The sequence below is a fragment of the Bubalus bubalis genome, chromosome 4, assembly GCF_019923935.1.
Source record: "Bubalus bubalis isolate 160015118507 breed Murrah chromosome 4, NDDB_SH_1, whole genome shotgun sequence".
Taxonomy (NCBI): Eukaryota; Metazoa; Chordata; class Mammalia; order Artiodactyla; family Bovidae; genus Bubalus; species Bubalus bubalis.
The window spans coordinates 164,897,558-164,969,646 of NC_059160.1; the positions used below are offsets into that span (position 1 = coordinate 164,897,558).

General features: G+C 44.1%; 2 protein-coding genes across 3 annotated transcripts in view; one reads left to right on the forward strand and one right to left on the reverse strand.

The window, feature by feature from the left end:
- AGT (angiotensinogen) overlaps window positions 1-1,779 on the forward strand; it is an 11,153-nt gene extending 9,374 nt beyond the window's left edge. The window contains exons 4-5 of the mRNA XM_006065037.4: window positions 443-587; window positions 1,325-1,779. Of these exons, the coding sequence (XP_006065099.1) occupies window positions 443-587; window positions 1,325-1,513 (334 nt within the window). The 3' untranslated portion in view covers window positions 1,514-1,779. The remainder of the gene's footprint in view (window positions 1-442; window positions 588-1,324) is intronic.
- A 3,652-nt stretch (window positions 1,780-5,431) lies between these two features.
- COG2 (component of oligomeric golgi complex 2) lies at window positions 5,432-47,952 on the reverse strand. 2 transcript variants are annotated; one of them, XM_006065039.4, is made up of 18 exons: window positions 47,746-47,952; window positions 38,150-38,311; window positions 36,976-37,041; window positions 32,970-33,050; window positions 31,060-31,163; window positions 29,442-29,550; window positions 28,228-28,407; window positions 26,442-26,566; window positions 23,477-23,603; window positions 19,477-19,616; window positions 15,224-15,285; window positions 13,865-14,016; window positions 12,123-12,320; window positions 11,256-11,328; window positions 10,854-10,993; window positions 9,223-9,362; window positions 7,848-8,031; window positions 5,432-6,089 (listed from the first exon to the last, which is right to left on the reverse strand). In XM_006065039.4, exons 1-18 carry the CDS (start codon window positions 47,815-47,817, stop codon window positions 5,988-5,990), a joined length of 2,217 nt encoding a protein of 738 aa, XP_006065101.2. In that variant the 5' UTR covers window positions 47,818-47,952; the 3' UTR covers window positions 5,432-5,987. The 2 variants fall into 2 exon arrangements, with proteins under 2 accessions (XP_006065101.2, XP_006065100.2); XM_006065038.4 differs by having other exon boundaries at window positions 10,854-10,996.
- Window positions 47,953-72,089: the final 24,137 nt, after the last annotated feature.

Here is a 72,089-nt window from a genome sequence, read left to right on the forward strand (position 1 = left end):
GCCTGACCTAAGTGACACGGCCAGAGGCTGACCTTGTGCCTGCCCCGCCCCTTTCCCTCCCACGGGGAGCTCGCCACTGCACTGGAAGGTAATGAGACAGGACGTTATTTTAGAGGGCAGCATTTGAGGATTACCCACTGAGTGTGCTTTCAATGTAGCCAACCGAAAAAAGGAACAGGAGATAGAACTCACAACTATTCACATCAATCCCTCAGAGAGCCCCACTGTTGAATTTTGTACCTCCCTTTCATAGTATTTCAAAGAAAATGAAAGCTCGTTAGTGTATTTATTGCTGAAAGTTTTCCCAAGACACCCTAGCTGAGTGAGCACGGCAACAGTTCCTTGTTCAGGAGCACATGCTTCCCGGGTCTTCTGTGAGCCCAGCGTGCCCCAGGGCCTCACACTGTGAGACACCCTTGGTAACCATGTGTCGTCTCCCCAGGGCCATCCACCTGACCATGCCCCAGCTGACACTGAAAGCGTCCTATGACCTGCAGGACCTGCTTGCCCAGGCCAAGCTGCCTACCCTGCTGGGCACTGAGGCAAACCTGGGCAAAATCAGCGATGCCAACCTTAGAGTTGGAAAGGTACTGGGCGGGTGGCATCCATGCCTGCCGTGGGCTCTGTGTGCTCGTGGAGTGGGAGGCACGGGTGAGAGGGACACAGAGGAGGTGTCACTGAAGGGGTGGGCTGGGGGGTTGGGTAGAGGCAGTTAGGATGGACAGGTGTGAGCGCGTGGCCAGGAGGCTGTTGGCCCAGGGTGGGGGAGAAGTGACCAGCGCTCTCTGGGTCTTCCCAGGGACAGCTGGTGAGCAGCAAAACCCTCCCCTGCATGTGTTTGCGGCTCTGCATAGCCAGGCCTCGCCTTGGGTCCTCTCCAGATCCTACAGCAGGGTCAGGACTAGGGCCTGGAGAGCAGAGCCTTTAGGCTGGCCGCTGGCCCTGGCACTCAGCTCCTGGCTTCAGGGAAGCACACAGCAGTGGACGGACTGTCCCAGGAGCACAGGGGTGATGCAACCCCACAGCTGAGAAATGCCTTAATGCTGGGAGGGTGGGAAGTGGGGCTGGCTCACAGTCCTGGCCCCGGAGCCCTCTGTGCTCTTAGCAGAGGGGAAGCAAGCCCTGGCGGGCCAGGCGCCAGGGGCCAAAGACTCTGCCTGCCCGGGACAGCAGGGGAAAGTGGAGATGGGTGGGTTTTAGGGACACTTCAGAGAGGAGCCGTTGCATCCTGTGAGTTGGGTCAAGTGAGGGTGGGCAGGCTGGAGAATGGTCCCCCCTGGGGCCCAGGCCTTCAGGAATGACGCCTAGGCTCACTGCTTTGCAGGTGCTGAACAGCGTTCTTTTTGAACTAAAAGCAGATGGAGAGCAGGCCCCAGAGTCCGTCCCACAGCCGGCCGGGCCGGAGGCCTTGGAGGTGACCTTGAACAGCCCGTTCCTGTTGGCTGTCCTGGAGAGAAGCTCAGGCGCCCTGCACTTCCTGGGCCGCGTGTCCCGCCCGCTGAGTGCTGAGTGAGGCCGCCACCCGCGTGTCGCGCCCCCGCTCGCTTCCACGGGTCCACCAGGAGCTGAGAGCAGCCGCTCCTCAGGAAACGGGCGTTGTGTACTGTGAGCAGCCTTTGGGTGGTGGTGCTGGATGCAGGGCCATGAGCCCCTGTTTTGCACGGGCCACTGCTTCTGATAAGAGTTTGAACACATCAGCCTGACTGTGAAACCAAAAATGGTTTCTTTTCACTGAGAACAAAATTGGGCATTAAAATTAAAACACCCCTTTCTCATTGCCCCAGGTTTACCTTTGGCTTATTGACGGTGCCGATGCCCTGCAAGTGGTCCCCCAATGCCTTCCTTTCTCTGGGTTTCTCTCTTCTCCCTTCCCCTGATACTTGCGGTTTCTGAAAAACACATTATGAAAAAAACACACGAGTCTGAATGTATGTTAATCCGTAACCCCTGGCTGATTATCCCTGTGCTACTAATGAATGTCTTGCAACAATAAACAACAAGAAACTTCCTTCACTTGGCGGCAGCAGCAGCACGTGGGAGGTGCAGCCGCTGCGCCAGCACAGGGCCTCTAGGACCTGCAGCCCTGCGTGCACGGGCTTTCAGGGAAGGCGCAGGCGGTCCTCAGCCTTGTCTGCAGGAATTCTGGGCAGTGCTGACCAGCTGCACAGACCCCGCTGGGCAAAACTGGGCAGGGGACAGCTGTCACTCGTCTCCTGGACCCCCCCATGGAGTGCTGTTCACACTGTGCCTGGAATCAGAAGGTGGAGAGAGAAATCGTCACCCATGAACACGGGCACATGTCCCCCTCAGTGGGGGCCCCACCTTCTAAATCCTGGGGAGGAGGTGGGCCCCTGCTGTCTTGCCCTGACTGTGAAATGCGCAGAAGGCGCCTTCTCTCCCTCCCCTCCGTGAATGCTCAGGGGCTAAGCGGGCCTGCAGTGCAGCGGCTACCGCAGGGCCCAAGGCGCAGGGCGGGGCGCAGGGCCGCTGGGAGGCGGGAGGGCTGGGAACGGGTGCGGTCGGCTTGTAGGAGCTGCTTAGTCTGGGCCATTGCAGCTATTCCAAGGGTTTGGCTCATCCAGAGGGAGCTGTGAGGAGGGAAGCAGGGTCTGCAGCTGGACCAAGGCCAGCACAGGCCAGCATCTCAGGCTCTCTCCCTACACACCCAAGGGCCCCTTCTGCAGCTGAAAACCCTCTGCCTAGTTCCGACGTCAGGGGTGATGGCTGTCCTTCCCAGCCATCACCTGGGAAGCCTTTGAGGTGGGCCTCAGAGGCTTCTAGTCTGCTGCACCGGGCACGCGGGGCAGCATGGGATTGCTTAGGAGCAGGGATTCCAGAGACAGCGGCTGGCAGGAGTCCAGCTCCAACTTACTAACCCAGATCCAGTTATTTAGCCTCTCTGGGCCTCCCCATCCTTATTTGTAAAATGGGCAACGCTTGGGTGAATCAATGAATAATAACCACCAGTACATCATTGGACCTTAGTCCATGCAGAGTTCATGACCTCCACCCTGTCTACAAGTCCTGTTCCACAGAGCCACAGCAGGGATTGGGGTGCCTACCTGTGGGCAACTGTGGCGAGCTGAATCATGGCACGCAGACAGCCAGGCCCACAGCCCTAGCATCCATGAACGTGATCTTAGATGGCAAGGGCGGCTTTGCAGCTGTGATTCAAGGTCCTGAGATGAGCTCCCCTGGGCTCTGGCGCGGCCTTAGTGCAGCCACAGCCACATTGTTAAGAGGGAGGAACAAAGAGACTGGAAGAGGAGAAAGCAGTGACTCGGGGCCTCAGCGCAGGTTGTGAGCACAGCCCCAAGCCGCTTGGAAGGCAAGGACAGGACCCTCCCGTAGAGGCTCGTGGGAGCACTGCCCTGGGAGCCTGTGAGAGAGGCAGGCCCTCAGGCCCCACCCAGACCTCCTGAGTCAGGATGTGTATCTTCACAGGAGGCCCAGGGATCACACTAGAGTTTAGGGAGCATTGCTTTAAGTGATGCTCAAAAGCTCCCCTCCAAACACAGGCTTCTAGAAGGGAATGTGGCCGCAGCCAGTCAGGACTCACCTCTTGGATTTAGGATCTCAAGGGGACACATGTTCAAACCAGAAACATAACCTTTGCAGTGTCTTCTGTAATTTCTAAGACAACTTCAAACATAAAATGGTTATTTTCAAAATATGTGATTACTGGATTCAGAGCTGCTTGCCAAAAAATATCCTCCCAGGAAATGCCTTTCTTCCTTTGACATATATTTGTGAGGGGCCCACTGAAAGTCCAGCTTTGTGTTGGGTGAGGGGACCCAGCCAGACAAGAGTTATCCTGAGTCGTAACTGTGGTTCTGAAGTTGTCTGCATAGACCTGGGACAGCACTACCGCGGCAGCGGGAGGAAGAGGAATGTTGGCGTTTTTGACTTTATATCAGAAAGCAACTGGAAGTAGACTAATGGACTCGCTGTCCTTGTTGTGAAGCTCTTTTATTCTGACAAAACGAAAGTTGGTCAGGACACTCAATAGCAGCATGTTCTAGATCACTGAACACAAAAATATTAATTGTAGAGATTTCTCTTCAATATTTCTGCAGCAAATCCTATGTCTTCCTGGGCTTGCACAGTGCTTATCCAGTAGATAAGGTCATCATCCAGCAGCCACAGTTACCTTCAATCTGATATTCCTGGTGGGCACGAGCCCTGGCCGAGGACAGCCAGGGGCAGTCATCTCAAGGCCCCATGAAGAACGGCTTCAGATCCCAAATCTCTTCCTTACTTCACTGCTTAATTTCTGCTCCCTCTTCTGCAGACTGGGAAGAGCAGCGCTGGTGGCGAGGGCCTGACTGCTGTCCGCGCATTCAGGAACAGTCAAGAGGCCAAGTGGCCGCAGACAGTGCTGGAGCCTACCTCCGCCAAGGCCGGATGGCACGGCTGCCGGGGCAGGCTGTGCTGGTACAGAGAGCTTGGCGTGGCCTCAGGGAACACGTGTGACTCGAAGATGTGGCGATGCAGGGCAGGGTGTGCACGCACCCTATTACGCTGTTACAGGCTCACCTTGGAGCACGAGGCTGCGGGCAACGCAGGCCTTTCCCTTAGCTTCTTCAGATCCTAGGTCTGTGTGCCAGGCACGCCAGCGCTGAACATGGAGTCCCAGGGCGACCAGTGTCCCACTCAGTCTGCAGGTGCCAGCTCAGCAGCTCTCTTCCCTGTCCTGCCCCTGCTGCCCATGTGCCCAGCACCACACAAGGAAGCACAGCCCAGCCTGGCGAGCTGGCTCCTCGGAAGAGGGCTCACGCCCTTGGGGTGGATCCCTCCTGCCGTCTCAGTGTTGCTCCTCTCACCAGCTTCCTAAAACTAAGACACACATCTGTCCAAGGGCAGGGCCCTCCCTGCTAAGATGAGAGTACCTGTTCTCCAACAGATAGCAGAGATGCCAGAGCACGCCCCACTGGAGGCTGGCAGCCTGGACGGGGCTCGTGCCCCGCCTGCAGTGCTCACTGCTCTCTGGGGCCCCGCTCCTCTCCCTCCCACTTCTCCAGTTCCATCTCACCACTCCTGCCAGCTCCCAGGCCTGCTCGCTTCCTTCCCTGTCACTGATTCTTTCTCTCCCCTACAGTTAACCCAGAGGAAGAGGTGCACCTGCTCTCATGTCAGTGTCGGGCTGAAGGGCAGAGCCAAAGCCACGCACAAGCGCTCTGCACTCCTGTGTGAATATGGGAGGAACAAAGCAACCACATGCTTCCAGTGCCACCTCCCAACACTCCCCCTTCTCCCACACGCAGTCAGTAGGGGTCCTGCTGACTTCAGTGGGAAGGTATGTTTGGTCACCCTCCCATAGCCCAGATCTGCCACATATCTGAAGGGCACTCCATGATGGATAGGACCCTGCAGGTGCAAAGGAGAGGGGACGTGGCATCTGACTGTGCTGAATTCACAAATAAGAGGTGCATATGTTCTGGCAGACTCTTTTATTTAGGAAACGGATCCCCCTGCTGCTTCTTACTGTTGACAGAGGTCTGGGCGATGAGCCCTGCTCTGAACACCCAGTGGGAGGACGGAGAGCCGCCCGTACAGCCTCTAGAGAGGCAGCGAGTCATCACAGAGAAGGGCGTTGGTACCGTGTAGGCACCCTTCTGCAGCCAGCCACTGCTAACTGCCGGACCAGAAGATGACTTTTTATTCACACATACACATATTTACTTCAATCATATTTTAGAAATCATCTCTTCCACGCTAAGATTTACAATAAAAATAAAATAATTTGCTCTGTAAACTATAGTAGAAAGTTTCAAACATCTTAAAATTATCTTCCATACAACGGAAAAAGAGTTTTGTATTCTTTTTGGGTGAAAGAAGACCCAAAGACGCTGAGGGAAGCTGCCCTGGCACACTTTTGGGGACGAGTGGACGTGCGTCCTTGTTGCAGCCTGAGAGAGAACAGAGCCGCTTTCTTCCCTGGAGGCGTGAGGTCCAACTTTCTATTCCCCTGGGTTCTTCCAAGATGCTTAAGGCTGCTCCGCCGTTGCCTGGTCCTTGGCGGCAGCAACGAGCTCTGCAAGAGCTGGAAAGCTTCTTATGTCTTTTGTTTGCAGGCCCATCTTTTCTATCTGTAAAGGCCACAGAAATGAATCAAGTTAGCTAAATGTGGAAGAGACCCTTACAAAGCAGAAAACAAGATATCCACCCTCACCTTACCCTCCACTAAACCAGAAAAAGGCAGCTTCCTGAAGACTGGTACAATAATTTTTTACTTTCAAATAAATGATGTTAAAAAGTGTACTTATTATAACATTTATTTCTGGAGGTCATTCTAAGAAGTCAGTGTCAATTTATCTCCATTCACTAAATCATACTCTCACCAGGATAAGACCCTCTCTTATAGGCTGAAAGAGAAAATTCACACTAAGAAAAGGAACTTTTTAAGTGCAGAATTCTCAAAAAAACGACTCGCCTGAGGTCTTAATCTGGCATATCATTAACAACTTTTTCTTAGAAACAACTCTGGCACAGCAGCCATATGGTGGCAGAGACGCAGCACAGCGTCCTCACCCTTTATTCACCACCGCCAAGCACACGCGCACGCGTGCGCAGCAGAGTCTGGAGAACGCAGGCCGACTGTGCAGCCCCTGCGGGCATGCTGCGGCTCGCCTGGGGGCTGGGACGGACCCACCTCCCTGCTCTTTTGCTTACTTGCTCTTCATCTCTTTATGGCCAACTTTTTTGCCCATAAAAAGACTTTAAATCTCTTGTGAAACAGAGTACGTAAACAGAAGAAGGTAATAGACTTTCTGCCAAGATGTCCCTGTAAATTCACCTGAAAACGGAAAAATCTGGATTTTCAGTGATGACACTGAGCCGTAAGAAAGAGCGACTAGAAAAGCAAGCATCTTTGATGGGAATGTTATGGTATCACTTTTTCTCTAGCAAAAAGCTCTTCTTGGTGGCCCAGTGGTTAAGAATCTGCCTGCCAATGCAAGCGACATGGGTTCAATCTCTGATCCAGGACGATTCCACACGCCTCAGAGCAACTACGCCCACAGCACAACTCCTGAAGCACCACGGGCTTCAGAGCCTGTGCTGGGCGACAAGAGCAGCCGCTGTCTGCGGAGCGTGCACTACGACCAAGAGGAGCTCCGCTGCCACAGCGAGGGAAAGCCCACGAGCAGCCACGGAGACCCAGTGCGCCAAAAATAAATAAATAGGAATTTTTAAAAAGGTCTTTCTTGAGCATTTATTGCTACAGAAAACCTAAGCACTTGAGAAAGCCAGTTTCTGAACCTTCAGGAGTTTGACACTAGTAAGGATGGAAGGCCCGCGCAGGACCCACGCTTGCCCGTAGGTGACGGTGCCTGCGCGGGTGCCGCCCCTCACTGTGTGACACCAGACTTTGTGCTTTACAGAAACCTAAAAACCGCAGGCAGGGAGGCAAAGAAACTGTGCTGAGATGATTTCTCAAGCACCACACAGAGAAATCAATGGCCTAATGCTTCTCTAGTTATTCTAAAGCCAAACTAACAGATATCTCAAAGGATCCTCAGCCAGCCAGCACCAATGCCGTATCAAGCACGGTTTAGGCACTGGACCAAAAGGACACCATCTCTGCCTATGGGCTCATGTCCCAGCAGCTTTGGGAACATTAAATGCCAGCAAGCCAACAGAATGTCAATTCAATGGACCTCAAAAAGTCTGCTTTTTCCTTCTCATATTCGCTGGGTGCACATCCTTTTCCTTCAAGTGTCTGGGGCCCTGGTCCTCTTTTCTAGCACCGGGAATGAACTTTTGGTGCCTCCCAGTCATCACCGGGTGCCTGCTGGGCCCTTGGAATGCAGTCAGGGCCCTTGGAAGGGCAGCGGCGCTCGGGTCACCTGCTCTCCTAAATACGCAACGTCCAAGGCCAACTGCAGTCGGATCTTGTCATCATCACTCATGCCACTGCCACTGAGCCCAGCCGGGCTGGCGGGAGTGGTTTTCCTGGCTTGTTTGAGCCTCTTCAGGCTCTCCTCCATCTTCCGCACAGAGTTCAGGACGTCCGATACAGTCTCATAGTACCTTGAACGTAAGACACAGCGGTCAAAGAGACGTAGTACCAAACACACCCACGAGCTTTGTGGACCAAAAAAGGGATTTTTGTAGTTAAAAATTCAATTCCAATAAAAGATCAGCCATGGTAAATACTGTTTAAGACTGAAAGAAAAACAGGGTCTCAACTCTCTAGTATTGTATTCCCTCAGAATTTAAGAACTATGTGTATGAATTTTGTCTAAAATGTCCGTCCTGAGCACTAAGAGAAATCACAGGCCAAAGTCTTTCCTATATCAAGGCTGAACAGCAGCTCATTTCCCAAATGTAATTAGCAAATTCATTTACAATCAGTTCTAGGAACAGCTCATCATTTTTAAAGAGTAACAGTATTTCAAAAATTTTAAATAAAACTAATTGCCTTCAAAATGATTTCCAAATTATAAATGAACTATATTTAAAAATTTTATTTACAAGCTGGTTACCTGGCATTTAGAATACATTGGCCAACAGAAACTGCATTATAACTCGTTGCTGCGTTCTAAATTAACTCACAAATGCTGCTTAATTCATAAGCAGTAGAAACAAAATATTATTGCAAAATTAATAATTAAAATTCAACAACAAAATCAAATAATATATTTTGATGTAACTCAATGCTGGATTCGGGGAAAATAGTTGGTTGAATTAGAACTGAAGAGACATTCAACCAGACATTCAACCAGACTGAAGACCTCCTCTAGTCTCATTAGCTTGAGGATTTGACAGCAATCCTGTAAGAGTTATTATAACACTCCACAATGAACATGTTTGCTTCCTTGATTACCCTGGTCTCCCCAGTGCAAGTCTGCTGACTATCAACATGACTGGAGCCATTATGGAAGAAGGAAACAGGACCTGAAAGGAGAAGTGTGCCTAGACCTGCAGAACATCCCTACATGGAGTGACATTAAGGACATCAAAGGCAGCGCGCTCAGGGGCCTGTGGAATATGCCTGGGTCCCTAGAGGTGTGTGAGCTGTGGGAGGCGGGGCTGGCGTGGCTGCAGGCCAGGCAGAGCCTTGGCTGGGGTGGAGTGAGCACAGATGGGAAGAGACTGCGTGCCCACATCCAGCCTTGTCCAGTGATGAGGCCACAGACAACAACTTGTGATGGCCCCAGTGATCTCTGACTTAGGAGTTTTCTAAGAAGGTCCAGAAGAGTCTACTTGTAAGTTACTTACTTATGCGTGCTCTCAGAGAGGGTGGCTTCTAACCATTGCTGAATCGTGGCTTGCTTGAGCTTGTCCTTGTGCCTGCTCTGAAGCTGGTACAATGGCTTCAGAGCGCTGTCCACGTAAGAGGAGGCTGTCACGGGCACCTCCTGGGTAATGGTGGTAGAGGTTAAAGATGAACAGAAAAAGAGAAAGTAAGTTACTCAAACCTCATGTTCAAAAGGACATTACTAAGGTACCAGTTTTGAGACACATACAAGTGTTGTCTACAGAAAGACCCTGGAGACCAAGAGGGAGCCACAGAGGACGATGCCCGGAGCTGACTGGATTCAGGTTCCCTAACCTTGTGTTCACACAAATCACCTGGCCACTTTGTTAATTCTAGGTCTGATTTTGTGTGTGCGTACTGGGCAGGAGGTGAGTGGGGCCAAGTTTTGAGACCGTGCATTTATAACAAGCTCCGACCGGTGACCATTTGCTGCTGCTTAACAGACCTCTTTTTAAGAAGTGAGGATCTAGTTTTCTTAATTTTGGTCTCTTCATGTGTAGATCAGGACACTGGCACTCACTTCATGAGACGAAAGGCAGTGTAAAGTGTTTAGTACAGTGTCTGACCCACAAGGCAAGCCCTTGGTAAATATAACACCACCCTGCTGATGACAAAGGGAAAGCTGGTAGACTCCTAAAGGAAAAGTAATGAATTTGGCAAACTAAAATAGGTCTGTCTCTTCCACTTCAGACCAGAACGTCAGGAGATTAGATGCTCTTGCTGACGTTCCCAGAGGTGGACGTTCTGCTGTATGTCCTAGATTTTAAAAGGAAAAGGAGAATAGCCACAGAGATGAGCTCATCTCGTCTCAGGATGCAGCCCAGCTGCTCCCTGCATTCAGAGCAGGGGCTGGATGGGAGAAGTAGCAGCAACAGCAGACCAGGCCCCGCACTGGGTGTGCGTATGGAAACTCCAGGATATTCCAAAACAGCACAATGCTGTGGGACATTTTCACAGCTCCTGGGAATAATTTTAGTTGTAAATTAAAATCCAACTTTTACAACCAGGAGAAAAGAAAATTAGAAGGAAAATAAGAACTAGCAAGAATGGAATGAATATAAACACTTGAAAATGAGAGTTCAAGAGAAAAACTAAAACACTGCTAAAAACAAATTCCCCAATTCCTATTCTATAAAGTGAAGACAAAGGAGAATTTGACTTTGAATACCAGTATAAGCTCAATTTTTCATTTTATAAATAACTTTAATATCTCTTAATGTAACTTTTTTATACCATATCCAGTAAAAGACTGAAGCAGGTCTTTCCAATGGCAATATAAAAGAAATAAGGTAAATTCAGATCTTCTCAAATATAGAATATGAAGACCAAAAGAAGGGCAGGACTTAAAATGTTTTATTAAAATGCTTTCTTTGAAAATACTATTTTCCCTCAAGGCCCAAAGTCCACACTGCCTAAGTCCAGCTACCTAAATTATGTCTGTGCCCAGTCCCTGGCCATCTTCTCACAATTGAATGAGATGGAGTCTCCCCTGGAGAACCTATTTCCGTTCTCACTTAACCATTTCTTCCCTCTCTGGCCTTCCTGATACGTATTTCCCCACCTCAAAATTCTTGTCAATGAGTGCACTGACCTTATTGGTTCTTCGGTACAGCCTGGGAACCTCCAGGGCACTTTTCAGGTGACTAAAGCAAGACTCACTTAAGTCCTGGGTGATTTTCTCACTCAAGGCGGGTACACAGGCAGACAAAGACAGCTGGGAGTCCTCCAGGGCTGCTGCGGAGATGGAAAGATGTGTTTTATCACTCTATTCAGGCCCAGGCCTAAAGAGAGTATACAATAAACCAAATCAAATCAAATTATTAGAATTAAAATATTTCATTCAGAGAAGTTAAAAATCACAGAACAGAATACAGAAACAACCAAGGATTTACAACTAGAGAAAACTGTTAATTAAATATATCCTAGTCTCCAAAATTCTATTTTAAGTTATTTCTTATTCAAAGATTTGCTTAATCTAAAGACTCATTTTTACCTGAGATGGAGGAAAAATTCTTAAAGCCCATCACTTCAAGTTTTGGCTTGATTGTTTCTAAGAGTTCTGGAAGCTGAAATAAATACGCACTTTATATATTCAGTTACTTTTTATTAGTCAAAGGAGGAGGCAATTCTATATGCACCTACAGCTCCAGAATGTTATTAATTAATGATAAAACTAAACTCAGAACTTTCAATAACTTTCATTGGAAGAAAACAAAATTCTTAATTAATGCTTTCACTAGAAAATAATTCAATGACAAGGAAAATCATATTTTCATGGTTATTAATGCTATTCTGTAGCTTCCCTCAATACCAAAAAAACCTTATGATAAAGACCATGTTTTTGCTTAACACATACAGTATATGTCCAAGCGCCACAAAACACTTAAACCTGAAAAAAGCAGAAATAAGTATCACAGCACTTAAACACATTCTGTTCTTAAACAAAGTTCTGTTAACGGTAAAAGCAAGAACATGAAACCTATGTGGAGGAAATAGGAAGACGTTTTAATCGTTCAGCACTTTTAAAGTATAAGTACTGGGTAAGTAAACTAGAAATAATTAGAATCCAACCCATTAAAGACCATGGCTCCACAGAGTAAGCTGAGCTAATGAGGGCCTGTCTTGCTCCTGGCCTGTGGTGTCACTGCTCAGGGGAAGCCAGGGCTCCAGGCAGGCACGCTGCAGACAGGCTGCTACCCAAGGAGGAGAGCATGCCAGTCACGGGGTGGAGGCAACACCGGAAGGGAAGTAAATGGATGCTTTCTCTCAGAGGCCCTGGGCCCACAAGTCTAAACCCCATGAGGCCAGACAGTGAGAACACTGAACCCAACACTTGGAATCCTCTGCAACACAGGCTCACCTGCTCCTGAAGCCTGTGCAGGTCTGTGACCACATGGACAAGCTGAGTGCTGGAAATGGAGGTGATGGGCTTTGTTTCAGAAGGGCCACTTGCTTGGTCGTCACAATTTCCTTGGGTGATAGAAAGATCTTTGCTGCCAGTTACCAAAGGCTTTTTAACATCCTTAGCACTTTCATTAGAGATGGGCCTGAGTAAAAGCTGAAAAAGGATTTCAGTGATAAAATGTTTCCACCTGCAAGATACATGAGCATGTAACTCAACACAAAAGTGTTAAGTGAAAGTTAACTCCTGAAAGGACATCACATCCTGTCTCTCCAGGCAGGTGTGAAAAACAGGAACAGGACACACTTTGGCCCCATGTGCATCTCCCTCCTTGACTTAAGTGACAGTCAGAAATAGAGCAAGAGGTCCCGAAACTAAAGGGAAATTAAGATCTGGAACCTCGAAGGTTTTAAAAAGTAAACAATTTACTGTATTTACTTGATAAATTATCATCATAAGGGTAAAAAATAAAAGTCTCAACCTCAATTATGCTTCAAATAATACAAATGGCATAATGTTCTCTGCATAATGGATTGCTACAAGGGGAAAAACCTAAGAGAAGAGCACTTGCATCGAGAAAAGAATGGAATATTCTAGGTGTAAGAATAATCACTGGCTGGCATCTTGCTGGGGGTGATGAAGAAAGCCCACGCCTCACAGAATCATATCAAGTCCACGGTGTCCCAGGAACTGCACAATCTCCGTGAACAGCTGCACAGGGCAGGGGCTCTACTGAGACTCCTCTGAGTAGAGGGAGGCAAAGGAGGAAGAGGAGAGGAACGTGGATGCAGCACCATTATCTGCTGGGCACCTTCGTTATCAGTTTGCTGGGCAAGAAATCTCTTTACTCCTCACAACAAGCACATGTAGAAGCTGTTTTCCTATTTTACAGACGAAGAATCTGAGATTCAGCCAATTTCCCTAAGACCATGAAATTTAAAGAGCAGCAGGGCCAAGGTCTGAGTTTGACTTGAAGCCTGTGCTTTTTCCATGAAACACTCTCCTCCAGTTGACAGAGTGCTTTCGTGTCCGTGGGTGATGGCTTCTCCATGTCATCTTTCCTAAACTTCTGCTCATGCTCTCTTATACTCATCACCTTGCACTGGCCGGGGTGTGTGTCTGTCCCTGAGCTGTCTGTGCAGGCATCCCTGAGACCTGGAACGGACCAGGTGGGGCCGGGTGCTCAGCACTGGACCACAGGAATGTTCCTGTGGCTTTATGCACAAAAACTAATCAATCATCATAGGCATGTGAATACCTAATACATCCAAGCTGAAAAGGGTTTCTGAAACGAAGGGAAGGTTAATCAGTTTTACAACCTTCTAATCTCAGCCATTTGGTGTTTTTAAATTTCCAAATATTAAGGAAAAAAATGCATATTTTTATCATCTTCATTAAAACGATCATCTGTTTTATGGTGCCTCTGTATTGGAGGCACCATACAAAGATTCTGTTTTCCTCAAGGAAAATAAGGTCAATGTGGTGCTTTTCAAAAAGACGAAGCAATGACTAGGTGACGACTGATGCCCCTAAAGGTCACATAAACAAGAGTGAAAAGGATGGAAACTTGGGAATTTGGACTATAGCCCTTGCATCAACCTCTCATGACCACATGGGCTTTAAAAATCTTGGCACGTTTCCTTAACCTATCTTTAATTCATTTCAGTCTTGGTTAGGGATGAGCGCCAGCCAGCCCTCACCTCCTTGACAAATACGGAGTACCGCGCCAGAATCTGCAGCGCCAGTCTCCAAAGACGGTGCGCCAGCGGCGGCAGGAACATCTTGTCAGACCAGCACCTCTGAAGGCTGCTCCACGTCCTATGAGAAGCCAAAAGGCGATACGGGCTCCCAGCTAGAGGTAAAAACGCACAGTTAGGGAGTCGCAGCAGACGGGCTAACAGCTAAAATCTTCAGCGGACAAGCCAAGAGTGAAGCCAATGACCTCCTGAAGAATCCCATGAGGTCAGCAAAGATTTGGGGAGGTGGCATGCACAGCCAAGATGCCACAACGTGGACATGTTACTACATCTCTCCTATAACGCTGTTTTCTAATTTTACATGACTCCTCCCAGGTATTTGATACATATTAAACATATATAACAATCAGAAATAATCAGTTAACAGGTACTTTATAATAAATCAGCAAATGCGAATTGGAGTGGCAGTCACTTGCAAGGGTTTAATCTTTGGTTTTAGACGTGTCCTGTCTTCTCTTCCACTCTTGAATATGCTATTTACATATAGGAAGTCAATTACACATGGCTACTTTTGCAAAGACAGCTGAAAATAAACTTTTGAGGCTAAAAGAGCTCAGTTTAGATGGAACTTGGCTGCACAAAAGGGAGCACAGTGGAGTGGAGCTTTGTGGCTACAGGAACAGCCACCCAGGTGAGCAGTCAGCAGGGGCGCCTAAAGCATGACTGGATGCAAACGTGTCTGGAACGTGTAGGCTGAGCCCAGTCCCTGCCCGCTGTCCCAAGACTGGCCCAAGGGTACTGGAGGCCTGAGGCAGCAGTCCGGGCTGAGTCATCCTCTGGAGGGAAGGTCATTCTGATCCTTTACCTTAGCTTGAGAGGGAAGTGGAGGATGGCCACATGGCTACAAAAAAGGCTGTCACTTAAGCACAGCAGGGGTTATATCCCCTTGACACATTATATTCAGAAATGAAAATATGGTCTCCTTCCCATGTTCTTAAAGCATCCTTTACATCGTCTCTGTACAGCCGGAAGCTCTATAAACCTTTTTTTAAAAAAGAAGTTAAACAATATCTTCAGGGTCTATGGTAAATAATCTGCATGCAATGCAGGAGACCTGAGTTTGATCCCTGGGTCAGGAATGGCTGCCCACTCCAGTAATCTTGCTTGGAGAATTTCATGGACAGAAGAGCCCGGTAGGCTACAATCCATGGGGTTGCAAAGAGTTGGAAACGACTGAGCAAGTAACACTACTGGAAGATAGCAGAAGTTCAAAGTGCTCCCAGGGCGCTCAGGCCACCAAGAAGACTTGGTGAATGGAATCAATCCACTTAATGATAGCCTTTGTCACTGTGAGGATGTTACCTGGTGCATCTTCCAGGACATCTGTAAGTGCTGCTTCTAAGGATCCCGCTATTTCTCTAAATCTGAGAGAAAAACAAGAGTGTAAACTGCTGTTTTCTCTGCTTCAGGTCCCTCTCCCCCAACCTCCCCCGCCCCAGGCAATAGGACCCTTCTCCTGCTTGCTCACAGGGCCAGTGCCTCAGAGATGCCCCAGCAGCCCTGGTGCCTGGCCTCCACAGACTTTTTTTCTTACTGAGCAGGAAATAAACTTTTCTGAATTACTTGACCAGGAAGCCATTTCTGGCAAGTTCCACCACCTATAATCAGGTAATCACTTCCGGGCCATAAGACTGGATTTTCCAGTCCTCTTACCTCCACACTATCAAAGAAAGTAAATGTCCCTCAAACTAAGAAATGGAGAAGCTATATTCTGTATCTTTGTTTGCAGCTTGAGACATATCACTGAAAGTAGGCAGTTAAACTAGAACAAGTCTCTGCCTGGCGCTCATCAAATGTCTGCTGCCTGCACACCCACCCTGAGGCTCAGGATCTGCTTTCTCGATGGGTTTTCTGTTTTCTCTGCTGGCTATTTGCCATTGCATACCATCTTCTCACAGACTTCTGTTTTAACATCTGATGTGGACACATTTTTATGACTGAAATGGAACTGTGTGTGTATTTATTTCCTTAATTAGCTGCCTATGTAGCATCCTCCTTCCCACCTGTATAACCCTTCCATGTTCATACTTTCTCTACCATGTATTCTTCTGTCACCCCCTAGTTCCCTTGCTACCAATAAATTCTGAACATACTTAACATCAATTTACCTAATCGATAATTTTGGTTTTTTTGATAGTACTTATATGCTTTTTAAAAGCAGTTCAGAGACTGATCTTCAGGAAACTGGAGAGTAGACGGAGCAGCACTTCATACAAAGAGCAGCAGCCCTGCCCTCAAAGGCACGAGCGGCTGAGAGCAGAGGGCTCTGGGCCACCCTGACCGCTGGAGCTGGCTGTTCCCCACATGGAGGGAAGAACTCAGCAACTGCCCCGTGAAGCCTGTGAAAGGCGAGTTTCTCCAAGCAGCAGACAGAGGCACAGAGGGAACAAGTGACAGAAGAGAAGTGGAGGAAGAGAAGAGAGCATTGGAGAACCGCAAAGGAGCGGTGCTCCTGAGCACAGTGAGGGGGAGAGGGCAGGGGCTGCTCTGCAGTGGAGAGAGCAGGCCAGCTCCTGCATTAGCCTCAGACCCCTCATCCCACCTTTTGCCCAAATCATTTAATACATAAAACACAGGAAGTAGGCTTCAACGCGGAAAAGGCCTGACACTAACGCAGCATTGTTCAGAACGCGGAAAGCCAGAGGCAACCTTCACAGCCCCAAGGAAGGGAGGTTTCTGTAACATGCGGCACACTTCCTACTGAATGCAGCGTGAAGAGAGGTCAGCTTGAAGCTCTGTGGCCATCAGAGGAACAGGTATAATTCAGTGTAAGTAAAGACACAGGATACAACTATTTGTATGCTACAACAATCTGAAAATCACACAAACGAGAAAGTGCAAGAAACAAATGCAGCAGACCCCTAACATTAATGCCTTTTGCACAGATGTGCAGGTTACGTGTGACCAGGTGCCCCCTCGCCCTGCCCTCCAGGAGCCCAGCACCAGCCCCTCAAGTAGCTTTGCTGGCCAGTAACTTCCAGGACTGAAATGTTAGGTTGTACTTCTTCTTAGAAAATAAACAAAGTGAGATGTTACTTTGGTGAAATTTGAAAAGTCATGCTGTTTTCACATGTACATGGGATGCCATCCTACTCTTGATAGAGGATTTGTAAGAAAGGCAACCCCAAGTACAAACACTCCTAAACTCTTGCACTGGGGCATGGGCATGATCTGGAGACACACACCCGCTTCCCCACGCACGGCTCTACTTGCGCATGGCCTCAACCTGAGGAGGGTGGAGGCGAAGGAAGGCACATTAGTGCCACACAGACTCCACGCTGTGAAGGAGCTACACTCTGTGAAGCATGTGCTGAACAGAACAGACAGAGAGCACACGTGACCGTCCTGGGAGCATGGAATATTCTAGCAAGAGTTCAGTCAAAAAAGACCTAACACTGCCTGTAGCATTTAAGGGGCTAACACCCAGCTTCCAGGCAGCCACTGACTTGCTACCATTTGAGACTGTTGGGGGCCCATGTGCATTTAATCTCTTTCTATGAAAACTAATTCCTAACCCTACTTTCCAAAACTCCTGTAAGAACAAATGAAGTGCTGGCACAACAGGGCACCAGAGACAGAAGGGGTGCCCGTGTGCTCCCAGAACCGTGGTGGCGGGGGGCGTGCCTTCTTTCCTGAAGATGATGGGGATGTAGGCCGAGGGTCAGACCCGGGGCTGTCTGATTGCTACTGAGAGTGCAGTATTAGTACTGATCCTCCTTCCTAGGAATTTGTTGAAACATCACCACCCTACTGGCGTTTAGGCTTACTTTAAATGACCCTGAAGTGAATCAAACAGCAATACAGCTTTGACACTAGCCATGTCTGCAGAACATTCTGTTATCTCAGAGAATAAATAACCCAACCACTGACAAAAATCAACAGAATGGTGTTCTATAAAGTATTACTTGAATTTCTTTTTAAGTGGAAGAGCAAATGCACTGAAAACAGGTTCCACACTTCATAACTCAAACGTAACTGTTTTAATTTCATAAATTTTAAATAAAACTATTTACAAAGAAAAGTTAAGCAATTCCTTTTCATGCTTATGGCGAAACTCTGGTGAAGATTAAAAATGTCTTTCACGGGACTGGCTGAGTTTCAGCATAGTTTAAGACTCAATTACCAGCTTTGAGAGAACCTATGATGAGAGGAGAATGAGCTGAGGCCAGGCTGTGCCACCCTGCAGGGCCCACGACTCCAGAAGGCAGAATGACGTGACAGGGCAAGATCACCAAGTGTTGGGGGTATGGGGCCCGGGGAAATGACTAGATAAGCGGCGTTTGGAGGCAGTAAACAGGAGTATGGGCTGTGATGGTTATTAGATATCTAAAGCAATCTAACCCAAAACGTAGACTACAGGAGACACAGAAAGTTTAAATATTATTTCTCTATTGCACTCTTACACTATAAAATGATGCTTCACCATTCTAAATGTTTCTCACAAACCAAAAGGGCTTTTTGCCCTGGCTACATCTTGATCAGCACATAACGATTACTCCCATGAGTATCTCAGACAGACAAATCCTTCATTTCTTACCTACATGATAATATAACCTTGAAAGATTAAGTACAAAGCTCAGTGTTGTATGTAAAAAAGCACCATACTAACAGTCTGACAGCTTTGATTTCATCATCAAAAGATGATTATATAGATCCTCAATCACGGCAAGTAATTACAAGTCAAGGTATTTAATGTATTTCCCTCTCTGTAATTATTCCTCAGAACTCCAGGGAAGGACTGCGTCATAATTAATGAAAGCAACCAGCAATTTAAACAAAAAGCTTCTAAGTCTTTAAAAACCACTCTAACTAAAATGCTCTACTTAACACCATTCTATGGAGGAACTTACTGTGATCTTATTCAAGAGAATCTGCAAAAACGGCTATTATCATCATCTATTTTTCTAGGGGAACATACATTGTTAAGAATTTATCCTAAATTGTCCCAAATTGTCTACAGGACCACTTACTGACACTGGTGAGATCATATGCTGTCTTGAAGGCAAGTGTCACCATTTTCCAGAATACTCACCAAGATTATAAAGGAAGCCAAAATAATAACTACAATTCTTATAAATTGATGGATGGAATCAGCTACAAAGAATATTTCAAGAAAGAATACTTTTCCTCATTCCCTCTGAGGATAAAAATGCTACAGATGAGCAAAACTACAGATGAAGGATAGGTCTGCTATTTGAAGCAAGTGATGAACGAGGAAAATGGAGAGGAAGAGCTGCTAGGTGACCAGCTCTCTCTGTCTCTTCGTGGCGAATGGAGACATAGTACCTGGGAATGGAGCTGGGCCTGGTCTCGCTCCCTTGGAGTCTAGCGTTCTCAGCTTGCTAATGACAGAAGAGTAAAGTTTAATCCTTTTGTCATAAAAGCCAGAACTTGGACAATCATGATACTTCCTGTGCATTTCTGCTCTTAAGTTCTTTCCCAAGGAATAATATGATGATCTCCAGGAAGGGGCTGTGAGATGGAGTTCAGTCCATCTGAACTGGTGTTCACATTCTATTTCAGAAGGGTGGAGGAGATGGGAATAAATTACTGACCTTATTTGAAAATAAACAGGCAAGTTCCACTTATTATTGAAGCTGTGATAGGCAGGATGTGCTCTTAATCTTTTTACACTGGCCTGTGATCCACATTGCCGTTCAAATGTTCTTACAAAATCCATACTTATGGTATATTTCTAAAATAAGAACAAACAGGTGGAATTTTCATTTTAAGTAAACTAACCAGAATCGGGATCATATACTGAAAAATGGAAATCAAGATACAGATCAACACACAGAATCATAGGTTTAAGATCTCATTAGCACCTTGCAGGATCTTCCTTTGAAGATCCCCACACTGAGTAATGCCCAAAGTGGTTCTATGACTTGTTCAAGGTCTTAGGTGGCAAGCCCATCAAGACACCCAGGTATTCTAAGTCCAGTGGTCTTCAAGTGACAGCTCTCACTCATCTTCTAGGGCATCCCTAACTGTCCACTGGAACCACAAGAGATCACAGATTAAGCGGTATAATTTTCACTGCCTTTCAAGAAGTAGAACATTTTAAAAAAGGAAAGAAAGTGGGGGGAAAAAAGGAAAGAAATTACTCAAACTATGTGAGTAATTACATCATTTTTATAGATGGGACAGCATGAAGACTGACAAGGGGAATCCAGCAACACCACTAAGAGCAGCAGGTAACACTTAACATATATCATCTGGACATAGTGCTTACAATTGTATTATTTAATTTAACCTAGAAAACCACATGACTAGGTTAACTGCTTTTATTATCATCTCCCATAGAGATGACACTTCCTCTTCTGCTCAGGCTCAGAGAGAATTTACTCAGAAACAAAGCAAGGAAATAGAGGAACCAGAAGCCCAGACAGTCAGCAGTGCAAAACTGCAGCTGCACATCCTTTGGCAAGGGCTCTAAATCCCCAGGCTCTAGGGAGAGCACTGCAGGATTTCCCATGTACTTCTCGCTTAAGAGAAGCTCTATTCTGGGTCACCAAACCAATCACCTAAATATGATGTCTGTGATTGCATGGAAACTGTAGTACAGTAAACGCTACTATTGGAGAAGGCAATGGCACCCCACTCCAGTACTCTTGCCTGGAAAATCCCATGGATGGAGGGCCTGGTAGGCTGTGGTCCATGGGGTCGCTAAGAGTCGGACACGACTGAACGACTTCACTTTTCACTTTCACTTAAACACTACTATAGTGTTAAATTCCTTTCAGCTGGTTTGGAGCTGCTGCTGCTGCTGCTAAGTCACTTCAGTCGTGTCCGACTCTGTGCGACCCCACTGGCGGCAGCCCACCAGGCTCCCCCTTCCCTGGGATTCTCCAGGCAAGAACACTGGAGTGGGTTGCCATTTCCTTCCCCAGTGCATGAAAGTGAAAAGTGAAAGTGAAGTCGCTCAGTCGTGTCGGACTCTTAGCTACACTTACTGAATTCCGTAAGTGTGGTCTAGATGTGAGGAGCTGAGACAAAGAGAAGTATTACTCATCCCTTTTGGGATAAAACTACACCTCTGCATATAATGGACGTTAAAGGAATGCAAAAATACTTCTCTCTTCTCAAAAGCATGTCCCATTAACACTGAAAACCGAAAGCATTTCTTGCAAGAAATGTAACCACGAACATTAAGTATTGGTTTAGAATTCTAAAGTCAACATTTCATCAGAAAGCTTCATTTCTGAGCTGAAAAATCTCGAGCCTAACATGATCAATATGATTCTCTAAAGAGGGATGTAAAGGGTCTAAATTGCTAATGCTTAAGACCATTACTTCATTCTGCTTATGGTATCTATTTTTAAAAGCCCTACTTTATTTATTTATAAAGGTCTATTTTACAAAGTCACAAAACTCAGTGTCACACAACTTGTTGAAAATCATATTACTTAATTATATGGTTCAACACATTGTAAAAAGGGCCAAGAGAACAGATAAGTGGTATTTCTGGGATAATAAAGTTCCAAATTCGGTTTCTTACCTGTTGTGAAGTTATTAGGCCCAGGCTCACCACACCCAACTTCTGCCTCTCTACACTTTAAAAATTAGTAAGCAAAGCGATCAAGCACAATTAGAAAAAGAGGCAAATAGAGCTTCTAGAAATGAAAATAATGATAAATTTGAAACAGGTGAAAAGGAATTTAGACACAAATGAAGAAGGGATTCTTAAACTAGAAGAAAAGTCCCAAGAAATTACCCAGAATGTAGCACAAAGAGATGAAAAATAAAAAAGGAAATTCAGGAAACAAGAAAGATAAACTGAGGATAATTAATCAAGAGTTCTAAAAGCAAATGATAAAGGAATGAGACAGAAGCACAATTGAGTTAATGAATAAAAATGATATAGAAACGATTTAAAAAACCACCAATCCTCAGATTCAGAAAACCCAACAAATCTTAAAGTCAGCAAATAAAAAGAAGTCCACACTAGATATATCGTAATGAAACAGCACACCAGTCACTGGGGAAATTTTAAAAGGAGCCAGGGGAAAAGCCATCGTAACTCCCAAGAAACAACAGCAACTTCTACTCTCAAGTGACAAAGTTCAAAGTGCAGAGAATTCCACTTCCAGCAAAACTACCTTTCAAACATAAAAGGTATAAAGTTATTTCCAAACAAATATTAACTGAGGGTTTATCATAAAAAAGTGAAATTTATTATCAACAGAAATTCGTAACAGATGAATTTCAGGAGGAAGGAAAATGATCCAAGAGAAAAGGTGTAACATCCAAGAAGGAACAATAAGCAAAGGAAATGATAAACATGTGGAATAATTTTGAGAGGAGGATGATGGCCATGTTAAAGCAATAAAATAATGCCCAACTGGGGGGCATAAAAATATCAAAACAGAAATAAGACCCTGATATGTACTATGGAATAGCATGGTTGGCATCTAAGATCCTGTACTGTTTGGGAGGCTGAAGAACACCAGTAACTTTAAATTCTGTTAAGTAACCACTAAGGTTACTTAATACACAAATAAATAGAGGGCAGAACTTCCAAATTAGTAGAGGGGTAAAAGAGAATAAATGAGAAAAACAAATTCCCCAAAGTGCAAAATACAAAGAAGGTGGAAAAGAAAAAAAAAAAAAAGAAGAAAGGAAAAGAAGGAAGAAAAATGGGACAAATAGGAAGAAATAAAAAACCCGCAAATATATCAATCACTATGATCATTGTAAATTTAATAAATTACCTAATTATAAGACAAAGATTGTCATATTGAATAAAAAAATAAAAAAACAAAAATCAAAATCCAGAGCAGGAAGAGGAGAGGCACCAAGAGGCTGAGCAACAGGGCACTGAGCAGGAGAGCACGACAGACTCAGGCCACTTGGCCTAGAGTCTTCATTCTTCTCTAGGACACTGCGTAACATCTTTAAAAGCAGAAAGTTAACATATGGGTTTACTTTTGATCTATCAACCATGAAGTCTTTTAAATAAAAAACATGATTATTTTTTTAAAAAGAAATATGAAGGCCTCCTAATCTTTCAGATTACATAGGACATTTTTATACTACATTAATAATTATAATATTAATTATATAAATCTCTTTACAGTTGTTTTCTATGAAAATCAAGTTTGTAGAATTCTGCTGTATCACTTTGAAGGAAAACAAAAAGTAGTAATTGGATATAATATATACTGACCCTAATATATACTACAATCCAATTACTACTTCTTGTTTTCCTTCAAAGTGATATAGCAGAGTTCTACAAACTTGATTTTTCATCGAAAACAACCGTAGAGATTTGTTTTTAATGGTCCTTAAGATCTTTTTTAAAATTTAGATAAAAAACATCCATATCTAGTCATAATTGCTTCTCGACTGAATTCTACCTTACATTCTTAAAAATATTCTTAGTCCCCCAAATATCAGAGACTATGACTTGAATAAAACAATGTATGTATTTTTAAGGTAAGTGCTGGCTCCGCAACTCAGATTGTGATTTTCAATAAACCACAGAACCAAGACTGTGCGGAAAAGACATGATTATCTTAACACCGTCAAGAGTCCAGACAGCAGAGGGGAAGGTACCTGGTGAAATGCATCAGGATCCCCAGGATTAAACAGCGACGGTAATTTTTCTTCTAATCCTCGTACTATTTCTGGCCAGACAGAATTCACCAAAAAATCATAGCCGGGAACAGTATTGCCCTTTTCACTGTAAGATAAGAGAAAAATTTCAGTCAAATACAGCAGAAACATCTACTTACAAAAAGCAAAATTCCATTGTGGTGTTTTATTAAAATAAAAGTTCCTCAGCCTAAAATTTACTTCAACCTTTTAAAAACAACTATATTTGTCAATTATTTTGTTTTTAGGCCCAAACTTCTCACTCCTGATCTCATTCTCACCTAGAACCTGACACATCCCCTGTGTCCTGACTCCTACAATTATCTCAGAGCAGACAGCTGGGGTCAAGGATAAAGGAAAAGTGTGCGGACTTGCCCTGGCGCAGTCTTCTCCCCTAAAATGGGCTGCCATGTTTATACACTACCCTGAAAAAGCAGCAATCTAATACCACAAGAAAAGCAATCTCTGCATTCAACCTGAACACCACTCAACGCTGAGACGCTGTAAATCACACTGCCTTATCAGTCACTAACAGCTTTGTGACTCAGCTATCTCTGATTATCTTCAGGTCTAATGTTGTATGACTATGTCATATAAAATCTGGATTACAAATCTCAATACAAAAACACTGATAACATTCATGGTTTTCATATGCACATGTTTTATTTTGCATTGTCAGCAAAAAGGCCAAATTCTGAGTTTCTAATTCACACACTTAGGTGAGAGAGAACACTGAGATAAAATCATGCTCTCAGGAGCCACAGCACCTGAGTTCAAATCTCGGGTCATTTAACTTCTCTGTGTTTTGGTTTCCTCATCTTTAAAATCATAGGGCCATTATATGGAGTAAGATTTGTGAAGCATTTAGGGTGGTGTACGGTTTGTAAAGCATTTAGCACTGACTAGCATATGGTAGTTAGCAGTGTTATGCTAACTTATGCTATGTTAGCAGTGTTAAATGCACAGCACATAAATAAAAGGTGGGCTCCGTAGGCTTCTCTGAACTTAAAGATCTGTGAGTACCTTTAGGCAGCATCATCTTACTGACCTACCCACTCTGCTCATTGCTAACATGCTCTATATTAAGGTGATTTTCTTTACATTCAATGAGGGAAAGGAGACGCCTATGTCCCACATAGCCAATTCTACGTATCATATCATATACTTTTAATCACAATAAGAACTAGCTCTAATAAGGCATAGGAAGAGAGAACAAAATTGAAGATTTTATAATACAAATGCACTAATATGAGCAACAATGAATCACAAGATCACCTCATTTCCAAACTAAATATACAATTAAAGCCTCAAAAAGAAAATTTAAATATGCAAGATCAACAATTAGAAAAGCTAATTTACGTTCTCTGGAAAATAACTCCTGAACATCACTGGTGTTGCCGGGTATACGGAGCACCCAAAGGCAGATGCTGAGCAAGGGAGGGTCCAGGGCAACAAGACGATGGGACGTGAAGCAAAGGCAGATGACCTACCAAGGTACAGTCTAGATACTCAAATTTCTGAGCTTTCTACATGAGTTCTGCCACACTGAAAACTGTGGAAAAGAACAAACATGTGAGGCATGAAACTTGACATTTCAGGACCAAGACTAGGCTTGTCAAATCTAATGATAGGTTGTTTCGTTACTGTGGCCTCTTTAATTTCACATGATGACTTCTATTAAATTCTTACCCCAAATCCAACTAAATCTTCATGATTATTAAAAAGTGGCAAAACAAACCTTCATCTGAAATCATCTAGTGGAAACAGAGAGGGTACTTCACAGTCAATCAGCACATTTATTCCCCAGGTTTCTCCTTTCAAAGAAAAAAATCTTAAGACTAAAAATAACTTTTACTCCATGAAGGGACTTTATTTGCCTTTCTAATGCTTCAAACTGACTGAGTGTTTCATTTCACAAACATTGGATAGTTGCTGTCTGTTAAGACACTGTGCCAAGGGTGAGGAGTATGGGTTGTGCAGGATGGGAGCAAGCTGTTAAGATGGAAATTAGTCCTCAACAGAAGTGAAAGCAGCATGCAATCACCTGCAGAGAGCAGGATTAAAGCTAGACTTCAGGATGCAAGGTGGTCTCTTGAAGGAAGTGGCATCTGAGTTGGGGCTTCACACAGAATGACAAATCAACAAAAAGAAAGGGAAAGGCAGAGGACTCTGAGGAAAAACACAGGCCTGCCAAATGTGTGCTGGGGACCAGCGGAGCAAGGGAAGCCCACCGAGTGCCGCACACAAGGGCCACTGAGGCCAGAGTGCGAAGGGCCTCGTATGCCGCATCAAGAAGCCTGAACTTTCCCCGATAAGCAACAAGAAGTCACTAAGACTTAGGAAGAAGGCAGTGCCTAAAGATCAGAATTGTGGGTAAATGTGACAGCTGAAGGGCAGAGGGAAAGGCTGAGAAGGGAGAGGGTGGAGGTAGGGAGAGGAGGTGGGCAGATCTGTTATTCTGGATAAAACTATGACAAAAGCCCAGATCAGGCCAGTGGTGATGGTGAAAGGCAGTCAGGTGTTTATGAAACAAAGCTAAAAGTATGGAAACCAGGCAAGAGGAGGGAACACTGAAGATGCCTTTAACCACAATTAATATAAAACTTGTTGAATTAAACTGAATTGATATTTATAAACAGATTACAACATTAGAATAATGTAAGGAAACCAACTTTTATTTCACATGTAATTAGGAAAAAGTATAGAAAAGGGGAAAGTATGGGTTGTGAATTGAGAACGATGTTCCATTCACCTCCGCCCTACTCATTACAGTTTCCTTCTAAGACGATGACCTTCTGGGGCGATGACCCACACCCACCTCACAGTGCCATGCTAACAATTCACCAGGGGAGTGCATAGGACCCCGACCCAAACGAGGCAGCAGCAATCAGCAGGCGCAAGTTCTAAGTATAGCTGCTTAAACTACCTTGAGATGGCTCCTCCTGTGACCTCTCGAAGAAGGCGGCAGTGATGGGGAACGAACTCCAAGAGTTTATCATACATGAGCTGGAGATCACTCAGATGACTATCAACAATCTGCTCTAGGATCACCTATTAAATGAACAGCATTTTTTAAAAAGCATCTAAAAGAGAGGTATGAATTACACATTACAGGAAAAATAGAGAAAACCTCAAAAGTATGCTTCCTCATGCCCCCTCCTCCCCAGCTAACATGTTTTCTAACATTAACAGCTATACTCAGAACTCGTTTCAGGATTTGGAAGCACAGCTCTGACCCAGGGGAGACACAGGCTGGGTGAGAGACTGGCCTGAAGCTAGAAAGCCAAGCACATTTGCCTCCTCCCCTCCAGAGACTGAAAACAAAATAAAATGACAATTTCCCATGACAACAGCCCCTCCCTGTACTGACCTCGGCCTTTTCTTCTACCATAATTTAGATCAGGGGAAGGTGTGAGACAGAGAAAGATGGAAATATATATTTTACTTTATTATTTTATCTTTTGTGTTAAGGTTGAGAGTCAAGAGGTTAATGACAAGATAAGCATACGAATTAAAAAAAAATTAAAATGTGGCCTTGGTTTATTTAATATGCCACTGAAACATCAAATGTTTCTCTAATTTAGCACATTAGGTTCAGTTCAATGAAAAACAAAGGCATAAGTTATTAACGATTTTCACTTACTGATAAAGAAATAATGTAGGTAATTTGTCTTGTTCATTCTTATCAAGTTAGATATGAAATATAACAGGATAGGAAGAGAGGAAACTGACAGATCATTTTTTTTAGTAACTCTAACAAAAGCTGAAAGGACTACTGAAGTTAATCCTTACATTTCATTTTTATCAATGAGATTCAACTTCCCCCCATTTATAAATGGGAGACTTTCATCCCAAAGTCAAGGTGAACGGGGCTGTGGACTTACTGGACAGAAAGAGCATCCACGCTGACAGCGGACTGAGGAAAGTCTGCCAACACCGAGGATGCGCTTGTGACTTTTATCGTTTGAACCAGATGAAGCTGCCGTTTTTGTGCGTCAGAAAATGTTGAGTATTGGCAACTTCATATGGTACAGTCTATATTCTGGCTGCTCAAAGGCAGAATATGCTTACTTTCCAAACTTTAACTGTATCCTTGTAGATGAAGGACACTGGATAGTCAAGTTCTGGACTTAGGGTATTATGCTCCTAATTTGCCTATGAAAGTCCTGCATCAGTGACTATTTCCTCCCTCCCACCTTCCTGGCTAAAAGACTCCTCAGTATTCAAGACTTAGACCACATCTCTGTGAAGACAACCTTCAGCACAGACTTTCCATGGTCAGGGTTTCAGCAGGCTCCCTTACCAGGAACACTGCGGTTTTGGTATCTGCTTACTTGTTCCATTTTACCCACTAGACCAGTAGTTAAAAATTCATTTTAAGAATTTAGTGGCAAATAATTTACATACCATAAAACTGACCTAAAAATGTTTTGATACATTCCTTCTCCCTAGGCAAGACCCTCCTCCCACTAAATTAACATGATCCCTGGGCTATAGCATCACTAAAAAACACTTGAGAAGGTGCCTGACTCCTGCATGCTGGTTGTAACCACCAGGGACCAACCTTTTCTTACAACTGATGGTACTACAGTAACTGAGAATTTTACAGAAAGGCCTCTAAACTACCCCTTACACCCAGTAAACCATCCAAGACAGAGCAGATGCTCTATGAACATCTGCTGGATGAAGGCCTTAGTCATCCGTTCACAAACCTCATCTACGTATGGTTTCACGAGGACTTGACCAACTAACGCCTCTGCATCCCGTGTCTTGTCAATTGTGGCGTAAGTCCGTAAGCAGTGCCGAATAATATCGACACTGGAAGTCTGAAGACCTTCTAATAGGAGGCCTTCCAGTGACTGCTGTAACATGGCTGTAATACCAGCTATACGCTGCAAGAAAGACAGGTTAAAAAGCTCCAGTTGTGATAATTTCTAAAGATCCAAACACACACATAACACATTTCTTATTCCAACAGAAGATATGTAAAATTAAATATTAACATTTTCTGGAGAGTAACAATGAATCTCTCCTCCTCCTCACATCTCTTTGTAAGTTAATCTTTGCCGTATCAAAGGAGGATCTAGATATCACTTCAGAATGAGGTTCTTTTAAGCTACAGAGTGAATCTGACAAACATCATGATTCTAAAGTCCAGTCAAGAGTTTTGGATAAATTAATTCTGACTAAATCATATAGTGTGTCAAGTTACATGACATTTACAATTAATTTTACCCTTATAATTCAGAGAATATGCCTGTGTCTTTACACAAAATCTATAATGTGCGACACTTAGGAGGCAGGAGCCTAAAAAACAAAAACTGAAAGAGAAAATTCAAAGCTAGTTTCAAAATCCTGCAGATCAACGACTGTCAGAACAACACAGGCACAGCCTGGCGGTCCTGCAGGCGCTTCTAGGCCACCACGACCACGACGAAGCGACTGCTGCCCCAGTACAGCCAGTTACGGGGCTTCTGCGATTCTCAGCAGATATAAAGGCGATGTTTATACTGTACTATGTACAGGATACTGAGTTTGCCAAAGCATTATGTGTAAAAAAAGACAAGATATAGACCTTAATTACTCTAATTAAAAAATGCTTTACTGCTAAAAAATGTAATCATCATGTGAACCTTCACTAAGCTATAATCATTTTGCTGGTGGAGGTTTGAAATACTGTGAAAACTACCAGAATGAGATACAGAGATCACAGCACTTGAAGTGAGCAAGTGCTGTTAAACGGGTACTAGCATGGTGATAGCAGAGCTGCAATAAACCTTCAATTTTCTTAAAAAAAGAAGTGCAACATCCGTGAAACACCATAAATCTAAGGGCAATAAAACAAGGTCTGCCTGTACTAGGTAAACTCAAAATTATTTAGCAAATTCCTAAATACTAAAGCGTGAAAATCTAAAACAACACTTACTGGTCTTATTTTGTCCAAAAGAGGCAAGCCTTTGCTTTGAACAGCATGAAACTGTAACTGATTAAATTCTGTGGCAATTCTCTCCAAAATTTGTCCAGTCAAAAGCGGGCTAGTGGAGACAATTAAAAAGAGTTAATTCCTGAAGGTTTTTAATTTCCAAGAATACATCACACGATCAGCAATCCTGATGCTTTCACTGTGCTTTGCCATAGCCCCCTGTTATAAGGTAGAAGCTGTAGCCTCCTTTGTGCCACGAGCTTCTACAGCATGCTCTAGGACAGCGGGAAACTATGATAGTTAAGCACAAGCCCTGACCCTGCCAGGCCGGCCACAGGGCCCAGCCGAGAAGCAAGAGCGGCCAGGCCAGTGTGGGTGTTTGCATCTCCTCCCCAGGCTCTCCCGCTCAGGGCCTTCTTCACTGTGAACTTCCCTTCCCTCTATAGCTCTACCCTGTTATTTACATTACACTGCCCTGGTTGTCTCTCCTCTACAACTCAAAGTTGCTGATCTGAATTTTTAAAAAGTCCTCGAAGGTGATTCTGAGCAAGAAACAGCATATTATCTATTACATTAAACATGGAATATCACAAAGGAACAGTATTACAGAAAAAGTCATTGTGATGCATTTCTATCAAAGGAAGAGTAGGAATGGACAAAACTGGAAAGAAAACAGGAAGGCAGGTACGGTAGATGTCGAGTGAGGATAAGTTGGCAGGAGCTGCCAAGGCAGCTGAGGGCAAGAGACTTGGAACAGTTGGAGACAAACAGCTCCCCTGGATGGGTCAGAAGGGATGACCCATCAAATGGGGTCACAAACAGTCGAACATGACTGACCAACTGAACTGAACTGAGGGCCTACTACATGCCAGGTGTGGGCTGACGGCATCTCAGTGTTGACAACCCTGCCAGAGGAGTGCCCATTAGCCTTCCACTGTCAATGACCCCAGGAGTGAAGTTCCATGGCTCAGGCTGCCCCGTGGAATATACAGCACAAATCTGTCCACGGCACCACGGTGCTTCCCATGGTGGTGGTATGAGCTACTTATTTTCTGAGTCACTCACCTACCTGGCTGATTTAAAATTCAGACTAGAAAGATAAGACAGTTGCAGTATGTAACAAAGAAAATGGTCATCCTTTTCTAATTTCACAAGCTTTTTTCTTCTTGTTGACAAATGTTAACTAAACGTGCCTATCCTGTTTCTTAATGATGTAATGCTAGGGTAAGATACTTAAGTGGCAATACTCTGGGCATTACTCTGGTCTAAATGACTTTAGGAAAGAGGAAAGCTATTTCATATCTTGAAGATCAACAAAATTTTGCCAGTGCTTCTATACAGCAATTCCAAACATAAAATTCTTGCAATAAAAGCACACTCCTCTGATTCCCTGTGAAGTGATGTATTGGAACTGTGGCCCATAACCATAAAGGCTTTATAAGCATGTATTATAAACTTTACCATCTCACACCCTCCACTTTCCACAAGCTACACTCAAAAACACTGAACCATAGACTTGGCTTTTCTCCTTTTTCAGAAATGAATTTTAACTAAAAAAAAAAAAAATTAGGCTAGATGTGAAGTATTAATTTATGTAATATTTAGTAAAGAAAATACTTACCTGCTTGCTTCTAGTGCAGATGTTTCTTTAGAATGTTGAGAATTTAAGATTTTTTCAATTTTCTCAACTGATTGAATAACCTGTATAAGCCGCAACACACATATCTATAAAATAATAATTAAGGGAAAAAAAAGTTATCACGATATTTAATCTTAATCATCTTATTTTCCCATTCTAAATACAGGGAAATACAAAGCAAAAAGTCAACTTAGGGTATGTAGGGCATTCTATATTTTGAATACTTCTACATAAAACTGAATTCCCAAGGATGCAAATCTTAATTTTAGGTGTCAAGAAGCACATTTTCAATATTCTACTGCAAGTTTATAGTTAAAAAAAGAAGAAAACTAGACTTCTTGTTTTCTCATTTCCCAGACTTTTATTCCTTTCTTTTCCTATCTTAAATGAAACTCTCTACGGGTACTACATTTATTTTCTTATGAGCCTTTTTCATGTTATAACTGTAGCTTCTGATCACCTTTATCCTATTTACATGTATATGACACAATTATATGCTTAAGCATCAACTCATTAACGACATTATTACACAACATTATCAAAGAAGTTGAGCATTATAAAAAAATCCCATCCTTAAAAGAACAGAAAGATATAAAGTCACACATTAAACAAATAGTTACCAGAACCTACTGTACAGCACAGGGCATTCTATTCAATGCTCTGTGGTAACCTAAATGGGAAAGAAATCTGAAAACGAGGGGATATATGTGTATGTATAACTGATTCACTTTGCTGTACAGCAGAAACTATAACATTATAAAGCATAAAACATATATAAAGCAACTATACTCCAATAAAAATTGATTAAAAAAAAGACAAAATAAAATACGTAAATAGTTACTGAGCACCTATTGGACACCAGACATTGTTCCAGACGGGGAGGACACGAGGGAATGGAACAGGCAGAGTCCCTGCTCTCACAGAGCTGACAACCTTTCTAGAAAGGCACTACATGCTTGAAATCTCTGGACAAAAGCTGATAATTGTCTCAAATTCTAACCCTATTATATCCAATATTAATGGATACATGTAATATATATTATATATTATTATAATATATACATAATGGACATATAATATTATAATGTATTATTATATCCATTAAAGTCAGAAAATAAAATCAAAACATAAGACTGCTAAAAATTAAAAGTAGTGCATGCAGAGGTACAGTTAAGAAGCGGAAGCAAAAGAAGTAAACGTGGCAGAATGAGAGAGGAACACACTAGTCTCTCAACCTGCAGCACAACATTCCAAGAGTTGGCCTTACAGGCCTACTTGCTCCCTAATCACTAAAATTTGAATATCTTCTTTACAAGGGTGCTGAGAAATTAGTTTTATGCCTGTTAAACTGTAAAATGCTTCACTGATACCATTATTACGGTTTCTTGTTCTGAAAAAATTGAGGAATGCTAATTTTGTGTCCATTTGGGTACCTCTAAAATTCTGCTTTATTTCAAATAGTTAACATGACATTATAAGCACAGAAACACTTTTGGGAGAAAAAAACAAAAGGTTCATATGGTGAGTTGAGAAGACATGAGGCTTTTAGCTGGCATGCAGTGTAAGAAATCTATATTTAAAACTTTTAATGCTATCATTAATAAAGCACAAGAAGGATATGCAACGTTCTTTGTCTTTTTCTTCAGTTAGTTAGCACATCGTTCTTATTAACAGAACTTTAACCAGCCACGGAATGAGAAGACCTGGGCCCCAGCTCTGGCTGAACCCCTCAGGAGCCTGGCTGAACGCTGATACCTAAAGAGAAAGGAAGATCCCACACTCCTCTCTGCAAAGGTACCAAGAGGAGTACATCACACCGCATCCATGAAAGTGCCGTTAGCTCCTAGGTGCTACCATAAGCCCAGGTTTAACAGTCTGACACTCAAGGATACCTTTTTTTTCCTAATGTCCTCTTGTTTAGACAGTCGTTCATCTACCGCCCGAATTCCTTCACTGACAGATGACCGAAGACTCTTTAAAAGAATAAAGAAAACGTATTACACAAATTGTTTTGTGGCATTATGAAGCTTATACATTAAATTCCATGTAACTTCATTATCTTTGGGCCAGTATTATGTAGATATTGACAAAAATACATAATATCAAATACAACTGGTGTTGAGGGTACTCATGATTTGAGAGCAAAATGACGTATAAAGCCAAGATCACAGAGGACTAATGGCCAAAAGAATACTAATATTGGGTTGGCAAAAGAGTTACTTTACTTTTTACCATAAGGTGGCTCTAGTAGTGCTTGGCTGTCTTTACTTTCATTAGAAATAATTTTGTAAGACTGTACTGTGACAGCTGTCATATCAGTGTGCATTTAAAAAAAAAATACTGAATTTTTGTGTAGTCATTTTAATATTAAAGGAGAAAAAAAATCAACATTTTCTGTGTATTATGTTTTACTATTTCAAGAAAGGTAAAAATACAACTGAAATGCAAAGTAAGATTTATGCAGTGTATGGAGAAGGTGCTCTGACTGACTGAAGTGTCAAAATGCCTTGCAAAGTTCTGTGCTGGAGACTTCTAACTGGATAGATTTCGCCACGGTTGAAATGAGCAGTTGAAGTTGACAGCAATCAAATTGAGACCTTAACTGAGAACAATCAATATTATACCATGCAGGAGATGGCCAACATACTCAAAATATTCAAATCAACTGTTGAACACCATTTGTACCAGCTTGGTTATGTGAATCGTTTTGATATTTGGGTTCCACAAAACTGAAGCGAAAAAAGAACCTTCTTGACCATGTTTCCACAGGTAATTCTCTACTTAAACGTAACAAAAATGTTTAATTTTTAAAACAAATTGTGACAGGAGAGAGAAAAGGGGATTGCTGTTATACTTCAGTTGCTCAGCTGTGTCCGTCTTTGCAACCGCGTGGACTGCAGCACGCCAGGCTTCCCTGTCCTTCACTGTCTCCCAGAGTTTGCTCAAACTCATGTCCATTGAGTCGATGATGCCATCCAACCATCTCATCCTCTGTGGATACTATACAATTATGTGGAATGGAAGAGCTCGTGGGGCAAGCAAAATGAACCACCACAATCATACGTAAGGCTGCTCTTCATCCAAAAGTAATGCTGTGTATATGGTGGGATTGGAAGGGAATTCTCTATTATGAGCTCCTTCTGGAAAACCAAATGATTAATTCTAACAAGTTCTTGCTCCCAATTAGACAAACTGAAGGCAGCACTAGACTAAAAGCATCTGGAATTAGTCAACAGAAAACGCATCAGCTTGCATCAGGATAACTCAAGACCATGTTTCTTTGATGACCAGGCAAAAACCGTTACAGCTTGGCTGGGAAGTTCTGGTTCATCCACCATAGTCACCAGACACTGCACCTTCAGATTTCCACTTATTTTGGTCTTTACAAAATTCTCTTAATGGAAAATTTTCAATTCCCTGGAAGACACCTGCAACAGTTCTTTGCTCAAAAATATAAAAAGTTTTGGGAAGATGGAATTATGAAGCTGCCTGAGAAAAACGGCAGAAGGTAGTGGAACAAAACTGTGAATACACTGTTCAATCAAGTTCTTGGTGAAAATGAAAACTGTGTCTTTTATTTTTACTTAAAAACCAGTGGAACTTGCTGGCCAACCCAATACATATACAATCACCGTCAAACATGGTCAGAGAACAGAAAGAATCATCTGAATCAAAGAACAGGAAAATCTGGCACAGGGGATGGAACTCGAGTCTGACTTGGAGAGCCTGTGGAGGCCGACGGAGGAGGGGAGGAGTCGCTAGAAGACAGAGGGTGTAGAGGCACAGCTGACAGGGCACAGGCGGGGCTGGAGGGTGCACCCGCGTGCACAGCAGCTGTGTTTTGGACAGAAGTAGAAATAAACGGGTGGAGGGTTGATTTAGGAGAATTTTAGACTAGACTCTATCAGGAACTAAACAATCCTTAAGTACTGATACATCACGATGCCATGCTGTTCTAAGGATATTACGAATCAAGGAGTAAGGAACAGAATGGCCAGGAAAAGGCAGCTCATAGGTGGAGAAACATGTCCAGAAGCTAATAAATTAAACAAAATATGAAGAATCAGGCCAAAACAAAGATAAAAGAAACGATTAGAATAAACTAGACATAGCAACCCACTCCAGTACTCTTGCCTGGAGAATCCCATGGACAGAGGAGCCTGGCAGGCTACAGTCCATGGGGTCGCAAGAGTCAAGACACGACTTAGCGACTAAACCACCACCACCAGACAAATCACAAAAATTCTATAAAAAGTGAATTAATTCATTCAACAAACATGAAATGTCTACTAACTGTCAGCCAATGAGGATACAATGATGAATTAGATAGAAACAGTCTTATCCCTCAGTGATTTTAGAATCTCAGAGAAGCTTCTTGAGTTGAGATTAAAAAGGCAGGTGAGGTCTATGGTTGCTGAGGAGAAGGATGGTTATAAAGACAGCTGAAGAGTAAGGGATGGGAGGTGGTGCTGGCAGCTGGCAGTGCAGGACAAGAACCTGAATGCATGAGAGCAGTCGAGGAAGTTCAAGAACAGGTCCGCAGAGGGGAGAGAGTTCAGAGAGAAGAGTGGAGGGTTAATCAAGGATGGGGTTCAGGAAATGTCATGGCTACACGTTGGGAGAAGTAAGAGGAGTCCTGAAAAGGAGGCAGGAAGGCCATGCAGAGGCTGGTGTGGAATCCAGCAGCAGACCAAAAACTTCTTTCTCTTCCATTCCAACAAAAGGCACTTTAATAAGCTTTGTAAAATTCAAACAAGACACAAACTTTCAAACAATCTGCTAGTTCAAGGCATGGCTCACAACTTAACCTCTTTTACGAATTTTTTCTTGCCTACCCTCCTCCGGACTTGTCAGCCCTGACATTCCCATTGTCCTGCATTTCCTACAGCTTTTATCCAAGCAGAACCTCTGTACTACGCTATCTACTGAGAGCCTTGCATGTGCCAGGTGCTGTCTCGAGGCAAGGTGCGTAAGGCCACTTGGTCTGGCGTGGCGCAGTGCTGACCCGCGCGGAAGTGACGGTGCAGTCTCCACAGCTGAGGCGGGCTGGGGGTCCAGGTGCCAGCACAGCCCGGAGGCCGAGGCGGACGGGCGGCACAGCTTTCTGTCGGAGGTGATGCCAAAACTCCCTCTCCACTGTTCACCCGGATGAAGTCCTTGTTCTCAGGGCTTAGAGGCAGACAGTTCCATTCCCAAGGGAGAGATTTTCTCAGAGAAACTAAGTATTACATGACATTTATTTTATCCTTCAGTTACATCAGGGGTTAAATGGCTGGTATAAACTGGTCCACGAATCTAACTACATATAAAATATTGTCTGGGAAAATACTTGTAAAATGACAAATTTTAAAATATAAGTAAGGCAGTTCTAAGCTGGAGACCACTTACACATGGGTAAGGTGGTATTAACAAATTTAAATTTTGAAATATCCTTCTCCTTCTCCCCGACATTTAAAAGTGTCTACTCTTGAGAATTTGCCATCTTCAAACCAAATATGTTTCTTAGGTTGTAACAGCACATGCAAATCATTTACATTTTAAAAGTATTATACTATAATCATGGAACATTAAAAAACACCAACGACAACAATCACAACAATCTAACAGAGTAATAAAAGAATTCCTGGAGAAGGCAAACACGTGTAATATGCCTCACGGTAGATTGTTTACTGTTATTTGGGCACTGGACGGAGGAGCCTGGTAGGCTGCAGTCCATGGGGACGCTAACAGTCGGACACGACTATGCGACTTCACTTTCACGCATTGGAGAAGGAAATGGCAACCCCTGGAGAATCCCAGGGACGGGGGAGCCTGGTGGGCTGCCGTCTATGGGGTCACACAGAGTCGGACACGACTGAAGTGACTTAGCATAGCATAGCATAGCATTTGGGGACTTACCAGAACCTCTTCTCGTAACTGTCCCAAAGGCACAGAAAGCTGATTGAGGGCCTTGTCCATACCAACCTAAAGGCAAAATCACGTTGGAACAAACACATCAGGGCCAGGATTAACAGTGAAGCCTGTGCTTAATGATCACAGCAGTATTAGACTTAGGTTATTCTTTCTGCACAATTATATGCTGGTAGTAACTACATAACAAAAACGTTACTTTGCCATAAATATTGCTCATTGAATGTGAGAAACCTGTTGATATATAAGAACTATAAAAATAAGGAAAGTCATAATAAATCAAAAATTTCTATGCACAATTTGTCTTTGGATGAAATTTTTTAAATGACTTAAAAAACTAACAGGAAAAATAGCTATCTCTGTTGTTTATGATATGAAAGTCTGATGGACTACATCTCTCCTAAGCATTATTACAACCCTTCAGAAAAATCCAAATTAAACAGGATGGAAATAAAATTTTCAGGGTTTCTAATCCTACTGGAACATTTATCTTAGTGGTGTATTTCCCAAAAGCAAATATGGCTCATTATTCTCAAGCTTCTTGAAATTCCCATAGAGAGGGCTATTTTCCATACCTCTTTTGACAAACAGACTTAAAAACAAAATATGAACAAGACTTTCACAACTATGAAAACTCAAGTATTTCTAAACAACTTTTCCAAGTAATTGACATGCTTCTTATAAACAATTCCTACATTTTTATAAAATGTATAAAAATAGGCTTCTTAATGATCAATACTGGCCAATGTTTTCTCAACCTATCTCTGGCTAGCACATGTACCTGAAAGTAAATTAAACATTTCCTTAAGAGGAGTTGGTATCTGCTATCGGAAATTAGTCTAAACTGGTGAGATTTCATGGTAATCAATTAGCAACTAACAAAAACAAACACTCTTGGTATTGCTATCCTTTACTTTTCACCACTTCTTAATAAGTCATTCAAAAAATAATCAAACTAAACTAAAAACAAGAAATATGTATGAAGAAAGTTTAGTTCCTTTATTAATAAGATTAGCAATCCCTTCAAATTTCTGGGGGAAAAAAATAACTACAAGGTTTCTAAAAAGACTCAGAGCTGTTAAGAATAAACATGACTGAGAAAAAAAGTGTGCAGTACATGTGTAAATACACTGACAGGTAGAAGTGTGGATTTCAAGTTTACCAGGTTAGTTGACAGGTTGACAAAGTCTGCGTAGTCCTTGTTGATGAGCTCAACCATGGCTGTTTTAAGCAGCTTGTAGTAGAGCTCCAGGTCATCTCTAAGTGCTTCCAGCTGGACTCGCTTCCGACAGTCAGACACAAAGTGATCGACATCAAAGTCTTCCTGAAAATAAAACCAGAAAAAAAGAATTATTGCAACAATATCACGTTACATATAAAAATAAAAGGAGAGAGAATAACAGAGAAGCACCATTCTATTCATTTGAAAGGTTAACTGCTGTCAGGATAAAGCACTTTACAACACACAGGATGTAAAGGTGCTTGCACACCATCAAGGTGCCAAGAGGGAGGCCCTGACCCACAGCCTTCTCTCCTGCTGCCTAAATCCTGAAAGGGATCCATTTGTCTTTAACTACACACATTAAATAGGCTCTTCTCAAGACACAAATAGTTGCTTTTCCCTTGAGTTTTAAAAGTAACAAATGTTCACTGTGATGATTTCAACCTATAAATAAAGCCATCCCTCAGCATCCACAGGGGCCTGTTTACAGGACCTCCAAGGACACCAAAATCTAGTATGTCCTAGTCTCTAATATAAAATGGCACAGTATTATATACACTTTAAATCATCTCTAGATTACATAATACCTAATAAAATGTAAATGTTATATAGATAATTGAAAATACTATGTAAATAGTTGCCAACTATTTGTTGCCGCAAATTCAGATTTTGTGTTTTGAAACTTCCTGTAATTTTTTTCCCAAATATTTTCATTGTGAGGATCGATGAGGTAACATCCATCACACAGTTACAAATTTCCTTTTCTTGCTATGATAAATTTTAAGATTTACTCTCTTAAACTTTCAAATATACTGTACAGTATTATTAACTATAGTCACCATGCTTCACATTGCATCCCCAACTTATGTAACTAATTAACCAGCAGTCTGTACCATTTGACCCCTCACCCATTTCGTCCATTCCCCAACCCCTGCTCTGGCAACCACCCATCTGTTCTCAGTACCTTTGAGTTAATTTTTGTTTTGTTTTTTAGATTTCACATAAAAGTGAGATCATGATCATCTTTCCCTAACTTATGTCATGTAGCGTTAATGCCCTCAAGGTCCATCCACGTTGCCACAAATGGCAAGATTTCTTTCTTTTTTAAAAATATTTGTATTTACTATTTTTGGTTGTGCTGCATCTTCATTGTTGCATGCAGGCTTTCTCTAGTTGTGGCGAGCAGGGCTGCTCTGCGTTGCGGTTTGCAGACTTCTCACTGAGGTGGTTTCTCTCGTGTGGGCAATGGACACTAGAGCACAGGCCCAGCAGCTGCGGCTCAGAGGCTTATGTGCTCTGTGGCGTGCTGAATCTTCCCGACCAGGGATCAAATTCGCGTCCCCTGCATTGGCAGGCAGATTCTTAGCCATTGTCCTGTTGTAGAACCAGTAATCGAGAAACCAAGCACCATACTTGCAGAGTTGGAGAACTCACGTTTATTACGCCAGCGGGCCCCGAGCAGTTGACACTCTAAGCTCTGAGCCCTAAACAAAGGGGTTCCAGAGTTCTTATAGACAGACCATAGTGGGCAACACTAGCTCATTTAAACCAAATAGGCTGGTTTAAACTAAGCAGTTTCATGCGCACGAGAACAGCAGTCAAGATGGGGAGGGGGATGCCTGACCTTTACACGGATAGGCATGATTAAGCAGGTTTACAGGGGTTGGGGAATTGCAAAGAGCAGGACAAGGGTGGTGAGATAAGCTCCAGTTCCTAGTATTTTAAGTCCCCAGTTTCTGAGACTACATGACCTATGTGATCCAGACTTTGCAAGGAGCAAGCTGAGTTACAGAGGCAGAATGAGCAGGTGGTTATGTAAAATTTTAAATTTCCTTTTCAGTACCACCAGAGGAGTCTAGATTTATTTCCTTTTCATGGCTGAATAACATCCTGTGTGTGCGTGGTGTGTGTATATCATGGTTTCCTTATCTACTCATCTATCGATGGATACCAAGCCTGCTTCCATGTCTTGACTATTTCAAATTATAGTGCAGTGAGCACTGGGGGCCTCCAAGTGTAAGCCCCACTGGCCACCAAAGCCAGGTGACCTAGAGTTGTCTCTGGGCAGCAGCTGCAGACATCAGGGCACCAGACCAGTAAACAAGTTCATTTCTAGGAGATACTGTCCAGCTGGAATGAGGCAGAGAGAGCAAAGACAGCTCCTGCCAGCCTCCAAGCCCCCAGAGACTGTTAAATTAGAGGCCGGCCCCTCAGGCTGATGCTTTAACATAAACAAGCCTCTTTCACAGAAAGTCTGGGCCCTTTTCAGCTGCTGTCCCTGTGCCAGGCCCCAGGAGGGTGACCAAGTTCATGCTGCCCTTCAAAAGCTGTTTCTCAGATCATGAGCCTGGTGGGTCTTTCAGGTGCCCAAAGGTAGATGTTTGGGGCCTCATCTCCCAGGTAAAAGTCTTTAAAGGAGGGGTGCCAAGCTTAGGGTTCAGACCCTTCAGTTCTCAGGGAGCAGCTGGGGATAGTAGCTTCCTTCCAATTGTGGGTCACCATGCTGGGAGTGGGGTGGATGGTGAGCCTGTGTCTCAGCCTCTCCTATCCACTTTGATGTGGGCTGTTTGCCAGATGTGCAGGAGTTGCTCAGAGGAGGAAACTAGGCCATGTGTAGCTACTGATTTCATGTGTCCATGGGAGGAGCTAAGTGTTGTAGGGTCCTCCTTGAATGAAAACCTTGACCTTTTTCCATGTTCACACACACACACGCACAGACACACACAAAGAATCTTAACGAACCTTTTCTAAGCTATTTTTCTCCTTTTACATATAACTTCAATGTCTTTTCATAATACATATTAATTGGTATTGACATTTTATATGGATGTTGAGTATTCAACTGAACAGATGTTCAAAATCTTTCAAAACCAACTTCCAAGCATTGTTCACAGACTCATTATGCCCTATTTCCCTTTATAACATTCTGATGCCCCTGGTAGGCACACAGGCATATAGATAGCAAATTACTGTCTACTTATGACTTCGGTACTAACTGAGCTGTTTCGTTATCAAGTATCAGGTATAATGATTCCCAAACTTGTTAAGGCCACTTATACTTATCACCAAAATTACATAATTTTATTAAATATTGTATAAACCAACAAAATATAAGTACAAAATGATAACTGTTTTCATGAAAACTAAGGCAGATGCTTTGCAAAGACCTGATAACTGAGAAACTGATAAGCCAATTTTTGCTGAATTATATTAAATATACGAGATGACCATGAACCAGGTAGTACCGTGGGAAGGAGGATCACATAAATCTTGAAGGATTCTATACCAGATTCTCTGCAAAAGCCTTAGGGTTCTCATTCAACTTAAAGTACAACAAAACAATCTAATTCGCAGACACATTTTCAGCGAAGAGTTTCATGCCACATCAATGTAGAACAAATGTACACATATGTTAAGGACAACATGCACCATTCTGTAAGAGTACTTATAAAAACTGACTTTCTTAACTAATCACCCAAACACCTGCTATAATAGTGTCAGATAAGAGATTTCTTACCAAACTATCATTTCACAGCCACCTAGTGAAAAAGCATCTGTTTCTTTTACTTCTTGAGACTACCTCAGATAACACCTTAGACTCACAGTTACACAACAATCACAGAAAGAATGTGGGGGCAGGACTCAGCCTGACATCTTGGCCTTGGTACTGACCAGCCATATGACTCTATGCAGAGCACTCGGCTTGTTACTTTGAAAGTATGAACTTCAAATGGATGAAGTTCAGATCTGAACTTCATGATGGCATTCTAAATCATATAACTTGAGCTCTAAAAAATGCTATTAGGCAATATTAGTGCTCAATTTGACATTTATATATTTGTTCTTGGATAAACAAATGTTGCACTACACAAGAGAAAATGACTTAGAACATCTGTGAATATTGGATCAGGCAGCTTTTGCTATGAGAGAAAACAACTTCAAACTCACAGTGGCATATAATAACTGCCACATTTCATTTACCAGAAAGTTTCACTTTATACTGTAGATTTACTAAACATCCAGCAATTGATATTATTATCTAGAAAATATCCACATGGAAGAGAATGAATTTAGATACCAACCTCACACTATACACAAAAATTTAACTCAAGATAGATTAAAAGACAAATAGAAGAGCTAAAACAACAAAACTCTAAGAAGAAAACAGGTGAAAATCTGTGTGACCTTGAATTAGGCAGTCATTGATAGAAAAAGCATCAAGATAAAAGATAAACTGAACTCAATCAAAATTAAAACTTGTGTGTCAAAACACATTATTTAAAAGGTGAAAAGACAACCCAGTGAATGGGAGAAAATATTTGCAAATCATGTATCTGACAAGGGTCTAATATCCAGGGTATAAAAGCTTACAACTCAACAGTTAAAAGACAAATAGACCAATTAAAAAATTAGCAAAGGATCTGAATAGATATTTCTCCAAAGAAGATATACAAATAGCCAATCAGCATATACGAAAGTAAAAACAACTCAAGAGTTTGGCTGTGATGTGGAAGAGAGTGATATGAAAATGACTAGAGGCAGGAGGGTCAAGAGGAAGAGACCAAAGCAGGAGCATGTGTGAAAGCCACTGGGGCTGAGGTCAGAGGAGAGGTGAATCAGGGGGTGGGGAGAGCCCAGGGAGTCTGGGCTGCAAGCTCGGGGAGGAGTGGGGTGGGAAGGACCAACCTCAGGAAGGAAACCCCTTCCCAAACAGGTGAGGAGGAGAAAGGGGATGGGCACACATGCTAGAATGGCATTGTCAGCAGTGAGGATGAAGAAGTTCCCACCTGATGGCACTATTTTTTCTATAAAATAGAAGTCATATGCTGGGCTAGGACAGATTTCAACAGCACACCTAGGTGAATGGGTCTAACTTACCTTTGTAGCAGCCTCTTGTCTCCCGTACTGCTAGTATCTTACGTCCTATTTCATGTATTAGTTGGCTATCAGCCCTCGCTAAGGATTTTTGTATTTTTTAAGCTGACAAAACTAATGACACGATGTCATCACCACCTCTATTACCAAGTGACAGAGGTGGCAAGCGATGGCATCTCTACTACCATCTGCCACTCTTGGCTTTTGGTCACCTGCATCTTTCACAAATCTGTCCTGTGCTCTGTATTTCTCATTAGATCTTACAAAGGCCACTGAAGCATTTTAAGTAGCCTCTTTTTTCTCTGTGTTCAGAAAGGTAGTTGGTTGTTTCTTAAGCATTTATTAAATAACTTCCTAAAAGTCTGAGATACCACTATGACATTGAGTTAGGACTGAAATACACGTGCAAGAACGGCCCAAATCAAAACACTAGCTCATCAGTTCAAATCCAACATAATTTCCCCTTGAAATAGAACCCTATATTAACCCGAAGTAACCAGTGGCACGGCATCCTGTAACACGGGTTCAATGCAGCAGACACGACTACGTATTTCCTGCTTTACACCTGACTGCAGCTCATCAAGTGCAAACCCCTCAGTGCAGCGACAAGGGCAACTGGCGTCCCACCCAGCTGTCTTTCTACTTCTGCCGTCTCGATTCTGGTCATCCTCCCAGCCTCTCTGGACTAAGTCCAGTTTCTCAGCACACACTGTGGTCTTTCTGTGACCATACTCAAAAGCCTAAATCTTATCTACCCTTGTACTATCCAGTCTAGACCCAAAGCAGATGATCAATGAAGTGAAGTGATAGTCACTCAGTCATGTCCAACTCTCTGCAACTCCATGGACTGTAGCCCACCAGGCTTCTCAGTCCATGGGATTCTCCACGCAATACTGGAGTGGGTTGCCATTTCCTTCTCAAGGTGATCAATGAGTGCATGTTTAGTAAATGAATGACTGCTACCATTGTCCTAACAGGCCCTCATCATGTGTGTGACAAAGTTTCCAATGACTGGATTTTTTGAGCAACCTCCACTCTCCTAATGCAAATCGGACATTCTCTAACTTTCTCACAGACACAAATTACAATATGCATTGAATCAGACAGACTTAAGAAATATAACCCCAAAGGCAAACTCTCTACCTATCATTTCTGCCATGTGACCAAAACTTTTAAAATGTCTCTCTGAAGGAAACATAAATTGCAAGTAACCTTTATCTCCAAGTCTCACCTAGAAAATCAACATCTGACACAGGGCAGCTGTCCTTTGTGTTTTTCTTTTACACGTGAAGTGGTCACATGTATTAGCACTACAGCTTACAGAGCACATTGAGAGGTGTGCAGAGTGTGGAACTGCTGCCATGTCAGCCACCTCCCCAGTGCTCTCTCCTTCATCGAGTTCTACTTTAGAACTTATTTTGAGGTTTCTACTTTCTGAAGCCTCTCTTCCCAAAGGCATTCTATCAGTTCAGAGCAAGAAACATGGTGGGGCTAGCAAGTCAGAAAGAATGCTGGTGTTGAGCCTGAAGGAAGCCTTGAAGGCAAAAGTTGGTCACGTTAAGCTCTCTGTATTCTGAGATTCTTGACCAGAACAAAGCCCCTAATCTCTGCTTGTGCCCCGGCTTCTCTCAGCACACCTCGCCTCATCACGCTCTCTCCTTCTACCCTTGCTCCAGGACACTTCTCGGCCAGGAGATGGAACAAAGTGTTTGTGGATCAGCAAGTTCACTTTGTACTCCCTTTCAAATTACGCCCTTCATAACAGAGGTTTAGCAGAAACATCACTGTACAAGAACAAGAGCACATTATTCCTGGGTCTAGATGGCCTGCAAAATAAAAATGACGTGGCCACACTGGAGAAGATCCAGATGGAAATGCTTTTTTTTAAAAACTTCATCACTTAATGTTTTTTTTTTATTATAGGTGACATACAGTGTTGTGCTAGTTCCAGGTGTGCTGCAAAGTAGGTCATTCGTGTGCATACATGTATCCACTCTTTTTTGGATTCTTTTCCCATGTAGGTTACTACAGAGTGCTGAGTAGAGTTCCCTGTGCTATATAGTAAACCTATGCTAATCTATCTTATATAGTGTGTATATATTAATCCCAATCTCCTAATTAATCACCTCTCCCCATGTTTCCCCTTTGGTAACCATAAAGGCCGTCTAGGCAAGGCTATGGGTTTTTCAGTAGTCATGTATGGATGTGAGAGTTGGACCATAAAGAAAGCTGAGCACTGAAGAATTGATGCTTTTGAACTGTGGTGTTGGAGAAGACTCTTGAGAGTCCCTTGGACTGCAAGGAGATCCAACCAGTCCATCCTAAAGGAGACTGGTCCTGAATATTCTCTGGAAGGACTGATGTTGAAACTGAAACTCCAATACTTTGGCCACCTGATGCAAAGAACTAACTCACTGGAAAAGACCCTGATGCTGGGAAAGATTGAAGGTGAGAGGAGAAGGGGATGACAAAGGATGAGATGGTTGGATGGCATCACCAACTCAATGGACATGAGTTTGAGTAAACTCTGGGAGTTGGCGATGGGACAGGGAGGCCTGGCATGCTGCACTCCATGGGGTCGCAAAGAGTCAGACACAACTAAGCAACTGAACTGAACCATAAATTTAATTTTGAGATCTGTGACTCTGTTTTGTAAATAAGTTCATTTGTTATCACTTTTCAGGCTTCCCAGGTGGCTCTGTGGTAAATAATCTACCTGCCAATGCAAAAAAACATGGAAGACATGAGTTTCACCCCTGGGTTAAGAATATCCCCTGGATAAAGAAATGGCAAACTACTCCAGGATTCTTTCCTGGAAAATCCCATGGACAGAGGAGCCTGGCAGGCTATAGTCCATGAGGTTTCAAAGAGTTGCTTAAGACTGAGCATACATGCATGCATGTATCATTTTTATTACAGTCCAAATGTAAATGATATATTTCTTTCTCTGTCTTATTTCACTCAGTATGATAATCTCTAGGTCCATCCATGTAGCTGCAAATGGCATTATTTTGCTCTTTTTTATGAACATTATGGAAGCTCCTTTAAAAACTAAATATAGAACTACCATATCATTCAGCAATCCCACTCCTGGGCATATATCTGAAGAAAATCATCATTTGAAAAGATACACGCACCCTAATACTCACTGCTGCACTATGTGCGATGGCCAAGACATGGAAACAATCTAAAAGTTCACAGGAATGGATAAAGAAGATGCGGTGGTGTTCAGTCCCCAGGTCACATCTGACTCTTTGCGACCCCATGGACTGCAGCACACCCGGCTTCCCTGGCCCTCACCATCTCCCCAAGTTTGCCCAAGCTCATGTCCAAGTGGTACATTCTGCTGCTGCTAAGTCGCTTCAGTTGTGTTCGACTCTGTGCGACCCCATAGACGGCAGCCCACCAGGCTCCCCCGTCCCTGGGATTCTCCAGGCAAGAACACTGGAGTGGGTTGCCATTTCCTTCTCCAATACATGAAAGTGAAAAGTGAAAGGGAAGTCGCTCAGTCGTGTCCGACTCTTCGCGACCCCATGGACTGCAGCCCACCAGGCTCCTCCGTCCATGGGATTTTCCAGGCAAGAGTACTGGAGTGGGGTGCCATTGCCTTCTCCGGTGGTACATATTACTCAGCTATAAAAAAGAACAGATGTAAATACTTTTTAAAACCAGAAACTATGAACTGAATGCAAGTATGAAAAAGATAAACTAATGAAGCTAAAAAGAAAAAAAAATACTATGACTTGAAGTCATCAAAAAAACAAAAAAAGTAAGACTTAAATTCAGTTGCTCAAAAGTTTAAGTGTCCACTGAGCCAAAACGTTTAACTTTTTAACACTGAAAGCAGCCGCTAAGTGATATCAAAACCCCCAATCCTTAGAAATAAAGCATAACTGTATTTCTTGATGGTGTATGGACAGTCCCAGAGCATTACACCAAAAAAATATGCAAAGTTTCTCCCAGCTCTGATTCAAATCTTGGACATTTTCAAGGCTGCGCCTGATAAAACCTTTAATATTCATAATATTTCTATTCTGTTTATGTAACCTTATGTTCTACATTTCCTGCAGACCAACTTCAAGTTCACCTTATAAAAAGTAGAGTAACTTTAGAAAAGCAAAATGGTTTGCTTTGTTGTACTGCAACAAAATCAGTAATAAGATTCTAATCTTTTAGATATCCCATTCAGAAACTTTAGGCGAACGTTAAGGAAAAACTTTCGATTGCCTTTTCCACCCACCTAATCCCTGGGTAGGGACGTGGGTCCAGAGATTCGGTCAATACATTCGTACTGGGTTTCTAGGTGCAAGGCGGCGGTCGACAAACTTCTGTCTGCCCAGGATCTGGCAATTCCGACTGCACTGCAATGGTAACGGACTCGGGTAGTAACAGGAGCTTTTACACCTAGCTCAAAACCACTTGCTCACAACTTCAGGCCTTTTCGTCACTATGCACAATTTCACAGAAGTGCCTTCTCACAGAAGGCTGCCCCGGCCACACCTGAGGCCAAAAGACTCACTGCGAAGGCAGCGAGGTCCCGCCGGGGGCTGATTCGGGGCGTGCGCGGCCCAGAACCCAGCAAGAGCAGCCCGAGGAGGCCCCGGAGGGAAAGGAAGACGGGCCACCCGCCTCGGCTCGGGGAGCGCAGCCCCGGCGCGCACCTTCATGAACTCGTCCTTGTCGAAGCACAGCGTGTCTGGCCCCTTGGGCAGGTTCATCCTACTTGTCTCCATCCCGCCGGACGCCGCCTCTCAGCGCCAACCCCGGGCGAGGGGAAGAAGGAAGACCCTGTGCGGACCGACCGTGCAGCCGGAGCCACAGCCACTTTCCGCGGCACAGAGAGCGCCACTTCCGCCAACATGGCAGCGGCCGCCGGGGCCAATCAGCGAGGGCTCCGCGGGCCGGCCTCCGCCCGCCGCCGCCAAGAGGGGCGTGGGGATCGGCGCTGCCACCGCGCTGCAGGTCATGCTGCCTCCATTCGGCGGAGGGCGGCACTGCAGCTCAGGCAAGCTGGGTTGGGCAGTCTGGCTCCCAGTGAGGTAGGTCTGAGGCTGAACAGCACTGGCTGGAGGAGTCGGGGGCTCCCTCTCCAGCCACCGTTTCCACTGGGAAAAATCTGCCTGCAGCATTCTTCCAAGATCTTCTCCCTGATCTTGCTCTAGGGTCTGGCTCAGATCCAGGTGGGAGGTCGGAGTAACCTTGGGTCTTCACTCTTCTTAAGGGAGCACTTTTGAGTAACTTTGGTCTTCACTCTTCTTAAAGAGCACCTTATCACCTATCTAGTCAGAACATAGCACACAAAATACATGTGCATACATATTTATTTTTAATCTAAGCCAGTGTCTACTTTTAAAACCATTCACAACCTAAAAGTTGAGAGTTATGTTTTATTTGGTGAGAATTTTTAGGACTTCAAGTCCAGGAGATAGCAGCTCAAGTGACCCTGAGAGAACTGCTCTGAGGAGGCAGGGAGGTGGGGCACAGGTTATATAGAAGTTTTGCAACAAAGTGTAGGTAGTCTGAACGTCAAAAATGTTTTGTAACTTAAAGAAAACCAGATATCCCAAGTTGAGAAATTTAGTGCTTTTCTATATAAAGGAAGATGCAAGGGACTAGGCTTACTGAGATTATTCCTTTGATATGCCTCTCAACTATCTGGGGCCAGTAGTCTGTTTTCACATCCTGAGCTTCCTCAGGACTCACCATAGGGAATGGCTGCAGTTTGATGGCTACTAGATGGCAGGCACTATTTCCGTCCTGAATACCCTCAGGGCTCACTAGCTCCCCTTCCACGGTGGCTGCAAGTGCTGATGACTGTGGTAGCCTTTGGTTATTGATTTGGCGGAAACTGCTCCATATCTCCTTCCTCCGTGATCATTTCAAAGAAAAGAAAACCTTCCTTAGTGATCAATGCAAAGAAATAGAGAAAAACAACACAATGGGAAAGACTAGAGATCTCTTCAAGAAAATTAGAGATACCAAGAGAACATTTCATGCAAAGATGGGCACAACAAAGTACAGAAATGGTATGGACCTAACAGATGCAGAAGATATTGAGAAGAGGTGGCCAGAATACACAGAACTATACAAAAAAGACCTTCACGACCCAGATCATCACGATGGTGTGATCACTGACCTAGAGCCAGACATCCTGGAATGTGAAGTCAAGTGGGCCTTAGGAAGCATCACTACGAACAAAGCTGGTGGAGGTGATAGAATTCCAGTTGAACTATTTCAAATCCTGAAAGATGATGCTGTGAAAGTGCTGCACTCAATATGTCAGCAAATTTGGAAAACTCAGCAGTGGCCACAGGACTGGAAAAGGTCAGTTTTCGTTTCAATTCCTAAGAAAGGCAATGGCAAAGAATGCTCAAACTACCGCACAATTGCACTCATCTCACACGCTAGTAAAGTAATGCTCAAAATTCTCCAAGCCAGGCTTCAACAGTACACAAACCATGAACTTTCAGATGTTCAAGCTGGTTTTACAAAAGGCAGAGGAACCAGAGATCAAATTGCCATCATCCGCTGGATCGTCAAAAAGGCAAGAGAGTTCCAGAAAAACATCTATTTCTTCTTTATTGACTATGTCAAAGCCTTTGACTGTGTAGATCACAATAAACTGTGGACAATTTTGAAAGAGATGGGAATACCAGACCACCTGACCTGCCTCTTGAGAAACCTGTATGCAGGTCAGGAAGCAACAGTTAGAACTGGACATGAAACAACAGACTGGTTCCAAATCGGGAAAGGAGTACGTCAAGGCTGTATATTGTCACCCCACTTATTTAACTTATATGCAGAGTACATCATGAGAAACGCTGGGCTGGAAGAAGCACAAGCTGCAATCAAGACTGCCTGGAGAAATATCAATAACCTCAGATATGCAGAGGACACCACCTTTATGGCAGAAAGTGAAGAGGAACTAAAAAGCCTCTTGATGAAAGTGAAAGAGGAAATGAAAAAGTTGGCTTAAAGCTCAACATTCAGAAAACGAAGATCATGGCATCTGGTCCCATCACTTCATGGGAAATAGATGGGGAAACAGTGGAAACAGTGTCAGACTTTATTTTTTTGGGCTCCAAAATCACTGCAGTTCAGTTCATTTGCTCAGTCGTGTCCAACTTTTTGCCACCCCGTGAATCGCAGCACACCAGGCTTCCCTGTCCATCACCAACTCCCAGAGTTCACTCAGACTCACATCCATCGAGTCAGTGATGCCATCCAGCCATCTCATCCTCTGTCGTCCCCTTCTCCTCCTGCCCCCAATCCCTCCCAGCATCAGAGTCTTTTCTAATGAGTCAACTCTTCGCATCAGGTGGCCAAAGTACTGGAGTTTCAGCCTTAGCATCATTCCCTCCAAAGAAATCCCAGGGCTGATCTCCTTCAGAATGGACTAGTTGGATCTCCTTGCAGTCCAAGGGACTCTCAAGAGTCTTCTCCAACACCACAGTTCAAAAGCATCAATTCTTCGGCGCTCAGCTTTCTTCACAGTCCAACTCTCACATCTATACATGACCACTGGAAAAACCATAGCTTTGACTAGACAGACCTTTGTTGGCAAAGTAATGTCTCTGCTTTTCAATATGCTGTCTAGGTTGGTCATAACTTTTCTTCCAAGGAGTAAGCAGTCAGTATATCTTAATTTTCTTCCCTAATTCTTTGATCTATACTTTTTGTAAGAGTGTTGTAGCCATGCTTTCTGGGAAACAAACTCACTCAGAAGGAAAATGCAGATAGTGGCGTGCAGTTTATTAAACCGGCGGGCCCAAGGCAGAGTCTTCTCTTAGCCAAGGACCCCGACCAGCATTTGTGAAAGTCTTTTATACCCCATTTGTACATGTTCGAACTCACCACCCCAAATTCCTTGAGACTTACATAAACAAAGGAAGGGTAAATACAATTGCAATAATACCATCATTCATGTGTTATGTGTTCAAACAGTTAAACAACTGGCCAATAATCAATAAGACCGAGGTTACACTCTGATAGATACAGAAAAATTTCTGGCCTGTCTGGAGACAGGGGTGATTAGTGTATGTTTTCTCTTAGGCGATGAGAAACCTGGATATCTCCGAGGTTCCCCTGTCTGGAGGGGGGTCTTATCCTTCTATTGCCATTTCCATAGGTACTAAGCACAGAGTTTAGAGTCCACGGGAGAGGTGGCTGAGCATGATCAGCATAAACAGGCCTAAGATGGGGTCCAGGCCCTATGAATTCCCTCTTCAAGAGTTGGACTTCATTTTGACATTGTTCTATCTTCAAGTTTCTATCTTATATTCCCTAATTTCATTCTTCTGCCCTTCATTTCATTCTAGAGCTTGTGCCTGCTGCTCCATTTCTAAGTAATATTAGCCCCCTTTGACTTCGAATCTCTGAAAAGTTTTTAGTTCCCTATTTTCAGTGGCCTCATGACAGGTTCCTATTTTTCCTTCCCACTCTTCCCTATTTATAGTTTTCACATTTTTGGCAGACTTGCCACGGAACGCTTAGAACTTGCAAAGAGAAATACTCTTCTGGGGGAATTCAAGGGAGCATTTTCTCCAGTAAACATTAAAGTGCTCTCTTTTTTGAACTGTTTTTCTAGAGTAGCCAAATCTTTCAACTAGAGTCATCCTGGTTCACTACTGCAGGAGACGAGGGTTTCCATTTTTAAATGGATTATATGCTTGAACTGGAGGCCAAGTATATAGTCTGACACTCTCTCATTCCAACAGAAAGGGAGCAGGGGCCAGTAGGGGTGGGGGTGGAGGAAGCCTCCTAGTCCAGGTCTCCACTCACTCGGCAAGCTCCCAGTGAGCCAACAGGGCTCTTTCAACATCTTCTGTATCTGATTTATACCCCTCTTCATTCCAAAGTGGATTTGAGGTGGTTTGGTTTGATTCTTAAAGTTTCCCATTCTAACCAGGAGACAGATTAATCCTTGTTGTTCAGTCTCTCAGTCGTGTTAACATCAACATCTCCTTTCTAACGGACCATTCCCATCAGCATACAAGCCAGCTTCCATCTAAAAAAGAGCTCCCCTTGACCCCACATTTTCTCCTTCACAATGAACTTCTAAAACGTTTGCCTATACCTGTGGTTGCCCAACTGGGGTAACATGTACTTGAAAACTCTCTAAAGAATCCTGTGCACACAGCAAAGGAAACCACGAGCAAAACAGAATGACAACCTACAGACTGGGAGAAAATATTTGCAAATGATGTGGCTGATAAGGGATTAATTTCCAAAATATACAAACAGTTCATATAGCTCAATATGAAAAAAACAAACAACCTAATAAAAAATCTAAACAGATCTAAATAGACATTTCTCCAAAGAAGACATGCAGGTGGCCAATAAACACATGAAAAAAAATGCTAAACATCGCTATTAGAGAAATGCAAATCAGAACTATGATGAGGTATCACCTCACTCCAGTCAGAGTGGCCATCACCAAAAGTCTACTGTTAGGACCTTCTCTGGTTGTCCAGGGCCTAAGACTCCACACTGTTAATGCAGGGGACCTAGGTTCAATCCCTGGTCAGGGAACTGGATCCCTCGTGCTGCAAGTAAGAGTTCATATTCAGGAATATAAAGATCCTACATGCTGCGACTAAGACCTCTTGCAGCCAAATAAATAAATAAAATATTTTAAATGTCTACAATGAATAAAAGCTGAAGAGGGTGTGGAGAAAAGGGAAGCCTGCTGCACTGTTGGCGGTAAATCGGTACAGCCACTATGGAGAGCTGCAGCGACATTCCTGAAAAACTGAAAATACAGGTGCAGAGAATCCTACAATCTCACTCCTGGGCATTTACTCAGAGGAAACTACAATTTGCAAAGATACATGCACCCCAATGTTTATAACAGAATTAGTTACAATATCCAAGACATGGAAGCAACCTAAATGTCCGTCTACAAAGGAACGGTTAAGGAAGATGTGGTGCACATGTACAATGACATAAATACTATTTCCCTGGTTCTCGAGCCTTTGGGCTCAGACCGAATCACACGACCTGTGTTCCTGGTCTCTAGGCTGCAGAGGGCAGATCCTGGGACTTCTCAGCCCTCTTAGTTGCATGACTCAATTCCTCATAATAAATCTCTCTCTCTCTCTCTCTCTCTCTCTCTCTCTCTCTTTGGTGAATATATATTTGTGTGAATTAACCTCTCTAGCTCTCTCTCTCTAATTATATCTGTCTGTCTATTTATCTATCTATCTATCAACTGGACCAAAAAATTCTAAGACTTGCATGAAAACCATGATAGTAAGTGGACGATAATGTCCCCTCCTCCCTTTTAAGATTCAATTTATTTAAAGTGGGGAGCCTCCACCCCCCCCCCCCAGTTTATGCATTTTTCCATCCCCTACTTCTGGCAATCACCAATCTCTGTATCAATGAGCTTGGTTTTCATACACACATATATGTACATATACATATATATATATATGGGCTTCCCTGGTAGTTCAGCTGGTAAAGAATCCACCTGCAATTCAGGAGACCCTGGTTCAATTCCTGGGTTGGAAATATTCTCTGGAGAAGGGATAAGCTACCCTCTCCAGTATTCTTGGGCTTCCCTGGTGGCTCAGATGGTAAAGAATCCGCCTGCAATGCAGAAGGCCTGGGTTCAATCTCTAGGTTGGGATGGTCCCCTGGAGGAGGGCATGGCAACCCCTTTCAGTATTCTTGCCTGGAGAATTCCCATGGACAGAGGAACCTGACAGACTATAGTCAAGGGGGTTGCAAAGAGTCAGACACGGCTGAGTGACTGAACAACAACAAACAAAAATGGCAGCCTTGCCAATTTGAGAATTTACCCTTGTGAACTGGTGTTGCAGGACTTTCAGCATTACAATGGTGATGTGCAAAGCATAGAAGTTGACACTCTTTTGAACAAAGTATAAGAAAGAATGAAAGAATTGAGTCAGGCAGTACAGAGCTGGTGAAGTGATTACCACCCATATTTTGAGGAGGGAACATTGAAAGATACTGGCCCACTGCCTGGCTGACTACGACAAAGAGACATAGTGTATGATGAAGACTCACCTTATCAGAACACTGAAATTTTACACTTAAAACTATTTGGAAATAATCGACAGATGAATGGATGAAGAAGTTGTGGTACATATATACAATGGAATATTACTTGGCCATAAAAAGGAATGCATTTGAGTCAGTGCTGATGAGGTGGATGAACCTAGAACCTATTATACAGAGTGAAGTGAGTCAGAAAGAGAAAGATAGATATAGTGTTCTAATGCATATATATGGAACATAGAAAAATGGTACTGAAGAATTTATTAACAAAAAAACAATGGAGAAACAGACATAGAGAACAGACTTATGGACATGGAGAGAGGGGAGGAGAGGGTGAGATGTATGGAAAGAGTAACATGGAAAAGTGCATTCAGTCAGTTCAATTCTGCTGCTCAGTCGTGTCCGACTTCTTGCAACCCTGTGGACTGCAGCACGCCAGGCCTCCCTGTCCATCACCAACTCCTGGAGTTCACTCAAACTCATGTCCATTGAGTCAGTGATGCCATCCAACCATCTCATCCTTTCATCCCCTTCTCCTCCAGCCTTCAGTCTTTCCCAGCATCGGGTCTTTTCAAATGAGTCAGTTCTTCACATCAGGTGGCCAAAGTATTGGAGTTTCAGTTTCAACATCAGTCCTTCCAATGAATATTCAGGACTGATTTCCTGTAGGATGGACTAGTTGAATCTCCTTGCAGTCTCAAGAGTCTTATTCAACACCACAGTTCAAAAACATCAATTCTTGAGTGCTCAGCTTTATTTATGGCCCAACTCTCACAACCATACATGACTACTGGAAAAACCATAGCTTTGACTAGACAGACCTTTGTTGGCAAAGTAATGTTTCTATTTTAATATGCTGTCTAGGTTGGTCATAACTTTTCTTCCAAAGAGTAAGCGTCTTTTAATTTAATGTCTGCAGTCACAATCCGCAGTGATTTTGGAGCCCCAAAAATAAAGTCTGCCACTGTTTCCCCATCTATTTGCCATGAAATCATGGGATCAGATGCCATGATCTTAGTTTCCTGAATGTTGAGTTTTAAGCCAATGTTTTCATTCTTCTCTTTCATTTTCATCAAGAGGCTTTTTAGTTCCTCTTCCCTTTCTGCCATAAGGGTGGTGTCATCTGCATATCTGAGGTTACTGATATTTCTTCCAGCAATCTTGATTCCAGCCTGTGCTTCATCCAGACCAACGTTTCTCATTATGTACTCTGCATATAAGTTAAATAAGCAAGGTGTACTCCTTTCCTGATTTGGAACCAGTCTGTTGTTCCATGTCCAGTTCTTACTGTTGCTTCCTGACCTGCATACAGGTTTCTCAAGAGGCAGGTCAGGTGGTCTGGTATTCCCATCTCTTTCAGAGTTTTCCACAGTTTGTTGTGATCCACACAGTCAAAGGCTTTGGCATAGTCAATAAAGCAGAAATAGATGTTTTTCTGGAACTCTCTTACTTTTTCGATGATCCAGCGGATGTTGGCAATTTGGTCCCAGGTAAATAGCAGAGATGGAACACAGCACCAGCCATCAATAGAAAAATGGATTAAAGATTTACTGAGCATGGCCCTGGCCATCAGAACAAGACCCAGTTTCCCCCTCAGTCAGTCTATCCCATCAGGAAGTGTCCATAAGCCTCTTATCCTCTCCATCAGAGGGGAGTCAGATTGAAAACCACAATCACAGACAACTAGCCAATCTGATCACATGCACCACAGCCTTGTCTAACTCAATGAAATTAAGCCATGCCATGTGGGGTCACCCAAGAGGGATGGGTCATGGTGGAGAGGTCTGACACAATGTGGTCCACTGGAGAAGGGAATGGCAAACCACTTCAGTATTCTTGCCTAGGAAACCCCATGAACAGTATGAAAAGGCAAAAATATAGGACACTGAAAGATGAACTCCCCAGGTTGGTAGGTGCCCCATATACTACTGGAGATCAGTGGAGAAATAACTCTAGAAAGAATGAAGAGGTGGGCCCAAAGCAAAAACAACACCCAGTTGTGGATGGGACTGGTCTCAGAAGCAAGGTTTGATGCTGTAAAGAGCAATATTGCATAGGAACCTGGAATGTTAGGTCCATGAATCAAGGCAAATTGGAAGTGGTCAAACAGGAAATGGCAATGAAGGAGGAAACAGATAGAACAGGCTCCATTTGAAGGCAAGACTGCATCTTGGGCCGGACCGTGGACTTTGAGCTATATTTCCAGTATCTATGGAAACGACATGCCAACTGGAAAACCAGGCCCCCTGGATGGAAGAGCCCCAGGGGTCGTACCTAGACTCTCCATTTCCTAAAAGAATACCCTAATTATCTGTGTAACCTAATAGAATCATAAATTCTATTATGCTTATTGGGGTATGACCACAGGCCTATTGATAATTGTCCGCTGTTAACTACCTAGGCTTAAGGCTTATGAATCACCGGTTAACTTTGATTGTATCTTTCTTTTGCTTTGTTCAGACTAGTTTCAGGGAATTTGGGGAGGTGAGTTTGGACACGTACACTTAGGGTATATAAGGTTTTCAGAAAAACTGGTCAGCATCCTTGGAGAAGAGGAGACTCTGCCTCGGGCCCGCCGGTGTGATAAACTGCACTCCACTATCTGCATCGTCCTTCTGGGTGAGTTTGTTTCACAGAACGTGTGGCTACAACAGCAAGAGTGAACATCGAGTTGGACTATAAAGAAAGCTGAGCACTGAAGAATTGATGCTTTTGAATTGTGGTGTTGGAGAAGACCCTTGAGAGTCCTTTGGACTGCAAGGAGATCCAACCAGTCCATCCTAAAGGAGATCAGTCCTGGGTGTTCATTGGAAGGACTGATGCTGAAGCTGAAACTCCAATACTTTGGCCACCTGATGCGAAGAGCTGACTCTTTGGAAAAGACCCTGATGCTGGGAGGGATTGGGGCAGGAGGAGAAGGAGACAACAGAGGATGAGATGCCTGGATGGCATCACCAACTCAATGGACATGAGTTTGAGTAAGCTCTGGGAGTTGGTGATGGACAGAGAGGCCTGGCGTGCTGCAGTCCATGGGGTCACAAAGAGTCAGACACGACTGAATGACTGAACTGAACTGAGTTTGTATTGGGGCCAGGCCTTTTGCAGGGTTAAAATTTCCAGTTTCTGAGAATGTAGCCAAGGGGTGAGTCTGAGAGAGGCTCCCGGGACATACCAGAGCTCACTCTTAGCCTATCTGCCATAGAATGGGGTACTGAGAGTCACCGGCTGACAGAAAGGCGTCCCTTTTGTCCCAGTGATCTCCCCGTGTGACTAATGCACGGAAATGGCCGACCGACCCAACAGTCGCGCCCGACAATGAGAGGTGACCCCTAAGAACTGTGCAGCTAGGGCACCGTGTGACTCAGGCAGAGACAGATTCCATCCTTTTCACAAGTGCAGGGGAACATTCTCCAAAATTGACCATATGTTAGGCCAGAAAATAAGTCTACTCTAAATAGACTCAAATCATACAAAGGAACTTTTTCCTGTCACAATGCAATGAAATGAAGTTAATAGTAGAAGGAAAAGTGGGAAAATCCACAAGTATGTGAAGATTAAACACACTCTTAAATAACCAGCAGGCTAAAAAATAATTTAAAAAAGAACTTAGAAAACACCTGGAGAGAAATCAAACTATAAACAGAACATACCAACATGTATGGGATTCTGCAAAAACATCACCAACAATGAAATGTAAAGCTGTGAATGCATACATTAAAAAGAAAGCTCAAATAAGCAACCTATCTTTACACCTAGGCAGAAAAGGGAGAGCAGACCAAACTCAAAGCTAGCAGAAGGAATGAAAAGAGTAAGATTAGTTCTCAGATAAATATACAGAAGAGGAAAACCAAAGAAATCAATTTTAAACAAAAGTTACTTCAAACAGGTCAACAGAAATAACAAATCTTTAGCTATATTGACTAAGAAAAAAGACAACTAAAATCAGCAACAAAGAGGAAGGGTAAATGTTAACATGACACAATAGGACAACGAGGGAGAGCTCTGAGCAGCTGAGCGCTGTGAGATGGGATAACCTGCTGCAATTCTGTTGTTTAAGCCTCAGTCTATGGTATTCTATTCTGGCACCCCTAGCAAACTAGATAACTTTATCCTCTTTCTTGCAAATAAAAGTTATGAAAATAGTGCCAAAACCCACAAAGTATATAAAGTATCCAAAAGGAGGAAAAAAGAAAAGGACGAACTACCTAGGGTGTTGAGAAAAATCTTTTTGTTTCTTATCAAAGTTAAAAACGTCAAAACCACCAGAAAAGACTCATGAATAGACATTTTAGAGAAGCCATACCATAACCGTGGTAAGACAACCAGAAAGTCATTCAGTTGGTAAAAAACAGTAAAATAATATAGCAAAATAAAAAGAGTAAAATGCATTTTATTCTTTGGAGGTTTTAAAAATTCAATTTATTGAAAATTCCAAAGAAGTTATAATACAGGTACATGATTCAAGATACTGAAAATACACTTTGCCTTAATCTGTGCCTCCTGTCATTTAGCCTGTGTGTCCAGGGCCATCTGGCCTCCGCAGGTAGTATTTTGTCTCTTACAGATCCTTCTAGAGTTCCTTGTAAGCAAACATGAAAATATATTTCTCCTTCATGGCCTAATTCAAAACATAAATAGTGGTATATTAAGGATGGTGTTTTGTTACATGTTGCTTTTATTTATTTGACAATGCCTTGGAAATTGTCCTCTATCAGGACATAATTTCCTGCAGAGCAGTGCACTGAATGGATGATGTACTATTATAATACACTTTGCCCATCCACAGTGGGATGATCACTGATATGAAACAATCTGTTTATATTACGAACAAGGCTGCAATGTAGAACTTTGGGCTGTGTTATTCTGCTGCTAGCAAATGTGTAGGATATATTTCCAAAGAATTTGTAACCTGGAGTATTTGTAACAGAGAGAGCATTTGATAAGATGCTACCAGTAAGATCCTTCTGAGCCAGCAATGAGCCTTTCTCTTTAAACTGCAACTTCTCCATCACACCACTCCCCCACCTGTGTTTAAAACTGCTTTCCAACGTTTTCTAACCTTCAGAAACCCTCTATAGTCTTTCCTATCATCAGCACTGCCCTTTATTCTCAGTGCAGTTACAACCTCACCAGGTACGTATTTGTTGTCTCCACTCTCCTCTGGGTCCATCACTGCTCAACTCACTCCATTAGAGCTGGAGCCAACGTGGCCAGATAACTCCTTGAGTGTAGAGAAATGGATCATGGATGATCTGAACCAGGGAGCCTGATGGCCAGGAGAGAGTCAGGGTCCATAAGGGGTGTAACTGGGGAGAATGAAAGGTATATTAGGTTTTATCCATGGTAATTATTCAGGTGAAGATTCTACAGAGCCCAGACGTGGGAGCAGGAGTCTTGGTTGGAGATACATACTTGGGAATTTCTACCCAAATAGCACAGCTAAAATGGGAGGCAGGGACTCCAAAGGGAAGATCGTGTGAGTGAGTCTGCTGTGAACCTGCTGTGAGTGCCAGGGAGAGACACACACGGGGACAGGATGCAGCAGAGAGGCAGGAAGGCAACAGCAGGCATTCCTAAAGGAAGGGGAGAGCGTCATGGCAATAAGGACGTGTCACAGAAGCATGTGCCACAGAACGGTGGAGGTAAATGGAAAAGGGATCAGAAGTCATTAATAAGCCCTGGCAAGTTGCTTCATGAGAGGCTAAGGGCAGAATCAGACCATAGGATACAATGAAAAACAGATAAAATTGGTAGGTAAAACCCCATTCATGTTCAAATCAAGATTTTGTTAAAATGTTCTTTTAAGGAACATAGAAATACAACCTCAGATGGGAGGACGTTGACGTTTAGGTGATGGCTGACAGAATGACTCCCTGCCTAGAAGAGATGCCATCAGCAACAGTTCTGTGCAGAGTCGGGCAGAGAGCCCACGACACCGGCGGACAGATGTGCTGGGAGACACGTGTGGAAAAGGCTGGTGACTGGAGGGCTTCAGGGAAGAGAGGGTTCTTGCAGACTACATGTGCCACTGTGCAGATAACATCAAGGGGGAGCTATTTGGGTCTTAGGAATTACTTAACCTGAAAAAAATTACTTAAACTGAATTTTAAATTGGCACCATGTAAAGTGCAATGGCTTCCCTGGTGGTTCGGGTCGTAAAGAATCTGCCTGCAATGCCGGAGGCACAGGTTTGATCCCTGGGTCAGGAAGACCCCCTGGAGAAGAAAATGGCAACCCACTCCAGTATTCTTGCCTGGAGAATTCCATGCACAGAGGAGCCTGGTGGGCTACAGTCCATGGGAAAGCATGGGAGGAATAAACCCAGCAACGTGAGCAAGTGTGCTGTGTGCTGGGTTTTTCAGGACAAAGCCTGCCGGCTTTGGATCAACCCCTTTTGTCTCTGAACTTTTCTTGTATTTCATTGTCTTTCTCTTTTATAATTTAAAAGTCACATTCTTTAAACTTTCCAAGTAGTTTTCCTGGTGGGCTTTCTCCCATGGAAGTAGGATTTCTAGGCATGGGTTCTACGTTTCCTTTCTACATAAACTTCATAAAAAGCCCAACATTTTTTTGAGGCAACAGTTCTTCAAACTGTAGAAATAAATTTATTTTGGTCCATACTGGCCAAGACTACAAAAATTGCTCCTCAGTCTCCTGAGTTTAAAATAGGCTCTGTGGTGCCATCAAGGTTCCTGCTGATCTCAGATCCTGTGATCTTGCTGGTGCCTTGACTACTGCATGCACTCTGACTGCCAGGGCCCTGTGCCATCCATCTGTGTGGCCACGTGGCATCAATATGCTGTATTTATGTGAGAAGTATTCAGAGCAGGCTCAAATCCCGGGATCAGGGGCCTGGCAGCACTGAGCTAGCACTGACTCCGCCCCCCGCCATCCCCACCTCCCCCCACGCCCCCTTCACCACGTGTGCGCCTTCATGTCAACTCAGCCCCCATTTGTTTCCACCCTCCAAGTTGGTGCCCATCTCAGGGCCTTTTTACCTGCTCTTCCCTCTCCTAGAATTCCGTTGTCCTAGAGCTTAAAGTGGCTGCTCTTTTCTGCTCATCTGGATGGCAGCTCAGATATTAACCTCTCGGATGAGCATTCTTGGACCAGCCTGTCTAATGCTGGTGTTTCCCCTTTACCATCCCTCGTGATCCTGATGTTTTCCATCAGTGTTGTTGTTTAGTCACTAAGTCATGTCTGACTCCTGCGACCCCAGGGACTGCAGCCTGCCAGGCTCCTCTATTCATGGGATTTCCCAGGCAGGAATACTGGAGTGGGTTGCCATTTTCTTCTCCAGGGGATTTTCCTGACCCAGAGATTGAACCCCTGTCTCCTGCTTGGCAGGTGGATTCTTTACCACTGAGTCACCTGGAAAGCTCAGGTTTTTCTTTATAATGCTAATCAAAACTTTTCTCCAATTAAAATTTGTATTTATAAGAGTCTGTGTACTCCAGAAAGTCACATGAGGTCAGGGTCCCTATCTGTTCATTTGTTAACGTGCCTCCATTGATTACAATTCTCAGTTGATAAGTATTTATTGAGTAATTAATACAAGAGCCTTAAGGTCCCTTTAATTCAAATTCATGGATTAGAAATGAGAAGTGAGCTACCAAGTGTCCTACAAGTGGTCACTATCAAGCCAATCCAGAGATAGTGAACTGCACACTTTAGAGCAGAATGAACTGCTAGTGACTGAAAAAGAAGATGGACACTGGGATTCAGGTGAAAAAAATTCTCCACAATATAAACTGTGGGAAAATTTAGTGTGACTTATTAGACCAACAGATCTTATGAAAACAGGAGCAAAAATTGCCTCAGTGACTTGATATACCTTAAGGATTCAAACTCAGAGACTCCTAAGGCCTTACCCAGGATTTATTGGCAGAAAGTTCTTCTGGGGACGGCGGGGGGAAAGCCATCTAAGTGTGTCTCCTGATATTTCATTTTAACATGTTCATGAGCAAAACAACGAATATGAAACAAAAGACACCTTCAAGCCTTTGTAGTTAGGCGATTTAAAATTATTGATTCAAAAGTATAATTTTCTCTTAAAATGAAATGTGATTTCTGCTTCTAAATACAAGAAGGAGTGTCTGGACTTCCTCACCTACTACTGGTAATTAGAAAGCTGAACAAAATCCATGAAATGAACCTTGAGTCAGAAAGCTGGGCCAGAGGCAACCTGGAAACCAACCCCATCACCATAAAACCTGAGACTATACATCACGTGGCGAGAAGTCCCCTGGGCTTCCTCACCCTGCTGCTGTCCTCCTGCGTGCCCTTCCCAATCAAGTCTCATGCTTTGTCCGCACGTGTGAGCCCACTCTAGGGCCCCAAACAGCGTCTAGACTTCCTCACCTACTACTGGGAATTAGAAAGCTGAACAAAATAGGAACCGGTTCTCAGACCCTGAACAGCAGGCAGTGTTAGGGTTCCAGGGCTAGGTTCCTCGAGTGAAGGTGAGCACACACATCAAACCTGATGACTCCGCAGCTCTCTGCCTTCAGGCAGTTTTCACGCTGCAGCTGCAGGCAGAGGAACCATAAACATTCTGGCAAAAATTTGAATTGAGAACACTGGTGAGCTGGGAGGCCAGGGAGGCTATAATCTGTGTGGCAGAGCATCAAAAAGGAGGGAGCTACTCAGAGAAAAAGTTCCACAACTGCATAATGATCCCTATAAATCTTTATCGAATATCAATATGAGGACACACAGGTGAGATTCCATAATAAATAAAAACACAAAAACATAAAATATTGGTCTCACAAGCAAAAAATAAAACAATTCCTTCCACATTAATTTTTTTTTCAAAATATGGCAATTAAATGAAGGCTAGTGCACAGTACACACATACATAAATGGATGTCTTTCTAGAAAGCAATTTTTTAAAGATGTCAATAAACCTCTTGTCATTCCAACTTTAGAATCCTACTAAAAGTGAAAAAATTAATGTGGCAATATGTCTTTGCATACAAGAGGTATTCGAATAGCTTGAGTATTCTTTAAAAAATTTTTTTAATTGGTGGAAAATTGTTTTACCATTTTGTGTTGGCTTCTGCCGTACAATGCAAATTAGCCAATAATTATATATATGTATATATTTGTATATCACTTGCTTGTTGAGCTTCTCTGCCCTCCTTCAATAGCTTTAGTTTTAGGATGGAAACGTTATAAGGAGCCCTACATTTAATGCCTAAATACTAAGGAAATTGTTAACAATGTCACACATGTTCCTAACTCAATATTATCCTTCCATTATCAGGCTTATGAATATTTAAAAATACCGATCAGTAAGTGCATTGAGCAGCTACTGTTCGCATTGCAAGGGGCCAGCCAGCACCACTTGCATTAGGCTGAGACTAGGGGTACCCATAGGAGTGGTAGCAAAACAGGAAGGCATGTCCTGCTGAGAGCTTGTGATGTAGGGAAGTTGGAGGCTGACAGGAACAGGGGCACCCACGGGCTTGCTTAGAGGAACCTGTTCCCACCGATTTGTTTCTAATTGGAAAGGATACAGAAGGAAACAGTCACTGACTAAGACCGGACCTTGAGGCCTATTGCAGCAGAGTTTGGGGGTGTGGATTAGCCAGAATGGTTGCTGCGGGGTATGGCCTCGTGGGTTGTAGAGTTCCCTCTGCTTTGAAACAAATATTTAGACATACTGAAACTCCTCTTTGGTCATCTTCAACTGAGCAGCTGTTCTGTGGATAAACTTTATAATTACAGACAACAGTAATAATTACAGTAACGTCGAGTAACAACGATAATAGTAATTTTCATTATTATAGATTTCAGTACTTTGATCTACTAAAAGCTGCTGCTCCTAAGTCGCTTCAGTCGTGTCTGACTCTGTGCGACCCCATAGATGGCAGCCCACCAGGCTCCCCCGTCCCTGGGATTCTCCAGGCAAGAACACTGGAGTGGGTTGCCATTTCCTTCTCCAATGCATGAAAGTGAAAAGTGAAAGTGAAGTCAGTCATGTCTGACTCTTAGAGACCCTTGGACTGCAGCCTACCAGGCTCCTCCACCCATGGCATTTTCCAGGCAAGAGTATTGGAGTGGGTTATCAGTACCTTCTCTCCACTAAAACCTATTATAGTAAATATCAAAGGACCAAAGTTGTCTGGCCATCTGGTCGACCTGTTGGCGGCCCAGCTACACCCAAACAGTGTGAATGCCACCGGTACAAATTCGGATCGCAGGGAGAAGGCACAGCATCACCACTACTCCACACTCGTTCCCTCCGAGTACGCAGCAGGTTACATTTCTCTCCCGAGTCCTCCCTTTCACGCGTGTTCAGAGGCTCTTCTGAGACTGAAGACCGCGCCAGGCTCCGTTTCCACAGGACCCTCACGGACAGCCCCGGACGCTGTCACAAACATTTGGCGCTTCTGACCGCCGAGCACAGGCAGGACTGGAGCCGCGCATTGGGCGACGTCCTTGCTCGCCCGCCGCGTTCCCTGTTGTCAACCCCGTTGAAGGGACCCGTGTGCGTGGGATCCACACAACCGCAGCTGCCGCAAGGGGAACAGAAGGGACCACAGGTGGTCCCCACGAAGACGCAGCACGGCATGAGGACGATCGCAGAGCTTGGAGAAACGAGTGTCCGTACAGGAGCAGCTACCCCCTTCCGGGCCCCGGTCGGACCTGAACCACAGGCGGCGAAGACGCGGGCACGGGGACCGCGGTGCCGGCCGGGTGCGCAGGCCAGCGCCACCTTGTTCCGCGAGTTCGGCACGTCCCCACTCCAGGGGAGAGGGCCGGGATCCAGGGACGGCCGGCGGGAACTCAGCGCCGTCCGCCGACGTAGACACAAGGCCACTCCCAGCCGAGACGGGAAAACTGGACAATGTGGCCCCAGGACACCGCCCGGGGCACGTTCACTCTCATTCGCGAGCTATAGCCCAAGCGGTACCCGCGGGCAGAGGAAACTTCCCGACCGCTCACCAGCTCCTAGAGACATGGCCCGGCTTCACCACGCAAGCCTGTCCGCTCAAGTCAAGCGGGAGCAGGACGCGCCCGGCAACGAGCCCTCCAAGCAAGGACTCAGGCGGGTTGGCCAAGCCCCGGAGCCTAGAGCGAGTGTACCGCGGAGGGGAAATGAACGCCCTAAACGGTCACCCAGGAGCACGGGCGCCGAGCCACAGGCGCTCTGGCACGAAAGATCCTCTCCCTGCCCGCTCCGAGGCCCCGGGGGATGAAGGGACGCGGGGAGATGCTGGTCGACCCGAGCTAGCAGCCGCCACCACCCCCGGGGAGCGCGGCGCCAGCCCGCCTCGGATTACTGCAGGTACAATCTTCAGCACGAGCAGGCGTGCCCAAGTCTCAGAAGCACCGGAGTTATCTCCACCAGTGATGCCGGCCTCTGGAGCTCTGCGCCGGGTTTGCCGGCTGAATCGCAGCCCTTGTGAAGGTCGCCGAAAGAAAGCACTCTGAAAGCAGCCGCCGGGGGCGCCCGACAACTGGTTCGAACGTCCCCGGGACGAGGCGCCGTCGCCGGCAGGCTGCAGCGGCGCCGACCGCCCGAACGCCCGAGCTCGCCGGGGGCCTCTGCCTCGGAGGGGACTCCCCGCTAGGGACAGCACGGCGCGGAGCGGCCCAGGCGACCCAGGGCGGGCGGAGAGCGGGAGGCCGCAGCAGAGAGGCCCTCCCCGCGAGATTGCAAGGCCCAGGCCAACCTGAGCAAGGGAGATTCTGCAGGAGGCTGGGCTGTGTGAACTGGAAGCTGAACAGTGAAAGCAAAACAGAAAGCAAGCAAGCATGGAAGACATTTTATTCTGTAATTTCAGAGTTGAGATGTTACTGAAGTATTAAAAAAACAAGGCTCAGAAGACATAAAAGAAAAGTCTGAAAATTTTAGTATATAATTGGTCTTTTAGTCTTTACCGAAGTCAGATGACAAGAAATGGGTGTGCGGGAACATTTGTGTGACTACATGTATATTAAGAATGTTGATATCAGCATTATGTAATAACAGTATATTTAGAAAACACGGCATGGGACCAGTTAAGTAAATTTTCAGTGCATTCACATAACACAAGATTGTCAATTTGCTTTTTGGTTTATTGCAGTTATTTAAATGAGTTAGATCCATAGATATTGACTTGGAAAGATGTCGATGGCAAACTGCCAAATGAAAACAAAGTTTTAGCACTTCCAGTGGTGTATGTATATATATATTTACTTTTTAAAAAAATGAAGTGGAAAAATAAAGAGTGAGAATAGCTAAAGCGGTTTTAAAGAGCAAGAATCAAATCTTCCCTGTAGCCTGGTGTCTGGGTGTCTGGACAGAAAGATGTGCCAGAAACAAAGATGGGCCACACCACGTGCTTCTCTGCTCCCTCCTGCTCTAGTCTTGGGAAGGCAGCTGGCATCTCAGCCCCTGCACCTCTCTGCTCCACTAACACCCAGAGTCCCTGCAGGCAATCAGAACTCTGACTCTGCAGGCCTGGGGTCCCTATGTCCACAGTCTCTTCCTTCACATCAGGAGCCTCGAGCAATTCACTTGGTTTGCCCAATCCTCCATGCCCAGAGCTGCTGGCTCTAACATACACCTGTGCAGTCCTTCTCTCCATAAGCTTTGAGCTGATATCCCAAGGGAAGACCATTCCCCTCACAAAATAGGTATGTACCACGGGAACAAGTGGAAGTTTGCACCTGGACCCATTATACAAACTCTGTGTGCACACTCAACTCCCAAAGACACTACCCTTTTCACTGTGCTGTTTGCATGGCATGGCCATTGCTTACTTGAAGCATCCAGACTCACTTATGTGGCAGGAAGAAATACGAAGTACATACACACACACATGCACACACACCCACATACAAACATAGAGGCACACACATACCCCAGGAGCTAATCTGGACTCCTGCTAGGGCTGGCAATGGTGGGAGCAGAAAAGAGATCATTGTTGCTGCTTCTCGGGTCCTCTGCGCTGGCAGACCCTGGTTGCTTTGCTGACTTCACCGTGGGGGAGTGCGGGCTTGGGGCGCCCTAGTCTGCAGTTTGCTGTCCAGCGCCCTGCGCTTTATTCGGCCCACTCTACCCTTTCTCCTCAGTGCAGAGTCACCGTTAAGAAATAAGAATCGACACACATTGCATTCAACTTTCAAATTTGAACAAAGTTTAAGAACACAGAGAGAAATTGAATTATTGTGAAGAAGATAGTGAGAAAATTTTGTTTATCTGTTTTGTAGCTACCAAAATGTTCAAATATAGTCTATAAAAGCTTAATATTTTTTAAAATTAGGAAAAGTAAATAATCCCTCCTTACTCCTTACCCATCACCACCTCTGCCCCAGCTTCTGTCACACTGGGCTCACCTGATGACATGCCTGTTCTCCTGGTTTGGAAACTTTTTTCACACTCATCACTATCATCTATGCTCACTACACACCTGAGGCCATGGTAGCCATTCACATGGTAAATCAGGGGATTTTTCTCTAGTGAGCCTGAGGGTTGTATTTTTTTTTTTTTTCTTTTAATAGAAACCTCTCCCATCTGTCCTCTAAAGTTAAACCTTTGCAGATGTTGTAACAGGTGGGTGTGAATGACAGAAAGAGGCTGTTTCCATATCAGTCCCTGAGCTGCCATATGCCTAACAGAGTGGTGGATGTTACTGGCATTAGTATTTCCTGGGTGGTGTTAGAAGATCCAGGCTGAAAGGAGAAACCGGACAATTTGGCAAGACACAGATCAAACCAGGAGCCAGAGCAAGTCCCTCTCATTGTTTCAAGGTCAAGAACTCAGCCACCACTGTCCTCCTCTGCATCCTCATGCAGGACGGTTGAAACTGACCAGATAAAGCTGAGGAGATGGAAAGAAGTCATGAGAGCCAAGGCTCTAAAGCCCTGCTAGATACTCCAGGCATGAGTCCCCAACCATTCACCTGGAGGTGACCCCTCCCACCAAACCATGGGCATGCAGAGAAATAGGGACCCATCCTCTCTCTGGGGTCAAAGGTAAAACACTATGGGCTGCTGCTACAGCTGCTAAGTCGATTCAGTCGTGTCCGACTCTGTGCAACCCCATAGACGGCAGCCCACCAGGCTCCCCCGTCCCTGGGATTCTCCAGGCAAGAAGACTGGAGTGGGGTGCCACTGCCTTCTCCAAAAATACTATGGGCTACTCCCCGCACAAACAATGTAGTAATATTTCCATTTTACACAGGAAAAAATGAAAATCATGAGCTGTTATTCTCTGATAAGACCCACTTCTTCAGAGTTTTTTAATTAATATTCAATTCCTATGATTTACATCAAATCCGAGGAAACCCTCACAATGATCACTTGGGGAATCTTGACTCCACAGAACAAACACCACTCTCAAACATTTCAATAACTTATTCTTGATCAAATGCATCAGGTGTTGTTCTCCAGTACCCACCAAAGTGGTTTAGAGTCCCCATCCTTCCTGCTGTGCCCTCCCCTGACCCTCCAGATGCAAGTGCCTTCAGTCATCTTGAGTCCTCCCCATGTGGGAATCAGGCAACTTTGGAGCCTTAAACTTAGTTCCATCATCCATGGCCTCAGATATGTGGCCAAGCGACTCTGAATCTTTTCAATGGTGGGTGAAACAATCTAAGGGGTCATGCCTTGGTGGAAGGTCAGGCACTCTGGCTGCACAGATAAGCTTTTAAACCCCCTTGCACAGGAAAGAAGCAGGAGCACATACATCATCAGTCCCCTGGTGGGCGTCACAGTCCCACAGGGCAGACATGCTCATCAAATGCAGAGGAAGTTTACTTTGGGGTGAAATCTAGTTGACACCTTCATAGATATAGTGAACTACTACATGGATATCTGCCCTACCAAATATTATTGGCAGAAGCAGTCATCATTTCAAAATTTTTGTTTAGGAAAGTATTTGTCTTTAAGGAAGAAAAAATAAACTAATTACATTCTTCATTGAACAAATTTATGTGCCCACTCAAAACATATTCTGACATTAGTTGATGGTCTCCATCTTCCAAAAAGATAAGAAATGTAATCATTTGTTTCATTTCACCCTGCTCATTTCCAGGTTTCCCATTTCCCCAGAAGGGTGTGCTTCCTCTGAGTACAAGTCCCACCTACTCTCTTGTCTTCATAAGAGAGCTCAGGCCTCAACCATAAGTTCGCCCTCAAAATAAATACCTCAGATGATCTAATGGCCACAGAAGAATGAGAAGCTGTCGCTAATGTGGTGAGAACTTGGGTTCCCTCCCCAACTAATCTTCTGCCAAGCCTCCCTCCCCTCTGGGTTATTATCCTAAAGATGTCTGTGGGCAGCAGCTGATGTGAAAGAGAAGAGGGACTCCAGAGGCCCAGCACCGCCCCATCCTCGCCCCCAGCAGCTCTAATTCTGGGTCTGGTTTCTTTTTTTGTTTGTTTTACCATGGGTGCTCTTTACCATGGGCCCTCTTTCCAGCCATCCTAGGACTTCCTTTAGAGTAGTTCTTGAAAGATTCCCCAACCACTTGGCCAACCATTGGCCTCATTTGCCACTTCTATACTTCCCTTCTGAAACTAAATTCAGTTCTTTCAAAAAGATTGAGTCCAGGGACTTCCCTGGAGGTGCAGTGGAGGGGACATAGGTTTGATCTCTGGTCTGGGAAGATCCCACATGCCACAGAGCAACGAAGCCTGTGCACCCCGAGTACTGAAGCGAGCACAGCCTGAAGCAGGTGCTCCACAACAGGAGAAGCCGCCACAGTGAGAAGCCAAGCACCACAGTGAGGAGCAGCCTCTGCAGCACGAAGGCCCCAAGCACAGAAAGCGGTGTGCGGCAGCGACAGCCCCGTGCAGCCAAAGAATTAATTAATTAGCTGAATTTTTAAAAGACTGAGTCAGGGGGGAAAAAAAAGAATGACAATTTCTCTTTATTTTCATTCTTCTTCTGACATTTTGTAGCTGGTTTTGTTAGATATTTAGGATGCTTACAAAACTCCAGGTCACAGAAAAGGAGGAGTTCCCAGTGTGTTCAGCGTCTCAGGGAACAGGCACACATCACTTCTGCTGAATAGTCCAAGGAGATGTGAGGGGAGTAATGAACAAAAACCACCAGAAAACCCCATGAGGAGAGCAGCCCATGGACCCTGGAGCAGCTGTCTGTGGGCTCACTCAGGGGCAGCAGAGGACCCGCAGGCTGGCCAGGCTTCCTGAGCCCCCAGACTGCTGGGGAAGGCTGCCATCTTTCAATGATGATTCAGACTCCCCATCAGGAAAACCAGGCCTGATCTCAGCATCTCTGACTCAGTAAATACCTTCAGGACCCACCCCAAGTCCACCCTCTCCTCCTCTCTCTCAGGCAGAACAAATGCAGTGCGGGCTAGGTCGCTGATCATCCTGGGGTGCTAAGGCCAGGGCTGGCCACATAACTCACCACCCAGGGATTCTCGGGGTCATAAGAACTTACCTACTTCCTCATTCAGGGTGAGGAACAGCAGTGGCTGTGACAGGCAGGACGCCCCAATAAGGCAAAGGGACAGGCAGGGTCAAGGTGAAACGACAGGAGGCTGTCTGTGCGGGAAGCTGACCAGGGCAGCATGGCCAGTCCCTCTGTTCAAGGACAGGCAGACGCCCTTGTCACCAGAAGCAAATGCAAAGCAGCCAGGATCCCAGGGCTGTGACTCACAGCAGATAACCAGGTCAGCTTTTCGGCACCTGAACCAGGCAGGCACTTGTGAATCTGGGATGGCCAAGGAGAGCCAAGCCAGGTGGAAGATCAGCCCATGGAGCCTGCAGACCTTGACACCCACTGGGCAGAACACAGAGAGAAGGGCTGACTGGTCACCAACTCTCAGTGAGGGTAGGGCGGGAAGCTTTGGCCTGAGTCTCATTCCTAGGACCTACCTACAAGGTTAAAGACTGACCTGACCATTACTAGATTCTTTCTAACAGAAGCCCAGGGTTCCTACTATACCCAGATTCTAATGGGCCAAGGTGAAGATGGAAGAAAATGTTAGCATCATTCCTTCTTGGATTCATTGATAAATTCATTTACTATTTATTGGACATTTTTATCACTAGTGATAAAGAATAAAATCTCTCTTTGAGAAGCTCATTCTCTGCTGGTAATACAGAAAGTAACACCCATCACAGGGCAGTGGAGAGTCCACTCGCTCTGCCCAGGAGTCTGGGGGCCCTGACAGTCTCATAGAGGAGGGGAGGTTCAGGTGAGTCTTTAAAAGTGAGACTTTTTTTACCTGGAGGTGGAGGCAGCTCGTGTGAAGAACAGGAACGTTTGTGAAAATGAACCTCATTCCCCCCTTCTCCTCTCAGGTGCTGGACCACATGACACCCCGGGCTGTTCTTTGAAATCCCCATGCCCCCTCAGGCACAGAACATTTCCCTTCCCTCTGTGATTCCCCTGAAACATGCTTCTCTTCCAGCGACAGATAGCTCATTCCTTCACTGGCTTCAAGCCTTTACTTAAACGCTCCCTCCTGGGGGAGAGATCCCACACCTCACATGGAAAGCATCAGCTGCATCCTTCTCTTCCACTTGTCCTGCTCTCTCGCTCTCTCTTATTTCTTGCATCTCTGACAGCCTCTAGGGATGGGGCTGTGGGTGAAGGGAGATGTGGGGAGAGGGTAGGGTGCTATCTTCTTTCTCTCCACAGGCTTTGCTGGAAAAGAAGCTGTTTTTCTTCAGAGACAAGGCATGAATATAAATTTCAGGTAAATTGAAACTTAAATTGAAGGTATTAATAAATTAAACATTAAGTGTGAAAGACAAAAAACATGAAACCTTTTGGATAATACCTAACAGAATGCTAATATGATGACTGGGGGATGAAGAACTTCTTCAAAAATCCAAACAAATGGGTAAGCAAAAGATGGACAAATATGATCATGTTACAAGTAACAACTGCTGCTCATCAGAAGACATCATAAAATGAGGAGAGCAAAAGCCAGGCAGTGGGAAGTGACATGTGCAACAAGTGTAAAGATCTTTCACCAATAAATATTTTTTTAAAGTAGATGTCAAAAACACA

Coding starts and splice junctions, on each gene's coding strand:
- COG2 (XM_006065038.4), bottom strand. CDS start 47,817: ATGGAGACAAGTAGGATGAACCTGCCCAAGGGGCCAGACACGCTGTGC. Junction 31,164..32,969: donor AGGACATTAGGAAAAAAAAG/GTATCCTTGAGT, acceptor ATTATTTTATAG/ATATGTGTGTTGCGGCTTAT. Junction 15,286..19,476: donor CCTGTTTATTTTCAAATAAG/GTCAGTAATTTA, acceptor TTTTTCTCTCAG/ATTTAGAGAAATAGCGGGAT.